This window comes from Protopterus annectens, chromosome 4.part0 (assembly GCF_019279795.1).
Source record: "Protopterus annectens isolate FY-2018-M chromosome 4.part0, PAN1.0, whole genome shotgun sequence".
Taxonomy (NCBI): domain Eukaryota; kingdom Metazoa; phylum Chordata; order Ceratodontiformes; family Protopteridae; genus Protopterus; species Protopterus annectens.
In genome coordinates, this window is record NC_056733.1 from 534,706,591 (window position 1) to 534,778,679 (window position 72,089).

Below are 72,089 nucleotides of genomic sequence, written 5' to 3' on the forward strand. Positions count from 1 at the left end.
ACCCTGGGTCTGTACACTCTTCTCCGTCTCCTCACTGTGGGTTGGTCAACAGCATTCACATCCTCACCACTCTCAGCCTCTTCCACATGTTGTTGTATGATGCCTGCTGCAGCCCCTATCATTTTGTTGTTTTGTTTGTTAAAAGTTCCCCACTTGTATACACCGGTGGTGTAGAGTATGGGAAAAATCAGAGGGGAAGGTTTTGCATAGTTTATAGTAGTGTTTTGGGCTGGGCTGGTCTGCTGACCATGTAATTGGCTGATTGTGATACATTTCACCTACCAGCTATGCTAATTATTCTAGATTACCTTCCTACTGCTGTTTTCCCTTCCTATTGCCCTCCTACTTAAGCCCGGGGGTGTGCTACGCAAACACATTGCTCAAATGTGTACAGAGCTGCTATTTCCTGGTTTACTTTTTTTTCTCTTTAAAACCTGGTGAGCGGTGTGCTCATCCACTTAGGCAATGTAAAGAGTGCTAGGCAGCATCAGACATACCCCCTTGCCTAGCTGTACTAAGCTAGGAGCAAACCTAAGCTACAGTGCTCCAATCCACTTACAGTATGCCTGACACACTGATGTCAGCTAATTCCTAGGCTTGCACCAAGGTATTCCTGCTCTTACACTGTTCTGAGCTAACTAGCATGCAGGGGAAATCTGGGATTCACTATCATTCCCCTCATTTGCATAGGATTCCCTGCTAATGCATAGTTACATGTCCCACACTGAGCCTACCCCCTTAGCAACCACTATTCACTGGCCATGTTGTCTTCTGCCTGCCATTGGTTATAATGGAAAAATAGTGATTTTAGTTAGAATGGTTATTGTAGGTTTATTTTCTTATCCCCCCCAATCCCATTTGAGCGCCGCTGTCCTACACTTAAAGAGCCGAGGTCAGCTAAAAAAAATAAAAGTTGATTTTTTTTTAAAGTGTTTTCCATGCCAATGACCTTATACTTGGCCTTGGCATGCTTTCTACATGATATCCACCCTTTATTTGGAGCTGTCATGGCTCTGTTTTGTAATTTTCAGAAATGTACTCTGTTACTGGCAGAGTAAATTTCTGCAGATTACACTAGTCCTGCACGTCCGGTTTCCAGCTTCCTGGATCACAAATTCATCTCATTTGCATGGATTTCTCTTGCAAATGGGGTAATTTGCATACAGAGGCGGAGTCTGTGCAGGACTAGTGGAGGAGCGCTCGTGCATGCCCTACAGGTTATTCCTGGATCGCACGGCAGACATATTGCCTGCTGGAGCTCCTACACTAATCCTGCATGCCGTGCAAGGCTTGCAGAATCTGAGGGATTGTTTCAGTGCTTAGAGTTTTCTCATATTTTTATTTCTAATTCATCTTTCATTTTTCTTCACTTTCTAAGTGTTCCCCTTATTGTTCTGATATACTTTTTTCTTGTTTGCAATCAAACCAGATTTGTTCTGGCACATTTTTTATACAAAATTGCCTACTGTTCTGTTTCGTATATTCCTTTCTCAGCAATTTTTGCATTATCTTTTATTATGAATTGTTTCCTGAGTTACCAAAAAAGTGGTGTGTCTTCAGCTATGATGTATACCTTATATCCCCTGCATCTGTAACCATTCATTACTTTTTCTTGAGTTACAGTTTATGTTTTTCACACAAATCTGGACATACTTCACCTCCCCAGTACATTTGTCCCTTTAATCACTTCAATTACATTTTCATATCACATTTTCAAGAATTGTTGAATGCCTCCTGTAAACAACACATCTTTTCTAACTTGCAGAAGCAACTTTTTTTTTCTAATTTGCACACAGAGTCCAACACGTCATAACACTACCAGAGTTTCTCATGTATCTATTGTATAAGTCATTTGACAAACATTGTTGCTAGTTCAGTAGTTTAAACAAGTTATTTCAGAAAATGTTTCAGTCTCAAGATAATTATTAAAGAATAAACATGTGTGCTGCTTTAAAACCAAATGGCTGTATTATACAATCTTATGACTCATGTATGATTAGGTTTCTTGGCAGTCTTACTTACCGATGTTCTATTTCTCTGCAAGGCTACAGTTTGATTAAAGTGTCCTTCTGCTACATTTCCTTTTCTTGTGCTTACTGTGGCATACAATCAGATTTTTAGATGAGGTGTTTCCTCTTCTTTCCTCCCACTTAAGTTCAGGATATTAAAATATGACAAACAAAAATCATGCAAATACAAGCAAGGATTCTTGGTATGTAAGATAAATTAACTCTTCAAAATGAAAAGAAAAAAGTAGAAAGAGGATTATTATGTCACAGAATGGTACAAGAAACACTGATTTTGATTGTATGACAGATTTTTTTTTATTATGGGATCACAAAATGTACTTATAAAACAAATAGATTTTCTGAGCTTCCTTTTCAGAATTGACACATTTGAAGTGGTACTCCCAATCTAAGTGTATCTTTTATTTAATTTATTTTTTAATTGAATAAATGAAATGATCCTTCCCTGATCCCTTCCCTCCATAGCCTAGACCATATGGGCTATTGTTATATCAGTGTTTATGGAATGTTTAATGTAGCAAATCAATTAGCTTGTTTTTTTCTGTAACCTGTATTAAACAACAAAGAGGCAATACTTAAATTACAATTGACCCAGTAAATTACACAATTTAATCATGTAAATCAATATAGTCACATAATTGTATGCAGCTTACAGCACATTATGTTAAATCCTAAGTAATGAGTAGTGACAGTCTCTATACCCTTCAATCCTTTCACATCACTCTTTAACATGAAGCAGAAAACAATGATCCCCTTTTCATAGATTTGTGTAACCAATTAAAGAAAACGCAAATATAATCTTTAAATTGTCTCTGCGCTACGTTTTTTTAGATTACATTTAATTTATTCAAATACACCACAACTTCATGACACCAATTTTTGAGTGAAGATTTCCATTCCTTGAAGATTATCGATAGGAAAACAGAACCTGTAAATCCCATAACATAACTATTTTATCTACCCTTGCTCTATCACTTAACAACCCAATATTTCAAAATAAAACATCCTCATTATCTGGGAGTAGTAGATGTATAGCCATTCTAATCACATCTTTAGCTTCCTAATAAGAAATTGTACTTTTGTACATTGCCATATTGTGGTAGTAACCTGCTCTAGCATTCCCACATCTTCAGCACAAATTTGTTTGGGCCCATCCCGTCTTTTCATTGTACCAATGTCAAATGGCACCTCTAAACCATTTTTATAAAAGTAAATAACATATTTGTAGGAGTTTTCTTATATGTTGCTCTGAAAATCATTTTCCTCCATTGATTCATTACTAACTCCACTTCCCACCATTCCTTAATTCACAATAACTGCACTTCCCCTGCGCTTTCTTTATTTGTGGGTCTTAGAGTACCACTGCATCATACTCTGTCATTCCCCTGCTCAAATCCACTTTTTGACCTATTGACCAAAATATGTGTATCAGTCTCCTCATTTGCAAGTATTGCCAACATTATTTCCTAATAGGTGAAGAGTTCTCTTCTTGCTTCATTGATCACATCGTTCATATAGAAAATACCTCTTCTCCTTCTTCCCCATATATTAATTCATTGCCTATCCTAAACACTTGTGAACTTTCTCCTTCAATGTCCTATCAAACCATCTTGATTCAAGACACTCTTAAGCCCCATCTAAATCTCAAATCTTTGAATACTCTACCTTCTTATGTTCACTTACCACAAATAAACAAATAAACAAACAAAAAATCATGATCTCCTCATAATGCCAGGTAGGTTCATCATTGGATTTACTCCTACTGTATTGCTACCCTATCACTACTTCATTATCAGTCACTAAGTCAGGAATTCCTATTCCCACTTTCTTACTCTGCACATTTTCCTACTAATGCTCAGTTTTGAACCTAGGATGAAACACATTATTAAAGATTGAAACTTTTTAAAGGTATTTTGATACTGCCAAATGTGGGAGCTGTCTGACTCTCAAAAGAAATTTTGGTGAAAAATACATTCAAGCTATATTGATCATACTTGGAAATGGTAGTTTGAATTTGCTCCATTTGGTGATTTGTATGCTAGATTTTGTAAAATGGATATGTCATTTCTCTCTATAATACATCCAGGCTTTCAGGGTATCCAGATACCTACATAACTGACCTCAGTCACTACCTGAGAGGGTCTTTGATTATATTCTTGTAACACAAGGACTCCTATGTTGTTTAAGAGAAGTAACACAGATTTTTTAGGATTAAAATAACCTTGAGAACTCAGCAAATATATGTAGGGCATTCCAGAAGGCCTAAACAACTTCATGTGACTGTGTGACCACAGTACATCATCATCATCAAACCATATCAAATTAAACAAGCCCATTCCTGTAACATTGATACCTGTATACTTTGAAAATATTGTGTCAAACCTTCAACTGCCACAGTGAACATGGGTGATAGCAGGCATCCTTGTCAGGTACCTCTGTTAATCTGCATGGGGCTTGACCTGATACTGTTTGCAAAGATGCAAGTATAAGGAGCAATGTACAAAGGTTTACAGTTCCTTTTATAATTATCAGGAAAGGTAATTACCGTTAAGTATTCTATTGAAATTTCAACCAAATGGAATCAAATAACCTTTGAAAGTCCACACAAAGTGCCACCATGGGTGCCTATACTGTCAATACATATTTTTGCATGTTGAACCAAAAGCCAGTGAGATCAAGACCACCATGCCTACATTTTATAAGTACTTGTTGCATAACCATTGGAATCTGATTTTTCTTTACCCTTCATATATAGAAAAATAACCTTGGCTGTTCACATATCTGCTGTAAAGCCTCTGAACTGTTCCAAGTAATTAACCAACCTACCAATTTGGGTATAAATGCCTTGTAAAATTCTACCAATAGACTGTCTGAACTAGGAGTTTTACCTACCTTAAGGCCCTTCAACGCAGTAACAATTTCTTCTTCTTCTGATGTCTCCCTGTCCAACAGATTTCATTCCTCTTGGGTTATTTTCTTTAGTTGAATTTTAGCAAGGAACTCACTACTCATATCATGATATATCATGTAACTGTTACCCCATTTTTAAATTATGGTAATCCAGAAAGCTCAAGTCAGGTGTGGTATCCCACCTGTGACCCAGAAGGTGGCAGGATTAAAATGAAACAGAGTACAAGTGATTAGTCCAGCTAAAATCACTTTGGCTATCTGATCTAGGAGATTATCTCTCTCTGATGCCCTCCCTGTGGGAGGAATAAAGACATCTTGTTGAAATTTCATGTAGTTTATTCACTTAAGTAGATAGATGGATGAGTATTATTGTTCTAAACAATTAACACTAAGCTATCTTGTTTAGAGCAAAAAGTCATCCATCTATGTACTTAACTGAATAAACTACTTGAAACTTCAACAAGGAGTCTTCATTCCACCTACTGGCAGGACATCAGAGAGAGAGAGAGAGAGAAAGAGAGACAGTCTTATAAATCTGCTATATAACGTGATTTTATCTAGACTAATCCTTTGCACCCCACCTCATTTTCAAGTTTTAATATGGGGTTCATCATTGTCCTTTTCATTAGTATATGGGCCAAAAATTTTAAGAGATTGTTTCCTCTGGCCCAATAAAATTGCAAGTACCTTTCCCCTTTGTTGTGTATCGTTAAGAAATGCAGTCAGTTAGTAGCAGCCCTAAACTGAGTTAACTTCCCTAACAGAATCGTATCCTGGCAACAGCTCACGTTATATTGATTATCACTTTACTTTATTTCTGCCTGCTGTTCTTTAATCTGGATGTTTTTATTCATATCTTCCTTCTTCTGCATACACTTGATCCAGCCCTTAACTTTAAGTGTAAAAAATTCCCAATAAAACAGGAGTGAAATATCACTTAATGGCCAGTTATTCCAAAATTCCTTTATCTAGTCTTTTATCTCTGCACTGACTCCTTCATCTTTAATATGAGTGGGTATAGTCTCCATTCTTTAACCTTATAAATTTGTGCTTTCATATGCTATGTAACTGCAGAGTGATCTGATAATGAACTAGGCTTATGTGTCACTTTAATCGCTTGTGATACTGCACTCAGGGATAAAAACAAAACTCAGTTCTACTGGCGCAACCTACCTTATTAGCTAAATATGTAAAGTCCTTTTCCTTTTGGTGTAAAGTTCTCTAGATATCTACCAGATTACATTATTTCTTCATTTAGTGTTTGCCTGCATCTAGACAGATGTATCTTCTCCTCTGACAACCTATATTTTTCTGGGTTGCTCACCACATTAAAATATCCCCCAACAGAATGACCAAAGATCCTTGTGAGTTGACTCTAATCGCCTCCATAAACTTTAAAAAAATGAAGTGGGGTTGTTTTTGTTTGGGCCATAAAAGTTACCTATTAATAGTTTCCCTTGCCTTAAATCTGCACAACAAATTAACCATCTCTGCTTCTCATCTCTCACACTCTCTTCCTTTACCCAGCCTAGGGATTCCTGGACTAGGGTAATCAGTCATTTGCTTCATTGCTTTTGTATTAGTGTGAAAATGCTCAACTTTTCCATCCCTTAAAAAACTGAATATCGTTTAACCTAATATTTGTTTCCAGTAACAAAATAAACCTCCGACTGTACTTACATAGCTCTTTTAGGATTACCATACATTTCATACAGGTAGCCAGTCATTTTATTTTCCAGGCTATACACTCTATAAGCCGTTCCCCATTTTGCTCATAACTGTCTTCCACAACACAAGTGCTACTTCTGCCCTGACTTACCATGAAGGTCAGGTATCTGTAGTTTAAAAGACTGACCACTGACCTATTGTAACTTATGTTCTGTGGAAGAGGCATGAGTAAGGAATATTGCCATTCAGTTGATTAATACGAAGCTATTCCCCTCCCATGCAAAAAAAAAAAAAACTTTTTTTAACCTCCTTTAATCACTTTTTGCTAATATCCCATCAATTCAGTATGAAGTATAACCCACACAACTGTTTTCATACAAGTACATATCTGTAGCATGTCTATTTAAAATCTAAAGTATGCTGCGGATCAGCCAGCATTGTTTAATATCTTATAACATCTATAAAGGAGAAAAAAAAGACATCTGCTAACATAAATCAAAATGCCATTGTGTAGGCTAAATAAACATATTGGAGTACATATCTGGGTATTTGACTTTGAAGGTATTCTGTGAACTATGATTTATGAGCATAGCTGCACTGGGAAACTAAATGGCAAAAAACAAGTCACCTTTTAACTGAACTCTACCACAGACATGACACATGATCAGATAGACAATGAAGTCTAAGTGACTCCTTCCCATGTTTTATTTCTCCTTTAGCCAGGCCTTTAACTATTATGAATAATATCATGCAGTGTTCCCATACAGGCCCTTTATTATAATGAGACTGTTAGTCATTTTAATCAGGACCATAAATACATGTGAGAATGTGAGAAAACAATGAACATCTGTGCATGTGTGTGTGTTTTTGTGTGTGTGTGTGTGTGTGTGTGTGTGTGTGTGTGTGTGTGTATTTATATATATATATATATATATATATATATATATATATATGTATGGGTCTAGGACTATTCACTGAAAGCACATTTCACTGAAACACACTTGACTGGACACAATTCACTGAAAGCTCAATTCACTGAAAACACAATTCACTGAAACACATTTTACTGAAAGTTATATATGGCCTTTCCCCCACTGTTGTGTGACCCTGGAGTTAGATATATAGTAAGGGGGGGTGCACTGCCCCCCACATTGGGGGGTGTGGGGGGCTTAGTCCCCACCTATTTTAAATATAACTATATACATGGATACTTGCAATTCCTATAAATTACTCTTTTCTGAACTTAATATATATCCAAAATATGTGGGAAGCTACACCCCCCCCCACTCCCCCCTTACTATATATACTAACTACAGGGTCACACAGCATTGGGGAAAAGGCCATATATAACTTTCAGTGAAATGTATTTCAGTGAATTGAGTTTCAGTGAATTGAGCTTTCAGTGAATTGTGCACAGTCATTTGACTTTCAGTGAAATGTGCTTTCAGTGAATAGTCCTAGCCCTATATATATATATATATATATATATATATATATATATATATATATATATATATATACTTCATTTCACTGAAAACTGAAAACACACCACTGAAATTCATTTACTTGAAAACTCATTTCACTGAAAATCATTGCTGAGCACAAGTCACTGAAAGCTCACTATACTGAAAATTAATATGACTGAAACTCATTTAGTTTAAAGGTATATGCCCTGTTCCCCACTGTAATGTGATCCTGGAGTTAGTATATATAGTAAGGGGGGTATGGGGGCACAGGTTTGGTTATATATTGTCTTCTGGAAAGAGTTATGCATTCAACTTGTAACTATCCATGTCTATGGTTTCTAACATTTAAAACAGGTGAGGAGCTATGCCCCCACACCCCCCCAATTTGCCCCCCAGTGAATGAGTGAATGGTGCTCAGGCAACTAATTTTCAGTGAAATGAGTTTTCAATGGAATGAGTTTCAGTGAAGTGTGTTTTCACTGAAAAAAAGTAGACCTATATATATATATATATATATCTGCTACCGAAAGGCATACTTCTTTTATCCTTCCCAAGTTACCAAAAAACAGTGACATTAAACAGTGGCCCTGCAATCATAATGTCCATATGAAAACCACTCATTTACCTGGAGGCCATACAGGTTTTTTTTTAACCCCTCTCATTTTCTCTCCCCTGGCTTTTAATCCTTCTTCAGTATGTAGCATATCCTTTGTGGTGTTTATCAGTGTTGCAAACTCTATCTCTCTTTCATTTACTAAAGCACTAGCACTGGACTGGCCCAGCAGAGCAAACCTATTGGCTGTGTCTGTTTTGTCAATAAATGACAACTGCTGCTTTTGACTTCTGCCCCTGCCTGCAGTCTTTTGTCCTGGCTTTCTTCTTGCCCCTTTCCTTTTTGTCCTTCAGGAGACTTCACTGACGAGAATAAAATAGATCTGTCTTTCCTCTTATGTGTACTTATCCTCTCTTTCTTAACCACTGTGGTGTAAGTTGCAACGTCCCGGTGTGTCTAGCTTGTAAACTAGATTCTACCTTCCCTATTGTATAAACTGCATACATTGTATCTACATTCATCAGGTACAGTACTGCTGGATATTTAAGTTATACTGTAAAGTCATAGGGTTATAGTTGTATACTGGGCTAATGACCATTATGGCCCTTAAAAGCCTAGCTATGCAACCCAAATATGACCCACAAATTTGATTTATATTTGATTTATAGGGGTGATTTGCTGACTGCCTCTGTCCATCAGATACATTGGAGCCAGACCAAGGGTGAATACTAATTACACATCCATTGGTCTAATTTGTGCTTAAATAGAGATAGGAAAGAACTGTACTTCAAATGGATGGGGAGCCTGTTCTAGAGAATGTGAATCCCCTGAGAAACATATCTCCCTCTCCAACATGACTTATTTATGATGCAAGCAAAACTTATTTGGTTTAATCTAGTAGTTTTAATACTGTTTGTTTTGTGGCTTTGCAAAAGATTAATCAAAACAAGGTCCAGGATGCATTGTATGGTAAAGGTTACCTCTCAGAAATCTGAATGATACTGAATAAAGAGACAGAGCTTTAAGGTGATCAGCATAAGACATTGTGTTTACTCCCTGTATTCTTTTTGCAAGGAACTTTTGTTGGTGTTCCAGTCACTGCATGTGTCTGGTCAGGTACATACTGAAGAGGCATTATACACTGTGAAGGGCCTTATGAAGGCTGAGTACAGTGGTATGATGACCTTGCTGGACCTAGACACCATGCTCTTGCTTATACGTTGAGCAACACTCAGGTCACTCCAGAACAAGTACAAATATGACTCTGTCATTGTTCATGTTGGTGTGAATGACCTGAGACGTACCTCCCTGGACTACATGAAAAGAGACATGGAAGAGCTCTCTGATCATGTAGCCCAGGTGGGTATGACCCTGACCCTGAGTAGCTTCCTGCCGTCACCAAGAATAATACCGCAGTATAAAGAAAAAATGATCAATTTCAACAATTGGCTAAGCTTCTGGTGTCATTCAAAGGGGATCCAGTGTCTGTCAGCCTGGGACGGAATGCTCGACAAGCCTCGTTGCTTCACAAGAGATGGCTAGCACCTATCATCCCAGGCTTTCAAATACTGGCCAAGGCTCTTGCTGCCCCCATAGTGCCTTTTTTAGGCAAGGCTCAAAAGTCAAACCCAACTCCGTAAACAGCACAAATAAAAAAAAAAAATGAGGGTTATGCTACTGAACGCCAGGAGTTTAAATCTCAAAATGCAAACGCTAGAAGCACGCCTCAGTATGGAAAACATCGACATCTGTGCAGTAACTGAAACCTGGTACAAGGCTCCAGAGAGCACCCCAGCACTACTGGGCTACAAGTCATACCACACATTTGGCCACAGAACATGGATCGAAACACAAAAGGAGGGGGTGTATCCAAATTCATCAAGGATACCTACACCTCCAGGTTAGTGGCACAGCATGATACCTCTGAGATCACCCATGTGCAACTAACATTGGGCAAATCTGCAGTGCAAATTGTGGCCTGCTACAGATCACCCTCCATGACCCAGGACCACCACTCCACCTTTCTGGAGACACTGGAAAACATGAAAGTCCTACTGAACCCCTTGATATTGGGCTATTTCAATTACCCTACCGTTAACTGGGAAAACTACTCAAGTGCAAACTTCCAGGTCCAGAGCTTCCTGGAATTTATCAACTCAAATGCCCTGGATCAGGCTGGTAAACTCCCCTACCAGAGGTGAAAACATATTGGACCTGGTCATCACCAACATGGGTGACAGGTGTTCCGCACCAGAGGTCAACCCGTCACTGGTTAGATCAGACCATAAAGTAATCACTCTGGATGTCCACAACCAAGGAAACCACAGTGAAAAACTTTTCTATAGCAAACTTCACCTTACTTAAGACAGAGGTGGTAAGTTTCACAGCCCTCACTCTAAAGGATAACTGTGTCCAAGATGCAGGAACCTTTACAAATGCACTCTATGAGCACCTGCAAGGATGCATGGATCATGCCATCCCTAGCAATACCAAGACTTACTCCCCTAAGAGAAGGAAACCAGTCTGGTGGACCCCTGCCGTAAACAGGCTATACAATAGAAGGAGGAAACTAGTTCAGAAAAAAAGCAAATCCCAAGAAGGAAAGACATCCCTGATCAGTATCAGTAAGAAACTAAGGTCCCTCATAAAATCATTCAAGGCTAACTTCAAAAGTAAAATAGCCAAGTATTCAAAAGATAACCACAATGCCTTCTTTAGCTATGTCAAGAATCTAAGTGGTAACTCGCAGATATGCTCTGAGTTAGTGCAAAATAGCACAAAATATACTGAACCTACTGATATTGCCAACATCCTGGAAGATAGATTCAGTGCAAACTTCACCCCCCTCTCACTCCCAAAAGGGCCCACAACAATACCAGAAAAGTGTAGTGTCCCAGAAATCACAGACGCACAGGTGAAAACAGCCCTTTCAAAAGCCAAAAGCACAGCATCAATGGGGCCAGATGGTGTCCCAGGCTGCATCTTGCGTGAACTACAGAACGGACTTACCCCCCACCTAAACACACTGTTCAGCCTCAGCCTCTCCACAGGCTATGTGCCCATAGAATGGCGCACAGCAATGGTTATTCGGCTCCACAAAGGAGAGGCCACAACTGACCCTGGTAACTATCGCCCCATAAGCCTGACTAGCATGGTCTGCAAGGCTATGGAGCGCATCTTCATGGAACTCATTAAAGACATTGGGAAACTCCAAACACTTGACCCGAACCAGTTTGACTTTGTTAAGGGCAGATCATGCCTACTAAACCTGGTTGACTTCTTCCAGACAGTCACCAAGGATATAGATTAGGGGAAGGTGGTTCACACAGCCTACCCTAACCTCGCCAAGGCTCTCGCCAAGGCATTTGTCACCATACCTCACTTTGAAATTATAGAAAAACTCGCCAGCCTGAACATAAACCCCTACGTCATGAGATGGGTTGCCACCTGGCTTATGGACAGAACTCACACGGTAGGAATAGCGGACTCCAGGTCCGACTCTAAACCAGTCGCAAGTGGTGTCCCACAAGGCTTGGTCCTGGGACCCCTACTGTTCAGCATATAATTCTCAGAAGTACAGGGGGGACCTGATAGATAGTAATCTCTCCTTTGACAATCATATTGCCAAAGTAGTTAGGAAATCCTTCTATGTAGCCCATCTAATTGCTAAAGAGTTTGCATCTAGAAGTAAAGAGGTTATAGTGCCCCTCTATTCGTCACTCATCAGACCCATCATAGAGTACAATGCCCCATTTGGGATGTACCTCACAAGACACTTCCAACAGCTGGAAAGACCACAAAGGTACCTCACCAAGAGGATTACTGGCCTCAAACATACGTTCTATGCAGCCCGACTGGAAAAACTCACATATCGCTTACTCAGAGGTGATGTCTGCCTGACTTACAAAGCCATGTCCAACTCAGAATTGATGAACATGCTCCACCTAAAGAAATCCAAATCACTGCGAGCCACTCACTCTAGTGAGCTAAACCTCACCACAACAATAAATCGAACATGCTGGAAGGATAGATTCCTGTCACAGAGACTCCCCATGCTTTGGAACAAAATTCCTAACTACATTAGGCAGAGCCCCTTACTAACACTCTTCAAAAGACACCTTGATGAGTGGATAGGTAACAGAAGATAAACCCCTGGGATCACTTCATTGGCTCTTCTTGACAGAGGCTCAGTTAATTAATCAATGGGGCATCCTGAAGGGTGTTCACACCTTGGGGGCATTCAGTAACTGCTCGCAGTCTGCACTCATCTGAGGACTTGGTTAGTCAGAAGCCTTTGACATTGGCTTGGACATCCAAGAAGTAGATGGCAAAGTGTAGTGGGCCTAGCATAGAGCCCTGATCTGGACTCCACAAGTGACTGCCCTGTTTGTGGACATGGCCTCATAGAGTTTAACATCCTGTGTCCTATCAGTGAGGCAGCTAGGTATCCAGTGTTTTATAAAGAGATTTATGCCTAGTTCTGTAAATTTGTTCACAGTGTCCGAGTGGGGTATTACATCAAATGCATTAGCCAGATCTAGGTAGACAGTATGCACTGTTTTCCCCTCACCTGTTACTTTAGTGTCCTTTTCAATTAAATCTACCAGATTCAGTAAGCATGATTTTCCCTTGACAAAGCTAAACTGGGATGGATATAGTGTCTGGAGGTTTCCTATATCCTTGTTGATAATTTCCATGACAAATGTTACATGACTTTGCAAATAAGACCAGTCAGACTAATGGATATGTAGTTTCCAGGACCTGTTGAAGGTATTTCCTTATGAAGGAAGACAACTGTTTCAGTTCTTCATTCACGTGGTACAAGGCCTGTTTTATGACAATAGTTAAATAATGACTCCAGGGATCCCAGTGAGTTGTATTTTAGACTATTCAAGAGGCATCCTGGGATGTTATTGGAGCCCATTGAGGCCATGTTCTTGGCTTTATTAAGTGTAGCCAGTACATGATCCCTAGTTATAGTTGCAGGAGTTTTGTTTGAGGGTATTATTGGGGGATGGCTGGTGGTGTGAGGAGGTAAAGTTGGAACTGAATTTGTTAATCAACAGGTTTGCTATATCACTATGCTTGGGGAATGTGGCATCATCAACAAGGATATGCTGCTCTTTAGGTTTCTGACATAGCTGTAGAAGGCCTTATGGTTATCTTTCATCTTGGAGGATATCTTATCCTCAAAGCTGGCTTTGTTTGACCTAATTACCCATCTTAGTTGCCTATTTACTTTGACAAGAGTGTTTTTATCTTCGAATGACCCTTTCTGATTTTTGCCATAATTGTTTCCTTTTGTTATATATCCTGTTTAATTTGGGATGCCATCAGGATGGTTTGTTTCTGGGGTGAGTTCTGGGCTTTCTTGTGGTAGGTACAGCAGCCTCTATGCAGTCATTGATATGGTTATACAGTGTTTCTGAAAGCAGCTCAGCATCGGCTGATACGTTCTCAGGGTTTGGAGGGGCATTTAATTTTGACAAACCATCGCTTATCAATAGGTAATTTGCCTTGAAATAGTTTCTAACTGTTACTGGCTTTCTGCGATTACAGAGCTGATTTTGATTTCAAAGGAGACAGCTTTATGGCCAGACCTTACCAGAGAGAACAAGACATTGGAGGAGGGGGTGCAGGATTCTCTCATGTTTGTGAGCGCAAGGTCCAGTATGGTTGTTTAAGAAGTCCAGGAATCTCTGTGCCTGTAGATTTAAGTCCATGTAGGATTCCTAGTTTATAGAGGGATAATTAAAGTCTCCCATTAGTAAGGTGTTAGGTTGGATGGTAAGTGTCTCCAGTAGGTACAAGTATGCATTGTGAGCTTTTTGGGACATGGAGGGTGACCTATTGCTAGCTAGGATATGATACTGGATTTTGTCTATGGTGATCTGCACATGAGGAAACTCTGGTACATTGTCTTGTATGACCACCATAGAGGTATGCTTGTTTTGTATATTGAGACACCTCCACCTTTAACCACACAAACATCTGTATTCTCAAGAATGATGATGGCTTAAAGGGAGTCTAGTTTTTTTTTTTATTATTTAAGCTCCTGGCATTGAGCAGTAACACTTTGAGGTTCTGTTGAGCTGATTTTGCTATGTTGCTAGGTTTGTCAAGTTGACATTGCATAAAAAATGTGCTATGGGGTGGATAAAGTTTTAGCCAGTGTTCTAAAGCCTAGAGGGGAAAGGTGCAGACCATTCTTGACAACACAATGTAGTCTGTTATCCAGGTTCTTCCATGCTCAAAAATATTGGATCCCCTTAGAATGACACAAGAAAGACTTCTAGTTGTTGCAATTAATAATTTTTTGCTCATATTGTGACATCATCCTCAGTGGTGATGATAATATGCTGCTCAGTGCTAGCCTCGTACCACCCTGAGACACATAGTCTGAAAACTCCATAATATCTTTCTTTATATAGTCCAGGGAGGTACATCTCAGGTCATTTACACCTACAGTGACTATGACGGAATCACATTGGTATCTGTGGCATAATAACTTAAGTTCATAAGTGATTTGGAAGATCCTGGCTCCAGATAAGTAACTAACACTTATCTTCTCCTTGATCAGCCTGGTTAGAGGCACATCAGTATATCTTACAATGGGGTCCACTATGATGACTGTCCTGGGAATGGTGGTTGCTTTCCTTAGGGGTTAGTGATTGGGGTTCCACTGAGAGTGACAGCATGTGTGGTGTTAGGTGGTGTTTTTTCAGAATGCCTTTGGGCTTACTCAGAAATAGCTTGGTCAGTGGGTGATCAAGGTGATCTTTGTTGTTTAGGAAGATTGCTTTTAAATGCCTCAGAATATGTTAGTCTATGTGTGTGTTGTGTGCTGTGTGAGGGCGGTGTTGTGTGCATGGTTTCAACAACCTGATGTGGATGTGTATACGAGAGTTTAGCCGATAGTGTCATTGTGTGAGTAAACCTTTCTCATACTATGTCTGATTCTTTAAGAATTAAGTATTTGCCTGTAAACGAGACAATTGCTACATTTTGTCAAGATGCCCATACCCACCAAGCTGACTAAAGAAAAGTTAGGAAATTTCATATCCATACTCTCCAGCCCTTTGAATTGTGTGGTACAAGGTGTATTGGGGGTTAGAAGACTATTAAGGGTGTTTTGTTTGTACAGACTAATAAGGGTGCTTTATTGGGGCAGATTGTGCTAAACAGTACTAAATTCTACTAACTTAAATGTTTACACAATACTGAATTCTACTAAATCTGTACTTATTGCCACTTGATGCCAAATTAGCTTCTCTAAGCTTGTTGGCACACAAGGTATTTCCACTATATTGCTGCTTTATATGTTACAGTTTTATGGATTGTTCTACAGAAAAAATTTGCTTTCTATGTGTTTGCCACTGTATAGGGCACTGCTAACCCATGGAAATGTGCAATATTTACAGCGGCACAGAAAAAACAGAAAACTAAATCATGAGCTCTCTGGCCAATAAAATGACTATACTATGAACCCTTTTGTGTATTTCCCAACTCAGATAGACCGAGAAAACACATCCTGACACACAATGAATAAAGCAAGTCCTCCTGGTATAAAAACACAGTATAATAAAAGCAGGAAAGAAAAATGATCATTCAAAGTACAATTTAACAATCCAAGGTACTTAACTTTGCCTGGCTGGCACTGGATACAAGTAAAAGACTACTAGAATGCAAGTTAGGACTACAAGCTGTGCTGAGCTACAGAAAAATTAGCAGGGAACAGTATGTAATAAAGGAGGTTTACTCAAGAACAGTACTGGTTTGCTGGGTGGGCAGTCAGTATCAAGTGTCTATGGAAACAATGGATGGGAAGAGTACATAAAGAGCTCATACAACAGTCAATAGAAATGAAAAAGGAGAGGGCGGGATTTTGTAAATGAGATAATCCTAAGGGCTGGAGGGCAGGGACATAGCCTTATAAAACAACAGCAGCAAAAGGGTAGGAGGGTTGGGAAATTGTCAATTAACAAGCAGGCTACCTATCAAATAAAGGCAATAGTGGAACTCTTTCAGAAGCTTTAGCTTAATGTGTTAGTGAGGGATAAGGCAGACAGAGAATACAAACAGATAAATGATAAATAAGTAGCAAGAATTGCCCCAAGTCAAAATTAACTCATGGAAACTTTATGGGAAGACCTCATAGGATTTTCATGGCAAGTTATTGAAGCAGATTGCCAGGTCTTTCTTTCACACAAGTACTACTGCTGGTCAGTTGTTCCCAAGCTAGGTTTCTAACGCAGGTCTGCTAGTTGCTGTTTCTGCACCTTAACCTCTGTGCTATCAGGCCAGTAAATGATAAGCAGAATATAAAAGTAATGAAGCACAAACTGGACCAGTGATGATTCTCTCATTATTAAACTTCTGCTACATTTTAAGGCATCAGCCTATGCAGAAATTTACTAGCAACATTGTGGATAAAATGTAATAAAAATGATTAAGGCACAAATCTGGTAGCAGTATGCAGTTTTGCACCAACTGTGGATAAAATTACAAGACTTTGGCTCAGCAGGGTGCATAGGTTAGTACTAGGCTAACTGCCCTTGTGAGCCATTTTAAGTCTAGCCAATTATCCCTTGTGAGACTCAAACCCTGCACCTTGTGTTTGTAAGACAAACACCTTACCCATTAGGCTACCCTCTCAACCCTTTGAGATAAAAACATTCTCCATCTGTTCCTGTAAGGGGCACAAATGTGTTCCTTCTCTGAGAAGATGAGTTACTGTAATCTGGAGTGATTCTCACAGCATGCCCTGCAATCTTTGTATTATTTCCTAACTCCCTGTCCTTTTTTAGAATCACCTCCCTACTGTTATAGTCCAAATAAATAAGAATAAAGTGACTGGTGATAACTGATATTAGTCCTGATATTTCTTCTGTGAACTCATTCTATCATTAGTGGGCTGTCTGAGGCAAGGAGAAGCTTTAATGCTCTTCTTATAAAGGCTATAGGGTTAATTCCTTCCAATCTTTCTGGTAACCTTATTATTTTAAGCTATTTCACCTGACCCTGTTTTCCATATGATCAGTCTTTGCACTGACTTCTTGAAATCATACCTGCACTTGCTTAAGGCCCTGGGAGTTTTGCCATGATTTTCAGTTGATCTTCCAACTCCAGCCTCTGATTTTTTAACATTTCCTGTAACTGCTCTAGACTTTGATCTTGCTTTCCTAAAGCCAATTCAGTCTCATTTAAATCTACTATCACCATCTGCATTAGTGAAGAAAATGCCTCCACTCCTGTTCATATTGCTATAAGATCTTCTGACAGATTTCTTACCTCAGTAGCCATTGCTTTTCTCTCCACCATGAAGACTGAACACTATATGGGTGAAATTAATGAAGTAATTATGAGATCAGTTTTACCTTCAAGCGTTACTTAAATACTGCAAAGTAACTAATAAATGCCTGCATGAGGGTGACAACTTATTCATAAGGCACAGTTCACATGTGAGTGCTCATGCACACTCCCCAATCAATTGACATGTTTTGGGGAGGTGGGAGGAAATAAAAGTGCCTGGATAAAATACACAGTTTTCAGTCAGACTCCACAAATACAGGGACCAGAGGTCAGGACTGAAGTACAGATTCTGTAGATGTGAGACAGAGATCTTATCAGTAATCCACATGCTGCCCTGAGAAACATCTTCAAGAGATAAGCGACTAAAACACAAGTGTCAGTCGACTGGAAGACAGCAATTGTTGTACCCTTCAATAAGGGGGAAGAACAGAGAAAACTCATGGGATTTATAGGCCTATTAACAGCTTCAGGGAAAGTTATTTAGAGAATACAGAGGAGATTTCTGATCTCATTTCTGGAGAACAACAGTGTCCTGGACAACTTTCACCCTGAGTTCACAGACAGAGAGAGCTGTTATTCAAACTTGCTCCAGTTTTATGACAGGGGAGTACTGGTAGATGGTTACATATCAAAAGAATGAAAGTTACGAAGTGCAAACACTCAGATTAGCGAAAATGCCACAAATTGAAGGTTGTTTTTTTAATGCAGTACAGTGAAGATCAGAATATTTGACCTTTCTTCACTGTAGTGCGATCTAGGAGTTGGAATTTATATTTAGCGGGGGCTGTGTTTTCAATTTGCGGCATTTTCACTCATCTGAGCGTTCGCACTTTGTTCCTTTCATTCTTTCAGTATAGACCCCTGGTAGACATAGCCTACCTGAACTTCAGTAAGGCCTTTAAATCTGTTTCACAAAGAAGGCTGACATCAAACTGGAGAGCTTGAGGGTAAGACTAAGACTGGGGAATTAGATAGTTGCATATTTGAATAGCAACAGTCAGAATTGTGTCCTACTTTTCATTTGAAAGCTGAGTCAAACAGACACTGCCACAGAATAGACTACTATAAGGGAAAGAATAGGATGGCACAGTGGTATAGCAGGAAGTGTTGTCTCCTCACTGCAAGAGTTTATGTAGTTCAGTTCTCGGCCTTGGTGCCTTCTGTGGAGAGTTTGCATGTCTCCCCTTTGTTCGAGTGGATATTCTCCTTGTGCTCTGATTTCATCTCACATTCCAAAGACAGACTGGATAGTCTAAACTGGCCATAGGTGAGAATGTATGTGTGGGGATGTGTAGTATGGAACAGCAACTGCACTAAGGCTAGTTTCCTGGTGGTTCTAGATAAATGTCACAGCTGAAGTGACACTGTGATCCCATGTGCTAAAATGGGGAAAAGGGATTGGGGATAGATGGATGGGAAAGACATTTCTGGGTGTATATTCCTTATATTGTTTGATTGCAGTATGTTAAAATTCTTTTCCTTTGCATATTAGAAGTTCTGCATAGGACAGAAAACAAAGCTATTTCTCCTGGTGAGTCATAGGAATTAGAAGAGGATTAGTTATAGAGTGGAAGGTACTAGAAAATAAAATATGAGTTTAACACTATATAAAAATTCATACTGTAGTCAAACAAGAAAAAAATATATAAGTAAGACAAAAAATGCCTTTCCCAAACAATGGCAAGCTTTCACAGAAAAGCTTTGAAATGCTTTTTTTTTCCACTGCATATTAACAATTTTCCATAGATCAGAAAAAAAGGATGTCACTGTTGGTCAGCCAAAGGAATCAGATGAGATTTATTGCTTGTGAACTGAATGAAAAGATGAAGGAGAATATTTATGTAAGTTAACTATGAAAAATTAATTATTAAGGTACTAATCATGGTGCTGTTACTGTGATGGATCCTAAGTCTTCTTAAGACACTAGGTCTTGCTGGCTGGATTCTGCTGAAATCAAAGTCTAGTTATCACAGTCTGTTGCCCACAGAAACTTGCAGAGTGTACACTGAAGCAGCACCAAATTCTGAGCAGTAACCAATAAATTACTTTTTATAAACAAACCACATGTACTGCTGTTGGAGCTTTAGTTACACTGTACTACTTTACTTCTCAAACAGCATGGATGATATGAGAGATACAATACAAAATATATCTCTTTATAGTAGTTTTACATAATGTTTTTCTCCATGGTACTCTATTTTGGACTTTGTATGAGAACATCTGTTTGCTGGTGTTTGCAGAAAAATATGTTTTCATCCTGTTGAGAAATAATGCTGGTATTGTCTTATCCATTCAAACTTCCTTGCTTAACAGTGTCATGTGACAGAAACACGTACAGATTGTTTTCATGTTGTCCATTATTTAAGGAACCAGGTTAGCTTTCTTACTGACAATGTAAAATGCATACATCCTGTTTTTCACATTTTTGCAAAGTCTGTAAGAGGTCAGCTTTCTTGGAGACAGTGTGAAATGCACACATTCTTATTTTTTTCACATTTTTGCTGAGTCTGTAAGGAAAAATGTCCATTAAGCAGATTCCTTATTTTTCAAGCCACAGTCATTTAGTATGGATGCTAATCACATATTGCTAAACTCTATTTCTACATTTAAGAAAACTTTATTTTATACCTTATTTATGTTGTATATTTGCAACATAATTACTTTCAACCTTTTATTGACAGTTAAATATATTCTATCAGTTCCCTCTTTTTATTTTAAAACATGCTCAAAAACATTATACTGATATGTATTTTTGATCATATATATAGAAAACACATTAAAAAACAAAACCTTTAGTCTTCTTTTGATATAACAAGTCAAAATGCAATTTTACATAGTTAATACAATGATATCAAGTATTACTACTAAAACTGAATGTATTTAACAACTTTTTCTTTTGCAGACCATTCTGTGAAAATATTTCATCAGTTATAAGCTGTATCTGCTTTAGCTTTATTTTTTTAACTTCATTAATTTATTCTTATGCAATCACAGAATTTAATTTATGACTTAGAACTCTTTTATTAACTCTTTACAGCTGTAGAATTAACTATTTACTTGTATACCAAAAGATTAGAGATAGATTAATATCGATAAGAGACAAGAACTATGTGCTACTGTATGCATTTATACACTGGTGAAAATATACAGTTTCAATGTCATTTAACCATAACATTGTGGTCATATTTCTGAACTGCCCATTAACTTTAATTGACACTGAAATGAACATCTTAAACACTGAACTGGGCTTAGATAATAAGTATTTGAATGTAATTATTTCAGTATATTTCTATTAGCTGTATGAGTACAATATTTTAATATAACTTTTTCTCTAACTAGGGTAAGCAATACTATTACAGATAAAATGATGATCCAAAAAACAGTGATAAAACTACAATTAGTAATAAAATTACAAGTTGCAAAATTACTTTTGAACTTTTTACTTTACAATGTGCCCTATACAGTATATATTTATACAGACTGTCTGCTACTCATGCATTTCGATCTAGTAGGTACCCGGGACGTATTTTTTTAAACATGGTTCTCCACACATATTCATTGTTAGACATTAATTTCATTTTACTGAATTATTTTGTATTTGTACATACAAAGACTATAAAGTGCACTTAGTCTAATCTACACATTTAGTAACAGTAACATCAAGCAAAATCTTGGACTAGTAGAATTGCCACTAAAGGCATGCATGGTATTAAACTACATACCCAGTAATTAGAAGCATTCATGCTTTTGCATACCAACATTGTCTTGCCAAAAACATATTAAAAACTAGTGGCCATTCTTGCTCAGTTTTTACATATCTTTATTCTCTCTTGTATAGCTTTAATAAAGTCATTTTAAGTTATCTCTTGTATATATTTACAGTTTAACAGGTTATAAATACAATATAATACTAAACAATACAATAATAACTAGAATAATAGCTATTAGCAACTTGTAAAATATTTTATCCTGTCAGGTTTAATCTGTTTACCAGTATTTCTAATGCACTAATACCTGTTTTCCCATCCCCTCTGAAAGAGTATTGTCATGAAGGAATGAGATATTATTTCTTCCTGTGGCTTTATTTTAGACCCTTTTGCAATACTGCTCACACAGTCAGTGTAAAACTGAGAAAGTACCCCCCCTGTAGTATTGCAGTATTGTTTATTTGCTTTATGCTGTGTGAATTGAATGTATACCAGACCAACACTTTGGTTATATATTTACTTTATTATGTTACTAACAAACTATGGACCTTTGTCTGATTTGATCATTTTTGACTATTTTCAATGACAGAATATATTTTTCTGTTGCCTTTGCTGTCTACTACTAATATTAGTTATTTGTATCTTCCTGTATACTTTATTTGAACTGTATGTTCCTTGATTGGATCTGTTTTTTTATTGGCTGTGTTTCACTGAATATTTGGTATATATTAGATGAGTTCACTTATGTGACTTTATCTGATGAAGTTAAGGACGAAAACTTGTTGGGGAATATTTCAGCGTTACTGTGTATTGTTCGTGCTTTGTTATTAAACTGTTTGTGACACAGTCTCTGGATTTTGGTGCGTTTTCTGTTTATTAGTGACTTTTTGCACCTTCCGTTTCACTTGGTTTCTTGACCTTTTTATTCTAACAACTTTCTAAGTTTATAAGAACAATATTTAGAATGTGTTCCTATTTTGGAACTTTGTCCCTCCCATCATTTTTGGCTTGTCCAAATTTCTTGTGCTAAGGGGTAGAGAAGTATGGCACTATCTCTTTCACCAGTTTGATAGCCACAGACTTGGCTGCAAGTATGTTTCCACCCTTCAAACTCTGTACCATACTGACAGCATCAATGTGCATGTTACCACTCCTTGTTATCCATCAACATTGTGCCAACAAGTGCTGTATCCTGTGTTCAGGAGGCTGTATATTCTCCATAGAATGTCTTGGAGTCTGGGTTGGGGGTTGGCATAATGGTTAAAGTATTTACCTCACAGTCACAAGGTACAGGGCATGATACTTAACATACTTAACTTTGAAAGGAAATCGGCTAGGCTTAAAATGGCCTTCAAGGGCAGCTAACCTAGTTCTTGTCCATGAACCTGTGAAACTGAGTGCATGTGGAAGACTGCTGCATCCCACCTGTCCTAACCTTCTTCTCTGTTCCTTGTCAGGGAGAACCCCACCCGCAGCAGTATTTTGACCTATCCTTTTTTGCTCTTTGTTCCTTATCTAGATTAACATTGCCAGCAAGACATTTACCTGTATTGCCTTATGCTATGTTACAGATGCCTTTCTCTGCTCATTTTTATGTTTTTGTTGCACCCTTGCATCTTTATGTGGACCCTACAGTCATGTGGTCATTTAGCAGTTACCTTGCTTCCTATCAATATGCATATGTGACGGTGTACTTTTTGTCCACTATATATCAGTTTCTAAGTTGCTTACCATGACATATTCTTGCACAATATAGTGATAGTTCTTTATTATCATGTTCAAACCGGTCTTGAAGCACAGTAAATATGCTAATAAGACACTTTAGTGTGATTGGCTCTTAACTGCTCATCTCTGTCCATGCCCTGGCTGGGAGGTCATGTGTACAGTGCATACATGCGCACTGCAAAGTACTGTTAGGACAGGTAGGAGGCAGAACTCTGTCATGCAACATTGTTGATTTGCAATGACCATCACATGATGTCCAGTACTTGTGGCCCATCAAGCACTAGCTACATCAGAGCTCTCATCTGATGCAGCTGGAAGGTTAGCTGTACAAGGACTATAATTTGTGCTTGCTGAAGCACTGTGTTGGCCTCCTGTATAAAACTGATGCCTGACGTCATCTTGCCAGTGCACTGAGTGCATTGGCATCACTCAGTTTAGTGAGCAGTGCCAGCAGAAGTACAGTTACCTGTGGAAGTGCCATCCCAACATGCTTTACCAGTGGGACATAGAAATTAGGAAAAGGGGATCCAACTTACTATTATAAGCATTGCTGTATGTGGTTTAGCACTGTGATTTCTAAATAGTAGCTGTTGCTGTCATTGCCTTCTGTTGTCAGTGGTAGTTTGTACTGATTAATGTGTGCTTTTGTTGTTGTTATTCTTATAATGGCTTTGCAGATTATGTTTAATCATTGTGTCTGGCTAAGGAGATATTGTAGGGTCTCCAGACTGCAGGACAAGTGTAGTATGTAGATTATTTTACTGTCTGACTGAAATAAAGTTGTACTGCACATGTGAAGGAATCTGTGGTATTTTTTTCTCTTGTTGTTTTCTCTTTCTAGAGGGTCAACTGGATGAGGTATGGTAGCCACCACCTGGTCCTGCATCTGACAATGTGCCTGCTGTCCCCAGGGATGACTCTCTGCAAAAAAATTAAGGTCACTTTTTAGAAGGTGAACTGTTGGTCTCCATGGCCATCTCTCTGGATAGGGGCAGAGGCTCCTACTTGGAGAGTGATCTACCACTCAGGATAGGGGCAGAAGCTCCTACTCTGAAAGTGGTCTGAATGAGTTCCTCCTGAGTCATCAAGAAGCAAGTGTTAATCTAGTCATGGCTTAGGCTGGCTGACAGCTGTACACTTGTATTGGCACCATGCAGCATCTGCTTGTGTGGCTGGAAAGAGTCAGACAGCTGGCCACCACAGAATTTTTGCCATCAGAGATGGCACCCACCTTTGCAATAAACATGACTGACATCTGGATGGACTTCCTGTTTATCTACATCATTTGATCCCCTTCCTTGTTTGTTTCTTCATATACCATGTGTATTACAGAATCCTTCCCACCATCAATTGTTTTTCCTCCATCTGTCTCAATTTCTTCACTTTTGACCCCCACCTATTATGTCTATAGTTCCCCTGACAGTCTGTGTCAACATATTTGTTTGACTCTGTTACCTTCCTAAGCCATCCTCCTTCAAACACATGATCTTTGCCACCTCCCCACTCTATCCATCTTAAAAACAGGCAAAACTGTGAATCTTTGCCAGGCATCTGGTGTAACAGGGGCAGAGAAACGAGCACCTCTGTGCCACTTTTTGGCTAGTATTTAGAAAAGCTAAGAAATGGAGCTCACATTATAGTCTACACCATCATAGGCATGCTAATTATCATCGGAAGAAATTATGAAACAAATCTGAGAAAGGGTGATGAAGAAAAAGGGAAAAAAGCAAGAAAAGACATAAACACTGTGAATGGGGAGTTTAATAATGAGGAAGAGGCAAGGATCTTGTAAAATGACCAATAATCAGAAAAATAAATAACTTTGAATACTCTATTCCTGAAAGTTAGAAAAATAAATACAAAACTGGAGTAACACGCTCGGGAGAATGATAAAGCAATCCATGAAATGACATAAGTGACCAGTGAGCACTCTGACCTCATGCAGTCCATTATCCAGGAAAATGAAGAGCACAAAGTAAAGGGGGGTAGCCCTGGAAGTCAAATTTGACATTAGTACAGGGGATTTAACAGATTTAGAAGACATGGCGAGTTGAAAGAATGTCTGAGTGAGTGGATCATATAAAGGAAAAGAGTAATAACTGCAATGAATCCATAGGAAATGATTGGAATAAACACACATGAGTGAAGAGGAACTGCAAATTGAATAGGCACACAGTATGGCATGGATCCCAATGTGAGAGGGTCAGAGGAATCCCAGCATCTCTCATACTGTTCTTGGCAAGGGGGGTGAGAACATTTACTACACCATAAGATGCACTGAAGGAATTGAAGAGTGCTGCTCAATCTGAGGGACGAGCACAAGAATGAGTGCCCACGAAAGCTGGCATTAATACTGATGAGCTGGGTTCCAAAATATGTGAGTGGGCAATAGAACTGATCCCCCATTTTAAAAAATACAAAGCATTAAAGAATGGAGACGAGCTGATTCTTTCCTGCAGAATGGAAAGGGATAGGAAGAGATTGCCTCTGCAGACAATGGAAGTACAGCTAGGTAAATAAGAACACATAGTCCTACCTAACAAGTTAGCAGTGTGATTGCTTGAGACAGGCCTTAATAAACTATGCAACTATCAAACATATGTACTCATGATGTGGAGACCTTGAAATGACAAAAGCACCTTGGCTGCGTTACCTAAATGTAATTGCTGTTTTTTGTTCTTTTGTGACAATAATAGTGGAGAAATATGGGCATCATGGAAATATTTTAATGGTAAGGACTGAAAGGACTTGAGAGGGCTGTACACATTTTACTATATCCATATACAGCAAACAAAGAGGATGGAGAGAACTGAAAAGGCCCTTGGATTTAACCAGGGAAAGAGAAAGACATCAAAGGAAAACTAGACAATAAAACAAATCAATAACATTAGGAAATCTAACAAGTTAATAAAACAGGTAACAGGGTCTCAATATAAAGTTAACTTGTAGATAGATTATGATAGGAAAGGAGGTGAAAGAAGGCGAGTTGGCTGGAGGAGACTAAATTGTGAGGTGACAAACTGTTCAGAAGAAAGTCACCATATAACTTGAAGAGCAGAGGTGGGGAACATAATGTCACAAATGGGAAAGTATGAGATCAAGGAGAGCATACTAAGCAAAACAATCAGTAATTATCAAGAAATCACAACTAGAGGTAAGATTTAGATAATAACTGTAATACATAAGATGCATTCAAGACTTCATAAACTGTAACCTTTTTAACCAAAAATAAAAATACCTAAGTGAGATCAAAGTGATCCATATGAGACAAACTATTGAAAGCAAGCCCAGAGAAAGTGTTGGAGGCCAGTATAATCTACTATGAAGGAGATGGGAGAAAGGAGCATAAAATACCTCAGAAATCTAGAGTATTTTCCAGTTAACTTTTTTCACTAAGGGAGAGGGCCAAGAGGTATTATGACTGTACTAAATAGGGTAAACTACCCTGACTTTGGGTGCAATGTACAATTGTATAGAGTTGTAAGATTTGTTTATTTCAACAGGGGGAAGAGAATATGGTTCAGCAAAAAAACAGGTACCCTGCAGAGGTATAGTGAAACAAGCGGTTGTACAAAAAGTTTGGTAGTAAGCTGAGTGTGACAGTGAGAAGGAAATATGACAGAAAAGGACATGTAGAATGAGTAATAAAAGAATAGTCAGGCAACTCAAGCTAGTAAAATGAAAGAACTGGAAAGATACCACAAAACACAAAATGGAAAGGAAACATGGGGGAGAAAAACAGAAAATAAATATGTATATAGAAACACTGACATGGAATATTAATGGGATGAAAAACCTAGTAAAAAGAGAGAGGATTCTGATCAGTGCTTTGAGGGTAGGAACAATAATTTTTTCACTCCAGGAAGCACACTTAAATAAGGATGAGCATACATATTCTACTTATGGGGTGCTTGGCACAGAGGGGTGGCAATATTAGCATAAAAATGTCTTCAGCTATAGGTGGAAAATACCCTAATGAAGAATCAGGAATGTTAGGTAGGGAGTGAAAGGTTATCTTTATGAAAAAAAATTACCATGGTGAAAATTTACATGCCACCCAGAGCTAAGCAGTATACTCTGATGCAGATGTTACTAAATAAAATTAATTTTTAGGAAGGAATTCTTAAACTTATGATAGATTATGAATTTCTCAGGGGAGGGCAGACCAATAAGGAAGGGACAAAGATAAACAAAGGCAGAAAGATATATATAAAAAATCATTTGGGGAAATACTGATGCATGGAGAGGGACCCTAGGTAAGAGGAAAGAAGGATATAAACACTAAAGACTTTTGGCTTTTCCCAGTTAGGGGTTGCCACAGCGGAACTCTGGTCTACTCATGATTGGCAGTGGATTTTTACAGTGCCAAGTTGCCAGACCGATGTCCAACCTTCAAAGAAGGCATGCCCATTCATGCTCACACCTACCTGCATGTCTTTAACATCACTTGACTGTGGGGAGGACATGCAGACTCCACACAGAAGGTGCTACAGCCATGAATCGAACAGGAGAACCTCTTGCTGTGAGGTGACAATGCTAACTGCTGCACCACCTCAGCTGTGGTAAAGGATTGACAAGGTATATGTTTCAGAGGACCATTTGGGTAAAATGACTGATATTAAGTCCAAAGGTACTCAGATCATATCTATATACATATATATATATATATATATATATATATATATGTGTGTGTGTGTGTGTGTGTGAGTGTGTGTGTGTGTGCGTATATATATATATATATATATATATATATATATATATATATAATATATATATATATATATATATATATATTATTTAGCATATATTATTTAGCATTTAGATTGTTCTAGTAGAGATTTCTAGGTTTACCTCCAGAAAGTTGGTATAAAGATTATATTATAGAGATATTAAATACAACACTGGTGGGAGATTTGATGCAGTACTGGAAAATTGTAAAGGTCAGCATATGGAAAGATGTGAAAAGTTGTACAAGGAATTGAAAGTTAGTTATCCATCAGATGAGGTGAATACAGTTAGACAGGATAATGCAACTTTTTAAGTACATTGTGGATTTTAAACTTGTTGAATAAGCACTTCTAACTGCATTATGGATTTTAAACTCTTGGAATAAACAGCTGTTACCTTTAAAAAAGCTACTCTTCAAGTATGTTGTGGACTTTGAATTTTTTGAATTAACTACTGTTTATTCCTGCTCATGGTTCCAGTTACTTTTTTGTTTTGCTAGTGTTCCCCTTATTAGTAACAGACTTGTCACTGCACTAATGCTGTTGTTTTACTTTTATTTTTTGAAGAGGTCAGAGCAATCAGTAAAACTGTTTTCCATGTTAAGAACCTCAAGTTAGCCAGAATAGCTGGTTCAAATGGAGCAAGAGTTAGCTTCTGTAACACAAAATTAAGATCCCAATGAGGGGCCAATGGTTTACTTGGAGACCTCTTATGCAAAACCCCTTTCAAGAACATTTTGACATGAGACTATCTTGAAAGAGGAGGATCCAAGGGCAGACATGCTGAAATGTAAGAAAATTTAACATTGATAGCGGAGTAAGAAAGGGCATAGGATAATAACTCACATAAATATTGCAGAACCAGGGAACAGCTACCCTGGATGGTGCTGGGTATGATGTTGGCACCAACTAAAAAACATTTTCCATTTACTAATATATGATTTTCTAGTAGAAGACTTTCTTGCATCCATTGGTACATACTGCACATCCTCATTAAACAGGAATTAAGATCCTATCATTTAAGCAGTCAGTCAATGTTGATTGATGTGTGTGAGTAGATCCAGTCTGTGAGATAGTTTTTGATAAATGCCGATGTCCATTTCCAAAAGAAGAGAGAACCTTGGTTGACAGGGCAAGAAGGGATTGACCACAATGACACTGGAGGGATTCCTTCTGAATCTTGAGAAACACTTTGAGTATTAGTGGAAAGGGTGGAAAAATCACACAGAAACCTTCCTGTCCAAGGAAAAGACATCAGTCTTCTAGACCTTCTGGCATGAAGTCCTGGAACAGAATATTGCCAGTTGATTGTTCAGAGTGGAGACAAACAGGTCTACTTGAGGAATTTCCATGGATGCATCAAATCTTCTACTTTCCATTTCTGAGTGTCTTTTCTGGTCCTGCTCAGCTTGTCTGCCACACAATTTTGCTTTAACAGAATATAGAATGCCTGTGGAGCGAGTCTGTGCTGTGAAGCTGTATCACAAGCTAACATGACTAGTCTGCAAAGGGGGTATGACTTGGTTCTTCCTTGTTTGTTGATGTATCACATGACTGTGGTATTGTCTGCAACCACTTGAAGAGGTCCCTGAGACCACAGAGATTTCAGAAATTTCAGAGATTTGAATGCCTTGATCAGGGCAAGCATCTCCTAGATCGTTATGTGCTTCTGTCGGTTCTTGGTGCACCACACCTTTTACACTTTTTCCCCTCCTGAAACTGCTCCTCAAGCAAAGTCTGAAGTGTCTGCAGTGACTGACTGCTTTGGAGCAGGATTGGACAAGAGGAGACTTGGATTTAAGTTTATCTGCTGCCTCCACCAAAGGATTGTTCTTTCGACAAAACTCCAGCTCTGGAGTTTGAAATTATAAAGGGTGTTGATGCTGAGACCAACGAGACTTCAGATTCCTCTGTATCATGAGAATCATAGATGATATAAGACTCAAAATCCTGAGGTATTCCATCACAGTGACTGAACTCTGAGTGAAAAACCTTAGAAATAGATCTATATAAAGAATGCTGTTTGGATTGTGATGTCTAGTTGACATCACAGGAGAACAATCCTGTGTGGAGGAGTTAAGACTTTTAAATGTTCTGTTGGAATCCCAGCTTGTGAGTTTCCTGAAACTTTGAAAAAGACTATGCAAAGATAAGCAAACCATTTAAATATGGAAAAATGTGGTTGCTGTGCAACCTGCAATGAGCTGGAGATGGACACTTTCTGAACACTCGTAATGCAGTGGATAGTCCAAAGGGTAAGGCAGAGAACTGATAAGGTGATCCAGGCACACAAAATCTTAAGAAACATCTAAAGTCTGGGTGAATAGCGGTGTGATGACAAGCATATTTTAGGTCTAGTGGTGTCAGGAAACTTGAAAGAGGAAAAAGAGGTAATACATTGTGAAGTGACATTATTTTGAATTTGGGCACTATCACAAGCAGGTTTAGGAAAGAAAGATCCTGAATTGGTCTCCAAGCAATTTCTTTCTTTGCCACTCAAAACATCCTTGAATAAAAACCCTCCCCCACCTGGGAAGGAGGAACTTGTTCTACCAGTCTGTGGAGTGACATGTGATGGAGAAGTGTAAGAAACAAAACAGTCTGACTGGAGGATGTGGAATGAACCCTAGAAAAGAGGAACTTCCTCCTACTGCCATCTGTAACCTTGATGAATGATTTTCAGAACCCATTTGTCTGAAGCAATCTTTTGCCAAAGAGAAAAATATGGAGATTCAGACTTTCTGGAAGTAAAAAGGGGCCAGGGTGAGAGTGGATCATAAGGTGTCTTGAATAGTCATTCAGACTTATTGGACTGTCCTTCATTTTGGAGGTTAAAAACTTCTATTGGAACCCTTTTACATTCTTCTTAAAACATCTGTTTACCTGGATTTTGTTAAGACTGTTTATTCTGTTTTTTGCTAAAACTGGATGAAGAGATAAAAAAGACCCTTGGAAAATTTGGAATAGATGTTTTGATCAAGTATGTATCAGAGGCCAAACACTAAATCTCTATCCAAGGGAGGATTTACAATCTCATTTTTAACACCATCTGTGAGGTTCTGAGAATGCAACCATACAAACCTCCTCAAAGCAGTACCAGTGGCCATAACCCTAGAAGAAGTATCACATCACATGCTGTAAACAATAAGTAGTGACCTGTGCAGTAGAGGAAACTAAGTTATTTAATGCAGATTTTTCCTCACAAGAAGGAACTGCAGATAAAAATGCCCTCATACTTTCTCAGTTTATCAGAACAAGCTTTAAAATCTGAGCCTGACAATTCAAAATTCTGAAAATCTAAGTTGTAGAAGTATACGCTTTTTCCTATACCTATCAATATTTTCCCATCCTTATCAGAAAGAGTAGAACTGAAATTAACTAAGAGCTTAGCAGCAGTGGGATCAACAACAATATAGCTGCTGTGTCAGGTTTGGGAATAGTGTGCAAAAATATTAATAACTGAGGATCTTTATACATCCTATTTGCCTTTTTTAGGGGCAGCTGGCTGACTGGCAGGAGAATTGCAGGCAGTAACATACACATCCTCTAAAAACGACAGAACATCACAAGTGATAATTCCATAAAGGTGTTAAAAAAGAACAGGAAGTATGGGTGGATGTTCTGAAAAAATCCTTCTGTAACAACTCATAGAATTTTCTGAGAGATTGAAAAACCTCAGTGTTCTCTCACTGAAAACACTGGCACATTCTAGCAGTAGTTTCAGAGAAAGCGAACCTTCCACATGGGGAATCAGGAACTGAGAGCTCCTCTGAGTCTGAATCAGAAATCTGAGGGAAAAAATGTATCCCTTTCTGCATTTTCCTGTTCAGATTCAGAATCTTGAATATCTTTAGGAAACGAGAAATTCATCTTTCTTTTACCAGAAACTACTTTCAAGATGGGTCTATAGCCTGAATTAAACATTGAGCCAGATCAAGTGAACTACTTCTATCCAAAGAAATTTGAGGAGGAGTAGATACATTTTTGGTTTTCTGTTGTTTTTTTTTAAAGACAAATGGGGCCAACCATGTGACTAAAAGCAGCAACAGTTTCCGTAGGGATGGGCACAGTATTCTGGCACAACAGGGAAATCTTCCCTGACCCTGTGCCTGGACCAACAAGATTGTTCTCCCTTGCCCAATGAGGGTACTCCATCAGCCTCAGAGGATGTGGCTAACCCCAGTCCATAGAGGCAGTAGGTGCTACACCAAACAGATTTGGGGTGATTGATGAGTGGTCTGAGTTGCAACAAATGAATGCAGCAGAGTTATCCACCTGTGGTTGAGGCAAATTCCTAGCTTGCTGTGGTAGGAATGGCCGTTTGCTTAATTTTTTTTCTTTTTGTGGTTGGAAGAAGAACCGACCATGGGACTGGTACTCTGTTCCATAATCAAGCCAAAAATGGTGCTTCTTTCCTGTGGAATACAAGAAGCAGTTGCCAGTAAACACTACGAATCCTCAAGAGTTACTTTTTTAACAGAAAAAAAAACAGTAAAAACACTTTAAAACACTATGCCAGTCAAACAAAAGTAAAACAAACACAAATTCTCTATAGAAAAAAATTTTTCAGTTACTTTACACCAACTTTTAAACCGACAGAAAAAATGAGTGCTCTTTTTAAAACTATGTTGCAGTCTTGAGACAAAATTAAGAAAATGGAAAATTTTTCCCCCCAAAGGAAAGGACAGGCTCACTGATGATCGTTAAAAACCTCAGAGGAGCATAGTCTTCAGTGGTAGTAAAGCTCTGGAAGGCTTTGTGCCCAGACTTGTCTTTTAGTCAGCTTAGCTCAAGCTGCCTGACAGTTTGAGTATGTGGAAGGTGTTCTGAAGCTTTGGAAGCTCGCCGGCTGTTATATCCTTGGCAGAATAACAGGATATAACTCATATAGCTAAGGCTACTACAGTAGAGATCAATATGCTAATCATCATAAAAATGTTTAGCAACTAGGAATAAGGAACGTGTTTGTTGCAAATACGCCAGGGGCATTAAAGGCTTTTTCAGCAAGACTATGACAGCAAAAGGTGGAAAGTGCCATTTTTCAAATATGAACATTAGAGAGTGAATGGCTGACTAGAGTGCCAGATGAGATAATAGAAGTATTTAGGAAATATTATGACTGCTTATATACTAACAAATATGAAAAAGAGACAATGGAAGAAGAAATATGAAATATTACCAAAGGTATACATTTACATATGGTGGATAGTAAGTTATCCAACTGACTCATAAACGACATAACACAGGAGGAAATTAGAGAGACCAAAGTGAAGCAGTCTATTAACAACTCTGGTAGACTGGACAGGATGCCAACAAAGGTATGGAAGTTAAGTGGTAATAGAATAATACATTTATAGGAGAAATTGCTGGATCAGGTACTTTATACTCATTGGATACCACAATTATGACAAAAGGGAATAATAGTGGCAATATACAAGGATGGTAGAAACCCTTGTTCCCCAACTGATATAGACCAATTACAGTATTAAACCATGATTACAAAGTTTTTAATGGAATAATAATAGCTTTATTAGTAAAGACTATACCTAAATTAGTGGATACATACCAATGTGGGATTATACTGCAAGATAGAAACACAGAGAAACTAGTGGTCTTCAGACTTCATTGATGAGCTCTGTGCTTGTTTATTTTCTTATATTATACTGCAAAGACAAATGCAGAGAATATAATCAGGGTGCTAATGGTAGTACAGCATGCCCAGGTGAAGTGAGAAGTTGCAGTCATCACAATGGATGCAGAAAAAGCACTTGATATAGTACAGTGACCATTTCTGCGACATTTATTAAACCTGCTTCTTGGGTGGAGGAGATGTACAGGGCTATGACAGTATAGATTCTCTCTTGGAGGAGATGCAGAAAACAGGAGGTACTAGATAAAGATGCCCAGTTTCCCTATTGCTGTCTGAGTTATATTAGGAATCACTGAATGGGCGCACCTTCGTTGAAGGTTGTGCGTCAGAGCTGGCAACTCGGTACATAAAAATCTTATGCCAATCATTAGCGGACCGGAGTTCTGCTGTGTTGACCCCTAACCGGGAAAAGCCGAAATAAAACAACAACAACAGCTGCAGCAGTAAAGCAATGATCATTAAAAAGGCAATCAGTGGGTCATGAGGGAACTTAGAACTGCACTTTTTGGAGAGTACATCATTTTAACACTAACAAAGCCAAATGAGGGTATAAGAAGGTATTGAGTTAATGGAGAGATTTGAGAAATGTTCAAGACATCAAAAGACAAAGGCAGTGGGAGTCAACATGAATGATCAATCAGAATTAGCCAGAGATTTTCTGAAAGTGTGGAAGGCTAAGTAATTAAAATATTTGGGGATATGAATAGGAGAATCTTATGAAAGCTCATTGTAGAGATCACGTGGAGGGGTATTGACAAAAATAAAGCAGAATCTACAAAAATTAATGCTGCTAGGGTTGGATCTACTTCATAGGGTGCAGATACTCCATTGGCATGTTCTACTGCATAAATTATATTTAGGACAGTCCTTTTGGATGCCGCTGAGAAATAAAAATATATATAAAAGTACTGATTGGATGACAGGTTTTATCTGCATGGACAAAAAAGCCAGTCATTAGTTGGGAAAAAAATAACACTATCTAAGGCTTGATGGTGTCTTGGAGTGCCTGCAATAACCAAATACTTCAGGAGCATTTAAGTAGGACTTTAAGCCAAATATCAGAATGAATGTTTTACACCAATGGAAAGAAATGATACAAGAAAGGCATATGAGGATGCGACATAAGGGCTTTATTTTGGGGGTAGGACCTCAGTAACTGGAGTAACCTCTATTGGATACACTGAGCAAGGAAATAAGCCAGATATTTATGATTACAGATGTAAAGAAAATGGAAAAATGAAATTCTTCCAATAGGAATGACCCTTAAAGATAAAATATGGGAAACAGTGTCCTGGCAATTTGGCAACAAAAGACTAAGTGAAAATATTGGACCATTGGAAAGTTCTAAATGGAAATAAACTAGATAAAGGTATGAACCATTTGATATGCATTTACAGTTTCAAAGCCAGGAAAGGGAGATAAGTCAAAAAGGAGGCCGGTAGACCACAGAAAGGGATTGGGTGCTATTAATAAAATGCATAACTGGAGAAAGAGAAGTCAAAATGTTTGGATAACACCCCATATCTGAAGCATATAATATGCTTCAAGAGGAAGATAAGAAAATAGCAACAACAATTAAGAGTAACTGGAAGGAATTACTCAGGTATTCCTTAGATAAAGAGCACTGGGAACAAATTTGCATCCTTCTGGGAAAGGCAATTAAGTTTAAGAGTGTCTGCATATTCACCTGAAAGGGTTTAGATAAATATTTCTATACTCCACCGAGAAGGATGTTCCCTACATCACAAATGATTTGTTGGTGATGTGGGACAGGTGAATTTGGAGGACTGGAGGCATACATTATGGAGCTGTTCAGACTCAAACCAGCTCAGGACAGGCTTAGCAATCATAATAAATTAAGTGACAGATGTGGAAATTATCATAATAGAAGCATTATTTTTGAAATGTATAATGACAATAGTGGTGGGGGAGAGCAGTTTATGAAACATTGCATGGTTAATAAGTCTGGTGGCAAAAAAGGCAATAAATAAAAACTGGAAAACACTTGCAGGAAGAGAGAGACCCCATCCACAGAAAATGTTGTAGGGTAGGAGGAAAGAATTATCTAAAGAGAAATGGCTGTCCTGGCTATAGGACTTAAGGGATTAGGGATCAAATATAAGAGGGATAAGGATGGATGCATGCATTTGTTGGCTAAAGAGTATTGGTCAATATTGTATATAGCAAAAGGAGAGCATAAAAGGTTTAGAAATATAAATAGGTTGAGTTTTTTTCTTTTTCTTTTAATTTCTTTTTTTCTCCTACAAATGAATTGGGGAGATTATGTAAGATTTTGGAAGGGAGATAAAATACCAATGGCATATGTATATTGTTTGGACTATTATGAAGAGACAGAAATGTGAAAAGTCAATGAAAATGTTTAACTGTTATTGCAAATGCATTTAATACTACAGGATAAGAGTTTGAAGATAAGGAGAAAATTAAAAAAGAAAAAAAATGTACATCCTAGTAATGGGATGGATACAGATATGCAATAATGAGGTGAATGCCATGAATGCATTTATATGTACTTTATCAAACTGCCCTGCTGCTAGGGTAAATGTGGTGGGCACTATGCATGAGGTTATCATACATGTTCAAACAGAAAAGTGATGAGTGCACCATGGACTGTAGCATAAACTCCAATTAAATTCCAATTAAATTAAATTCCAACGAGATTTCCTTGTTGAGCAAAATCCACATTTATTGTTAGAAACAAAGAAACTGCAGAGAATTGTGAGCGCTTTCGCGTTGTTATCCAACGCTTCATCAGACATAAAAACAGTTATTAAATGCCTCATTATAAACACCTGCATATCATGACATCATAGCACTCTTAAAGGAACCAACATATAAAAAGACAATCATGTAAAAACAAAATTAAAAATAAAGGTTAAAAATACATAACATCACTTGTGATGGCATGGGTTTCATGATGCTTAATGTTTTAAAGGTCTGGAAGCTAAGAACGGCTTAATGGTAAGCCTATCATTAAGCCCAAATCTATGGGCTTGTAGCTTCAAGATCCATTTACCTTCCCTCTCTTCAACCCTATTCTTGATGTTGCCTAATCTACCATCAGTACCAACCATTTCAAGAACTAGGAACCTGAACATGTGTGTGTCACCTTGCTCCACAATGTGTTTCGTCAGTGCATTCAAAATATTTCTTTTCGCTATAGCGTATATATGCTCTCTGATACGTTCGCGTAACAATCTGGTTGTCATCCCCACATAAAACTTTCGACAGAGTTGGCAGTCAGCTAAATATACTAAATTCACAGATTTGCAATTGGCATGATGTTTGAATGTGTATGTCCTCTTAGTCTTAGGGTGTATATAACTATTGGTGTTAGCAATGTGCCTGCATTGGTTACAAGTATGACAGGCAAAAGTGCCAGTTTTGTGACTCTTCTGAAGTGGGGTTTGTGTCCTATCATAACAAAGTAACCTGTTCAATGAGAGCATGTTTTTATATGCTACTCTGGGCTTTGTGTCTACCAGAGAACTAATCTTTTCATCTATCATGAGCAGAGTCCAATGTTTGTTGAAAATGTCTAGGACGTGATTGTTTCTATTAGTATATGGAATGACAATCCTATTGGTGCTAGATGTATATCTGGTCCTGGATTGAATGGGTTGAACGCTGGATCTATTTATTAATGGAGCTCCCTCATTGGTTCTACTGGAATCACCTTCAGAAATGGCCTCAGATACTAATTTCTTGTCATAACCCCTGGATATAAAATCCCTGGCTAAACTTGCTTTCTGTTTGTGGTACGCTGTATGTTTTGATGTCAATCTAGAAACCCTAGTGGTTTGATTCTTGATGATGTTTCTATATATGTGTTGAGGGTGCATACTCCCACGATGTAACAGATTGTTCTTCCAGCAAGTTTTTCTATAGAGTTCAGTGTCGAAGCCATGAGTACTCTTAATGATCTTAACATCTAAAAAATCAATGTTGTCTATAGAATGAGTGCAATCAAAGCTAAGAAATTCTGTGGAAGCAGTAAGATATGTAACAAAACTTAAAAGTTGTGCAACAGTTCCTCCCCATAGGAGAAACACGTCATCCACGAATCTATTGTAAAACTTTAAGTAGTTAATAAATTCAGAGTCACCATTCAACACAAATGTGTATTCCCAATGTGCCAACACCAAATTAGCATAGGCATTGGCACATGGGGTACCCATCGCTACTCCTTTGATTTGTAAAAAATAATTGTTCTGATACTTGGTTTTATTCCATCGAGTTGCAATGATGTTACGGACATCATTGTGGATGTCAGGCTATTCACAAGAAATTTAGCTTTAAAACTATTATATGGACAGCAAGATGAACAACCCATGAACACTTATACATCCTTTAAAAAGCCATCCACGTTCATACCCCAGCAGCATCCACTTTTGGAAGCATTTGAGCAGGCTGTAGAAAAGGATTTGTTTAAATTATATAATGATGTAAATGCGAAACCACAATTTTTTAATTTAACATTGAATGAAAAACATGCTCTCGACAGTTTAAGAAACAACAACATTATTGTCATTAGACAAGCGGACAAAGGGGGCGCTGTTGTTGTTATGGACAGTTCTCAGTATGTTGATAAGATGCATTTGATGCTTTCTGATAATGATACATATTTACCTTTACCCAATTATAGCTTGAACAATCTTATAAAAGATGTACATGCTATGCTTTATGATCTGATGTTGACAGGCATTATTGATAAAGAGTTGTATTCCTATTTTTTGATTGACAAGCCTTTGGTTCCATCTTTCAGGGGTCTCCCTAAAATACACAAGGATGCCTTTGATCCACCTTTGCGCCCCATTGTGTCCAGTCGAGGTTGGCTCACTGAACCTTTATCTATATATCTTGATAAAATATTGAAACCTGTCGTCTCTGAAGTTAAACACATTCTGAGAGATACAACTAACTTTTTAGACAATTTGGCAATTTTTAGTCATTCACCCTCTTTTCATAGTGATTATATATTAGTCACCCTTGATGTGAAATCTTTGTTTACATCTATTCCCAATGATAAAGGCTTGGAATTCATCAGAGCCATGCTTGTACACAATAAGTTAGCACCCCATATGATTAACAGATGCATGTCACTACTTGAGATCATTCTTGAGAACAATGTTTTATGCTATCAGAACAATTATTTTTTTACAAATCAAAGGAGTAGCGATGGGTACCCCATGTGCCAACGCCTATGCTAATTATGTGTTGGTACATTGGGAATACACATTTGTGTTGAATGGTGACTCTGAATTTATTAACTACTTAAAGTTTTACAATAGATTCGTGGATGACGTGTTTCTCCTATGGGGAGGAACTGTTGAACAACTTTTAAGTTTTGTTACATATCTTAATGCTTCCACAGAATTTCTTAGCTTTGATTGCACTCATTCTATAGACAACATTGATTTTTTAGATGTTAAGATCATTAAGAGTACTCATGGCTTCGACACTGAACTCTATAGAAAAACTTGCTGGAAGAACAATCTGTTACATCGTGGGAGTATGCACCCTCAACACATATATAGAAACATCATCAAGAATCAAACCACTAGGGTTTCTAGATTGACATCAAAACATACAGCGTACCACAAACAGAAAGCAAGTTTAGCCAGGGATTTTATATCCAGGGGTTATGACAAGAAATTAGTATCTGAGGCCATTTCTGAAGGTGATTCCAGTAGAACCAATGAGGGAGCTCCGTTAATAAATAGATCCAGCGTTCAACCCATTCAATCCAGGACCAGATATACATCTAGCACCAATAGGATTGTCATTCCATATACTAATAGAAACAATCATGTCCTAGACATTTTCAACAAACATTGGAATCTGCTCATGATAGATGAAAAGATTAGTTCTCTGGTAGACACAAAGCCCAGAGTACATTTGGTGAGCATGAAGCATTCTTCTTGTTTTCATGTCTAATATATCCAATATGTCTTGGGGTCAATCAATCACTCCAAAACTGTAAGTTAGGACAGGAGGAGCAAATTGGTTTATAGCTTGGATTTTGTTCCTAGATGTCAACGCTGTTTTCAGGGTTAATTTAAGTCTTCTAACATACTCTTTAGTATGTTTTATTTGCATTTGTTCATGTCTTATTGTTGATCCTTCATCAATTCCCAAATATTTATACACTCTGTCTTGCTCAAGTTCTTTTATATCACATTCTTGTCCCAAACCGATGTTTTCTTGGTGCTGCAGTTTTTCTGCTTTAAAGGTTGCTTTTGCACATTTATCAAGACCAAATGACATTGTTATATCATGTGAAAAAGTTTTGACAACTTGCAGTTGTACTTTCAGTTCCTCATCTGATGAGCTATATGGTTTCAAATCATTGACAAAGAGAAAATGAGAAGTCTTTACACTTTGTTGTATTTTAGGAGCCAAATGATAGCCATGACCTAAGCTTTTAAGTAGACAGCTTAATAGGTTATGGGCAAGGCAGAATAGCAGAATAGCCCCCTTTGAATTTTTATCCCTGGAATAATAATATGTCCTTTATCATGACTTAATTGCAAAAGTGGTCTGCCACCGTTTTATTGTCACTTTAATGAAGTTGGTCAGTGCAGGGTTTATCTTATACATTTTTAAGCACTCTTTTATCTATGAATATGGGATACTGTCAAATGCTTTTTTGTAGTCAGTCCATCCCATTCTTCTCATTTTTATAGTTCTCCACTATGACTTTATTGAACAGCAAATGTTCCTTTGTTCCATATGACTTTCTTTTATTGCCCTTATGTTTTATTGCCATAATTGAGTTTTCTTCTAAATTACTATAGACTCTGTCAACATCAATTCCAGTGTATAGTTTATACATCATCAGAAGGCAAGTTACTGGTCTATCATTTTTAGGGTACCTTGCAGTTTCACTCTTAAGTAGGAGCATTGTTTTTCCTGTTGTTAGCCAGGTTGTTGTTTGTTCAGCGTGCACATATAAATAGTTCTTACTCATAGATAAATCTTCATGCAAAAGTGTTAATGCTTCTAACCACAAATTAGGTAATGCATCTGTGCCTAGGGTTTTCCAGTTTGAGGCTTTTCTTAACTTTGTTTCAATCTCTCTGACTGTTACTTCATATCCTGTACCTTTAAACTTCTTACTCTTTCTTTTACTTCTTCTATTTATTTAGCATCTTTGTTATGTTCTGCAGGATCTTCATAGATACTTCTCCAAAATGTATATATTTCTTCTTTCCTTTTTGGTCTTTCAGTTCCTTTTACCTTATTTCCCAATTCTCTTTAAAACTTTTTTGGGCCATCAGTAAGTTGCTTATTTAGTCATTTTCCTTTATATTTATCTGTGTATCTTCTAAAATTTTCTGCCTGTGCTGAGGTTTTTAGTTTGTTATTTGCGATAGTGCATGATAGATCCTGATCTGTTCTAATACTGGCATTGCTATTATCACGTTTATCTTTCTATTTCTATTGATCTGTTCCCTCTTCTATACTCTTTTCACAGTGGTACTTCTTGTCTTAGTAGCTTTATAGCTTTTTCTATAAGATACTTCCATGATGGTATTCGATTTCTCCCCTTTCTCTCCCTCACTACCCCGTGTTCTTGTGATAGAACTTTATCAGTTATTAATTTAACTGCACAGTCATATATCCTCTTTACTTCTATTATATCATATGAATCTCTATGGACATCCCTAATTATTATGTTTTGTTGTTTATATTTTCACACTTCCTCAGATGCTTCTTTTTTCAAACAGACATAAGTGTCTTAGTCTATATACTGTTTTTCAAAAATCTGTTGTATTAATGACCACAAATTTGCATTTGAAGCTTCTGACAGTTTTTCTTGTGGAAGTATTTTTCTTTCCTCTAATTTCTCTCTTAATCTTTTTGTATATCTTCTGTATGGAAATTCTGGTTTTTTGCATAATAGTAACAATACATAATTTCTTTCTTATCCTCAATAGTCCACTCTATTGTCTTTATGGCTCTTCTTTGGCCTATCAGTTTTTGTGATTTTTGTGGACTGCTACTTCCTTCTACAACAGTGGGGCCATCCTCCCCCTTGGCCTGGCCTGGCCCCATTGTAGGAATGTTTCCTTATTTTGTGGATTCTACACTGTCATCTTTTCCAGTCCTGGCACCAGTGCGCCTACCAGTATTGGGCACTTTTTATCCTGGGTCTTGTGCACCCAGCTATCTTAATTTTTGACCTACTTTGACATGGACATGATATATGCTATATAAATACAGTCTCTATATGAGTGTCGCCTTGGTGAGATTTTGTAGAAAACAGGGTCCACCTTGTGAAGGTACTCACCAAGACTTTAGGATGAATTCAATTTCAGCACTACTACTCTCCTTTGCTTATTGACTTTTCATCTCTCCATTCAGACCCCCTATGTTCTATATGGCTGATCTGATGTTTATTAGAGAAAGACCTGACTGAATGATGATAGCAAATTTCAATTTGCAGCATTCACTCCTTCATCCTATGGATTTTCAAAGTCCAAAGCAAGGATATCAGTGTTGAAATAGTTATTGTCTATACTCTAGTACTTAGTTTCAGTAAGGTAAATGTTTGTAATACCGGCACCTTTACATGTATCCTTGATGAAATAAGCAAATTTTAAATTTCTTCTACATGCTATTCACCTAGTTATCTGGGAACATTTCTGCAGGAGTTCATGCATCTCTTGGAATTAGTGTGTAAATCATCATGGCAACTTATCTTGAGTCATTTTTATGATAATTTTGAATAGAAATGATTGTGCACCTTCTTGGCCTTTTTGAGATTTTCACTACCACTCTGGTAGTTACCACTGCTACCAATAAATGTAGACACTCTTTGGACAAAATGTTCCATCTTGGTCTGGATATTGAGGACATGGTGGTGGACTTGATCTTATGAACTGACTATTACCATGTTCATTTCAGTCTGGGGCTTCTGCTAGTCATACCATCTAATAATGTTCTGGTCAAATTTTGGAATCTACAGTATAGCAAGGGTGGCTTCCGATGCCCATACTAGACCAGCTCTTAACTTGGGAAAATAGAAAGTATTCACATTCATTAGCTATGACTAGCACAAAGGTACTGCTGCCTTAGTTTAAGCATGCCACAGCTGTGCTGTGCATCATGAACCATAGTAGTTTTGACCATGATCTTCAAGCAGGGAGAAGACTGGAATGGCACTTGGGAGTGCCACTGACAGAAAACATATTTGGTCAAGGACAGACAATGTAAATGCTCATTATTCAGTATACAAAATGGAAATCTCAAGTAAGAAGGGGAATATTTTTCCAGTGAGATTTCTGCTGCACTGGATCATATGGTTATACTGTTCTGTATGGTGAGCAGATTGTGCAGCCCAGCCTTCCTTATCATGCATAGCCTTTTTTCCTTCCTATCAGAGTGAGAAAGTCACACATTTTTTATTTAAATATAGGCTTGCCAAGATCACATAGTCTTTCCCCCACAGGATTGCCATGCTGCCTTATGTTTCTTATAATGATGTTCCCATTTTTTTGGCTGCATTTTGATTATGTTAACTACAATGAGTTCATGACATGCTTTCTTCCTTATTCTCTGCATGATGGGGACCAGATCCAGATGTTTTGATCAGCTGGGACCAGAATTCTCAGCTTGTCCATACCTCACTGCAAAAGTTTTTCCATTTGTATTAGAAGATGCACTAATCATTCTCATTTTCAATCAACCATCCTTGGACTTGAACTTTGTGCAGAATTACTGTTCTATCTTTAACATTTTTTCTTTTGGCAAGGTTAATGAAAAAGTGATATATGCACAGACATATTTTTAGTTTGCATAATGGCAGCTGGTTACCTCAAAAGAAAGAGAGGCTGCAGGATGTGATTGAATGGGCAGGGCTAACTGAAGTGGGTGACATTATATTGTGGCAGGGTCAGCCTCAAGCATGGCTTACACATTTACATGCATAACTCATCATACAATGCTGCCCATTCAAACTAGCCTTCCATCAGTAATTTCCCCCTTCAGAATATGTTCTAGAACTACATTGAGAAAGAGAGTTTATGTCAGATAGATCAGATAGTAATAGTATCTTCATTGGCAGTGAACACCTCAGATGTCAGAATGTTAACATATGCACAGATTAGAACCTATTTATTGATTGGGTACATCTCAGATATCTGATTGCAATCAAATAAAAAATACCAATCATCATAATAATGCATTTTGTCTTCTTTCACTCAAATGCACCTCAAGTGATTGTTTAAGTGTGATTAAACAGCAACAGAAGTCAGTTATTTCATCCATAGGCTGCCTAGAAACTCATTGGTTATTTTTCAACTTGTCTCACTCAGTCACTATGCTTGACAAACCTGATCAATGACTGTTTACCTGTAACCAAATACAAGTAGAGGTTGGTCATTTTCAAACATGGACTATCTCAGTGCCCAGCAGTTAGAGCTGCTTTATTGAGTATATACATCTAAGATGGTGATTGTGATAAAATAAAGAATAACAGTAGTCAAACTAATGCACTTTAGTTTGTTTTGTTTAAACTCTGTAGCATTTCCAAGCCAAATCAGTTACTGTGTAAATGGAATTAAACAGCAGAGATCTGTCATTTTCATCTACAGGCTGTCTTAGGAGAATGTGTGACTTCATCTACATCTGTCTGAGTGAGTGCTGATAAAGCAAAGGAATTTGGGTGAAACACATTTCACTAACATGTTAGTGAACTTTTCTTTTTTCGGCACTGTTGTGCAACTCCAGAGGATGTGTATTTATGTTTGGGGAGATACGGGGGGGGGGGGGGCTTGCCCTCCTGTAAAAATTACTTTGTTTCTAGGTTTACCAAAAGTTGTTACATCCTTTTTTTGATTGATTGGCACTTGATTAATGAGTTGTTGATTGATCAAGATGAACCCATCTTTATACCCACCAGTTAAACCCACTTTACTGATTGTGTATACTCACGATGTGTGATTGTAACCAAATAAATTAATAAGTAATGAATAATGGCAACAATAATTCATTTTATCTCATTCTTGTCAGACACATGCAGTGCAACCTATTACAGCCCCCATGAGGCTATCACACACACACACACACACACACACACACACACACACACACACACACACACACACACACACACACAAACATGCGTGTGTGGACACTAATTAACAGTCATGTTATTGATTTTGTAAACTTCAGGGGTCTAATTGTGATTAAATGGTCACAGTAATGTCACTGCTTTCAAGCACATACAGTGCAACTCAATACCCCTCTAATTGAAGCCGTTTAATTGACTGTTTAAACTAGAACAATCTCACTGTTATGAAATGAATGAATCAATAAACAATCACCATAGTAGTATATTTTACCTTGTTGCTTCCACACATACACACACGGTGTAACCCGTTGCATCCCCCATAGTTTTCTTTCTCTCTCTGTCTCTCTGTATCACACACACACACACACACACACACACACACACACACACACACACACACACACACACACACACACACACACACACACACACACATGCATACAAAAGAATTAACTATCTGAAAGAAAAAATACAAACTGGCCTATAGTCAGGCTAACAGTAGTTCTAGCACTGTTGATCAGAACAACTTTAACACAAGAGATTATATCCCACATCATATTATACAATTATTTAATTTAAAAAATGTAGTTAAATAAAAACACACACATTCCCTTGTGCTTATATAAGCTACTCTCAGGTGCCCTTATGTTACCTCAGATACCAATCATGTGAGGTAGCCTTAGTTAAAGGATAATAGTTTCTCAGTGCTTTGTCTAGCAGCCTAACCAACCCCCATTGAAACACCATTTTTTACTCCTACAATGGAAAGGATACCTCTAATAAGGTATAATCACTTTATCCACTATCAGGTAGTACATTAGAAGGACAGAGACATTAGAAAACAAACCAGCCAAGTAAGCCAACTTTATTTTTAGAAAATGCAACTCTTCATATCTGTATAAATATGGAGGTCCATGTACTGAGAATGGGAAAGTTTGGAAGTCAATTATTTTTAAATATAATAAACAGTGTAAAAACATAGACAAAACAGTTTTTCATTTTACAGGGATACAATCCAACAGTTTAAATCAAATCATGTAACTGAGATGACCCTCATCCAGGTTCCTTGCCATGTCTTATGGCTCATATTTAACAGTTATATGGAGAAGAGTGTCAGGAGTGATTTGTGACAGACGAGTACCAGTAATAGTGAAAGGGAAGGTCTACAAGAGGGTAGTGAGACCAGCTATGTTATATGGATTGGAGACAGTGGCATTGACAAAAAGGCAGGAGTCAGAGCTTGACGTGGCAGAGTTGAAGATGTTAAGATTTGCACTGGGTGTGATGAGGATGGACAGGATTAGGAATAAGTATATTAGAGGGTCAGCCCAGGTTGGAAGGTTTGGAGACAAAGCCAGAGAGGCAAGATTACGTTGGTTTGGACATGTGCTGAGGAGCGATGCAGAGTATATTGGGAAAAAGATGCTAAGGATGAAGCTGCCAGGTTACAGGAAAAGAGCAAGGCCTAAGATAAGGTTTATGGATGTGGGGAGAGAGGACATGCAGGTGGTTGGTGTGACAGAGCAAGATGCAGAGGACAGGAAGAAATGGAAACAGTTTATCTGCTGTGGAGACCCCTAATGGGAGTAGCTGAAAGAAGAAGAAGAAGAAGATTCTCTATTATCCTACTTGATGTCTGTTTTGCTTTTGATATGTTAGATCGTGGTATACTGACTGAGTGCCTGAAATCAAAATTTGGTTTATTTGTTACCACAATTCATTTCTTTGTCTCTTATCTTTCAGAACTCCCACTGCATGTGGTTTCAGGTGTTGCTTCTTCTGGTAGAAACCTTTTAGAAAAGTTATCTCAAACTCAAATAACTTTTAGGGGATGCATAAAGACTAGTACACTCAAATGAGTGCCATATGATATTAAAGGAACTGTGAAATTATTATTTAAGCAACAAGTTGATAAAAACACATGATTATCCTCATTGTGTTCTTAATTGCAACAATCAATAACTTCATCTCCTGTTTGATCAGACACACACACACACACACGCACACACACGCACACACACACACACACACACACACACACACACACACACACACACACACACACACACACACACACACACACACACACACACACACACCTCCCCTCTGTAATGTGCTACTTCTAAGAGATCACACCACCTTTGACTGTGAAGAAACCACATAACCACATTGGCAACAGTAATTCACATCATCATACTGTTATCAGCCATATAACACTGTCCTGCATCAAGTCATATCAATGCCAATTTTGAAATAAAAATCACATAGCTGCCCTTCGCTTTTACACACAGACACTCCACAAAAACAAATAGCCACTTTCTGTCTACATTTTTGATATCTCATTGTTAAGAAAGTAAAAGCCATAAGGCCGCAGAGATGAATTTTTAATTTCAGTCTACTTCTCTCTAGCGCACACACACACACACACACACACACACACACACACACACACACACACACACACACACTGACCCAACAAACCATGCCAGTTATTGTTCACTGATTTTGTAACTGCCCTATTCTTCCACACATAACCTGTATCTTTTACCATCAAAAGATGGTCCTGTAATGTTGGATCATGATGAAATAAAAAAAGAATGACCAGAAGGCATTTCAGCATCTGCTGTTGGATACATATGCACTACCCTACTGAAACAAAAACACCAATGATTATTTCATTGTGATTATGTAAATGTACCTTACTTTTACACACAGACTACCCATCAAAATGATAACTGATTTTGACAACGACCTCCAATTAGTTATCATTGACAAACAGAAACAAATAATGGTCACAGTACTGAATTTCAACTTGTTGCTGTCATTCATTATTGCTAGCTCTACCCTAATCACCATAATTATAAAATATAAAAATAAAAATAAAAAGAAATTAATGGATTTATCTTGCAGGTAATGTATACTGTTATTTTTCCTATCAATATCTTTTGCCCTACCAATAAATATAAGCATGCCTGCAAGAGAAAAAAAAACATGCCTGATTTGTTCATGTTTATTGCATTGGTCAGCAATACGTTCAGTTGTTCAATGCATCCAGTCTCCTAAACTTACTTTGCATTGTAAAATAGTACAGTCTGATAGCCATGTCTTGTTAGTTTTGTGAGAGGAAAAGACTAAATCAGTGAACTGCCTTAATTTCTGGCATTCAGTCATTAATTCTCCATTTATCTGGTTTATCCTAATTAGCAATAAACCTGGTAAGGATAAAACAGTTACCTGGAAACTATATGATTGAATGAATGAATGAATGAATGAATGAATGAATGAATGAATGAATGAATGAACAAAATGTTTTCATGGGTCACTTGTAGCTTGATGACTGTACGTTTAGACTCCTACTCTAGTGTGTGGTGCTACAAGGTTTAGTTAATGAATCACTGTTATTTACAGTGTACATGATGCCCCTTTGTGAGTTCATTCAAAGTAGTTATTATTATTCATTTGCTGACTTTGTTCATCCTTAACTTTCTTTCATTTAGGTGGGAGTCTGCGTCAGATTTTATTACCATTGAAGGTTGCTTGCAGTAAGTTATTCACTACATGACTGAGGGAGACTGCTGAAAGTCAATCTCACTAAGATAGAAGTCAGACTGCTGAATGTTACTGTCTATCTGTCATATCGTCCTCTCCATTCCCTTTTATTATATACAGTGAGAATAGGTTGGAAATTGTACATCTGATCCATGATAGGAAACCTGGTGCAGCTGCAGAGAATGAAAATCTCCAGAGTCATATCAATCCTTTGCTGCCTGGGAAGTTGCACAGGCTAACTAACTTTCAATGCTAGGTCTGTGTTTAAGGTCAATGCTAGGTCTGTGTTTAAGGTCTTTCTTCTTGCCTTCTGGGCCTTATATAACCTGGCTGAGATTATTTAAAAGAGCATTGTACTCCCTATGCCACAGCAAGGATTATCAGGACAATTTTGGGAAGGGCTGCTAGCTGTTCCAGGGACTTGCTTATCATATTTTGACTAGTTGCCTTTTACGTACATAACTGTGGTCATCTAAAATATACTGCCTTCTCTGATTCTGGGTGTGTGAGTTCAAGGTGGTTTTTTTATGATGTCATTGAGCTACTCTCTTTTTAGGCAAGTCTTTTTAAATTTTCATGCATAACTCTGATTACTTTTAATGGTGCTTTTAAAATAATATGTCCGTTTTTACCACATATATTTTGGTTATGAGACACCTCAGTATGATCCAGCTACGCATGTCCCAAAATTTCATTCCACTCACTGAAGGACCACAAACACTAAACTTTGCAACGGTCACAACACCAAAAATGACTCACACACCAACACTGCCATGTACTGAGCAGCCTCAGAGATAACCTTATAAAGCAACAACAAAAACATCTGGGTAATCATTTGTGCATGAGGGCAAGTTCATTGTACTGCTCCGTGCATTTCCTGCAACTTAGATATACATACATATATATATATATATATATATATATATATATATATATATATATACTACTCTGAGATCACTCAAATAAGGAGAAAAGGAACTAGATGGTAACATGTAATGCCAGTTGTTTCCTCTTCCCTATGCAAACATAATCTTCACCTTGGCAAGCCAAAAGTGAAATAGTACTGCTGGGGAATTGGGATTTTATGACAGGCAGCAATTTGCAGGTAAAACTTTTGATGTGTGGCACACAATCAGCTGGCAGTTGTTGACTGGCTCTGAAATGAGGCATCCTCTCCATTTTTTATTATTCTAGCTGCCTAAGGTACTGTTTTTGCTGTTGTTATTTTTATACAGCACATAGATTACTTAAACCATCCGATGCAATTAATCAATGAATAAAAACTTTCCAGAGACTGCCAAGATGTCCTAGATAAGACTAGATGACAACTCATATCATAAAGCTTCACAAAACTTTGATTAATGGCAGATCCTCCCCAGTCAGTTACATTACAAATCAGTATGCAGCAAGCTTTTGGCAATATCCATAAAATTCAGAATAAGATATTCAGCCATCTTATAAGCACTACTTTGTCAAGACACTGTTCTTTAAATATCATAAAGTTCTTCTGTTCTTGTAAATATATTTATTCTATAGCTGCTAACACAGATATCCACATTTATTTCACTTTAATGAAATCATGGCTTCTCAGGTAATATCAGACCTGTTTTTTTTTTTTTTGTGGTAAATGTACATGTTTGCAGTCATTTTCCCTTTTAATAAGTGCTATTTGGTCTACATTCTGGGTATGCAGGTAAACTTTCAGTGATAGCTAATTGAGATTTATATGGACATTTTTTCACTTTTGTAGACAATTAATATATATGTGTTTTTATTCACTGCTTGAGGGGAATGATATATATACATACATGTATATATATATATATATATATATATATATATATATATATATATATATTTGGGTACTTTGTTTAATTGAAAGCTCATTTCACACTGAATTTGAATTCATCCTGACCAAATCGCTGAAAGCTCAAATTACTGAAAACTCATTTCACCAAATCTCATTTCACTGAAGTAAAGTACTGGCACTGTGTAGAGTAAGGCAAGTAAAAGTTATATGCCCTTTTCCCCACTGTAGTGCGATCCTGGAGTTAGTATATATAATTAGGGGGATGTCGGGGCAAAGCCCCCCACATTGGATGGTGTGGGGGCATAGACCCCCACTTAGTTTGGGTTTATATTGTCTTCTGGAAAGAGTTAGTCATTGGTGTTGTAAATATGCATGTGTATGGTTTAAAATGTATTGTTTTGAAGCTTTTGGTGAATAAAACCAAACTAGGTGGGAGGCTACACCCTCCCAATGTGGGGGTCTGTGCCCCCCACCCCCCCCAAATATATAAATAATGAATCTAGGGCAGAGTCAGAAAATGAACAGTAAGGTAGCAACATGATAAGAGATAATAGACAGGAAGAGAATACTGTTCACTTCAAACAGTTTGGCAGAGTGAGGAAGCACATGTCCTGCACTGAGGGGAATGTATAATCAGTATAACAGACAAAGAATGAGACTTTTCTGGAACATCACCTATACGATGATGGAACTTCTCTACTGAGCACACCGCAAGACTCTTTCTGCCGAGGACCAAATATAGGGCATTTACTATGATGGATAGGTTCAACAGATAACCTTTGCTCTGTGTCATTACAAACTCTGGACTAATAACAGTAACACACTCACCTGTAAGTGACACTTCTGGTGACAGTGTCCTATTACTGATATAGCTGTTTACTTGCTGGAATAGTAATTATTTAGATCATGAGTAGGGAAAGGTCTAGGATTGGGAGGAGTCTTTGCGTTATCTTTGCAGGCCTTTTTTATATAAGAATTTGAGCATGATAGCTCCATTAGGGTTTGAAAAAAGTTAAAGTGTCCTGGTAACATAACATTTTTCAAGGAATATTTAATTAAATTTAATTTATTAATTACATATATACTTACAGATGGTTCAGCTTTGGACAGTACTATATGGCAGTATAATGTCTCATTACAATCAGCAGTATAGAAGATGTGCACAGTTTACTTTTCTTTCGGGACCATTTGTGGAATATGAGAGGGTCTTCACACAAGGGAAAAATATTGTAGTTATATAGCCATTGACACTTGGTAGAGTTTTAGAGATAAAACACAAATCTAGAATTGATGGAAATCCCTAAGGTACTGTCATAAACTATAAAAATGCAGAGTTTGTTCCTTCATCTTGGATTGATCTTTGAAAGGAACAGTTCTAGTTAAGTTATATACTTTCATACTTTTTCAAAACTTTGCATAAAAGTTATATGAAATAAGGCAGAAATGTGTTGATGCATCTGTATGAATTTCCATTGCAGAGAATGCTAAGTCAACTTCTATTGCTGATTCTGAGTGCTATTAAGCATACCACCAACTGATGAGGCAGGGTGTTCTCAATTACTGCACACTAAGTGTGCTGCAAGACTTGAATTACAGCCCAATAATCATAACTGTGACCCGAATGTCTGAAACATTTTTTGTTCTCTTCGTAAATGTGACAGTTAATCAGAAGCTGAATTCTTCATTTCCATATGCATTGATCAAAGGCTTTGCAGTTTCCTTTGCAGAAATTGTGTGATTACTCAGTCATACTAAGCAATGAAACAGAAACAGTTATTCACCACAGAAAGGCAGGGCAGGGTAAACTGAACAGTTACACATTTTTCTCACCCTTGTAAACTTGGTAAGGGAATAGCATCTTATTTTTGAACTACTGCCTTGTTTCTTCTGTTTCTATTCAAGTGTATTTTTCAAACATTTAAGCAAATTTTGATTAATTGCAACTATATGATAAGAGAAAAAGGCTGCCATCAAGAAAAACATTTTAAATGTAAAATAAAGACTAAAATTGGTACTTTGACCCAGGCCTTTAGAAATGGGATGAAATTGTTGGGCTTTTTTATACTTCATTAAATTTTATGTTTTCAGTTTATGAATATTGGTCTAAAGTGTGAATTGAAACCCTACTTTTGACTTTCATTGATGATACAGATGATGGTATCTTTCCTTGAAGTAAGCTGAGCAAGTGGAGAAATCATAAAATAATCTTTTCTGTGTCCTTAATGAGTGAATCTGCAAATATTACCTGTTAAGCTCTATGGTGCATTGATATGAACTGCATGATGAACCAGAGGAAGAAAAATGACTAATAGAAAAAAACAAAATTTGTGGGAACTAGCTACACTTGTGGCATCATTCCCCAAAGATCTATGCGTGAAACAAAGTGCTAAGATTTTTTTTTTCATCCTAAACATCAACATACTCTACAAACTCTTGAATCTCAACTTTACAGTTTGGCATCTACATAATATCTGCTTACCGTTTGATACCCTGAGGCACGGGACTCTTGGAAAGTTGTCATACAAGGACTGGAATCTCAGTGACCTCTTCGTAACAGCCTTTGTTCACTTTAATCTGAACCACATGAAACTATAGTTTTTAACATGCCAGCACCTAGCTGTTCCAAAATGTCTTTGGTCAAGGTGTTTGTTCAACATGAGCCTCCTGAATGCTCAATGGATAAGAGGTGAACACCCACTCCATCCAAACTCTGATAGGTTCTGTGTCACCGTAGCTATAACTTATGACACACTGACTCTCTTAGCTTCTGAATCAGAGCACCCCACATTATAATGTCTGTGTTACTGTAATATAATCTGTGCTGCCTGAATTTCTAGCTTTGATAATATCATCACCTACTGTGTCTAAAGTCTGCTGGATATATTCATCAATATAATCTAAGATTTCTGACATTCCACTCCTCTGAGGTGCCATCATATACCAGATATAAACTCTGTAAAGTCTATCTAACCTGTACCATCTAAACCCCAGGCCTCCATGAAGTCAACATCCACCTCATCCATGCACACTCAGACCCATGTGCCACTATAACTGGAACTACCTCAGTTCCTATCCTCAGTAACATCAGTGTCAACCCCTTCCAAAGTCTTCTTGGCACATTGAAAAATGTAATCTGAAATGTCTGAATTCTCTGCTAACATATACCCATTTTAAATTCTCCTATGTCCATGTGTTAGTATAGCCTGAGATATCACAGACTGTAGGTTGTGGCAGTCCATCATCCACCCTTAAAAAATGTTGCTAGATCTGTGTGTCAGTTTAATATATGCCACGTAAACCCCAGCCTCTGAGTGGCCAACACCCACCACCTTACATGTCAGTGTACTTCAAGCTGACAGATTCTGCAACCTCTGAAAAGTTATCAATCACTCACCCTTCCAAATTGGTTAGGAACATGTGTCAGTCTAATTTTATTGGCCTGCGCCCTAAGCCTTTTAAGTGGCTAAAACTCACCTTTTCTCTGCTCTCCTCTGCCCAGATTTGTCTTAGTCTTCTGAATGAACGGAGCAGGTACTTATGTTATTGGTGCAGAAGTGAAACAATAGTTCTTTTTGTCAAAGTGCTGCTGGTACCCTCTTATCAGCTGTTCCCCTGCTATACACCTTTAGTCCATCAGTCTCCTGCTCCTTTGACCTCTTCTCTATAATGTCCACTAATAAAGTACGGACAGTAACCTGTGTAATAGCAATTATCAGTTTCCATCATAAAGAGAACTGGATATATGGTTTCTACTTCTAACAGCTTTATTATCTGATTCTGCTTTTCATTGTCCTGTTTTCCTTGAGTAACTGCCTACACACTGAAAACGGCATGATGGCTGCATATGTTACCATTTTTGCTTTTTTTGTTTGTTTTTGTTAACTGGGGGTAAACTAATGTGATAAAACAATCTTGCAGATATTTCTACAGTTTGAAAAGGTTGTAATTAGTGAAATTATTAAATCAAAGTTAAATTAATTCTATTTAATTTTGGCAGGAAAACAGTTGTTAATCCTAATTTTAGCAAAATCATGAAGGCTTCAAGCTCTTGTCTCTTCAGAATGCTAAGGACCACAACACACTAATTCAGCTGAGTTATGTGAAAGTTGGAGTTTAAGTGGTACATTCATTGGCTGCCAAGTAGGACAGCAGGCTTTTGAGAGCACTAGGTTGCTTTGTAAGGGACTGGATGATTGCAAAACAGAGATGGCTAACTTGAATTATAAGAAATGCAAAACCTGTCTCATTGTGGCCACAATAAAATAATAACCACATTGTTTCATTAAGATTATTTGTGTCCAAACTCCGTTTCAGAGGTTTAAACCTGTCTTTTAAAAGAAGCCTATGATTTCTAAGCTTTTCAGTAGAGTAGAACCACACATGCCTTAAATTTCACAGAACTAACATTAAACAGAGTGCTTGTCTTCTGCAGAATGTAAGAGAGAGTGTGCATCTACTAGGCTGAGGGTAAATACTGGAGTTTCAAAAAAGTGATCATTTTAACCATAACCTTGGTTTAGCCCTTGTGATCATATGGTTGCTAAAATACTTCTATAATACTGCCTTACATGGCAGTCAAAATTAGAATCATTGCTAGACAGGTACTTCATACTGTTCTATGTCAGTGTACAGAGTATGTTGGTAGTTAAAAAGTGAGCAAAAAAAAGAAAGAAAGAAACACAGTTGTACCCAGTGCATATAGGGCCTGTGCTGGCTCACTAACAATAAATAGGAACAGGATCATAGGTTCATAGGTGTGTGCTAGGCTAATGACTACAATGGCCTGTTTAAGCTTACACATCCCAAATCCCTGACAATCTTGTACCCTTGTATAGTGTAAGTAGGAACTTGGGAGATGAAACATTTATAAGCAGGATCCTGGGAGATAAACCATTTATAGGCTGCCTGTGTCCATTAGAGACATAGGTGCAAAACCAGGGTTGAATTTCCTGTTCTCCATCCAGTTGTCCAAGTTATAGTTGAATTGGTTTAGGAAGAAACTCTGCTTCACATGGATGGGGAGCCTGTTCCAGACAACGGGGTAGTCTCCGGGATACATACTTGTCTGCCCAGCAGGTCCTATTTATATTACAGGTAAGGTTTAAGTCTTAAGGATGGGTAATTCTGGTGCTGTTTGTTTTGCAGATATGCAGGAGTTCCATCAAGGTGGGGTCTGACAATGCCTTATATGCCAGGCATAGATCTGCCCTCAACAGCCTGTAGGAGACATAATATAGGGATAGGGCTTTGAGCCAGTCTGCATAAGATATGTTACTTACACCCTGAATTCTTTTAGTAAGGAACATCTGTGGACATTCCAATTCTTGGATGTACCTGGTTATGAACATTTCAAAAGGGCATTGCTCTCAATGATAAGTCTGATGAATGCTGAAAACAGTGGTACAATGACCTCGTTGGAGCTAGATGCCATACATTTGTTTATAAGTTGCATAACATAGAATGATTTCCTCACTACTGTAGAATTGTAATGGTCAAAGAATAGGTTACTGCCTAAGTGTGCCCTTAAGTCTGTGACTACTAAGTCAAGTCTTTAAGGTGCATTGTCAGTATGATAGTTACCAGGCTTAGATGATTTCCCAAAAGGATAGTATATGCATTTCTTGGCATTTAGTTTTAGTCCATGGCTCTGACCCAAGTTATTTGTCTGTGTCAGCCCTTCATGGAGAACATTAATGTCAGCGGGGAATTCTACAACTGCTCCTGATTTTCAATCATTTGCAATTTTGGTCAGCAAAAGGCCCTTGACATCATAGATGTAAATGTCAAAAAGGAGTGGTCCTTGGACAGATCTCTGAGGGACTCCTTTTGTGAGTGGCCTCTTTGGAGAGGTGGAGTCTCTAATTCTAACTTTCTGAGTCCTGTCTGTGAACCAGCTGTCTATCCACTGAGTGACATAAGGGCTTATACCTAATGTCTTCAGTTTATCGACAATGCCAGAGTGGGGTATTGTGTAAAATACCTTATCCAGCTCAAAGTAGGCAGTACAAACCATCTTACCCTCATGTATGTGTTTGATGACCTTCTCAAAGAAGTCCCCTAGGATGATCTGCCCTTAATGAAACCCATTTGGTTTGGGTCCAATGTTTGGAGGTTTCCTACATCATTATTGATCATTTCCGTTATAATTCCTTATAAGGCTTTGCATATGATACTAACGAGACTTACGGGTCTATAGTTTCCATAGTCTGTGGTTGGCCCACCTTTGTGCAGAGGGATGACTGTTGCTGTTCTCCATTTGTGAGGCACAAAGCTTGTTTGAGAACCTGTTCCCTGGTGGTAACAGAGGGCATTATATTTTACGGTATTTCCTGCGAGGTGGTTGAGTGGGAGAGAGGAGTAAAGTTGGAGGTGAATTTGCCTACCAGAGGTTTGCTATATTGCCTGGCTCAGTATAGGTGGCTTTATTAATAATGAGCTCTGCACAGAACTGTGTACTGCCTTTGAGGTGATGGACATAGGTAAAAAAAGTGCCTTGTAGTTGTCCTTGGCCTGGGAGGCCAAATTTACCTCAGATTTGGCTTTGGTAAACTTTATTTGTCATCTGAGTTGCTTGTTTAGTTTGATGAGAGTGCTTTTCATCCTGCTGAGTGCTACACCTCCTAATTTTTGCCATGATTTTCTTCCTTCTGTTACACAGCCTGTTTCTGTTGTGATTTTACCAGAGTGGCTTGTTTTTTTTGAGTTAGTTCTGTACTTCTTCCTGGTGGGTACAGCTGCCTCTATACAGCTATTAACATGGTTGTATAGGGTTTTTATGAATAATTCTGCATAGGCAGCAGTGTTCTCATGGTTTATGGGGACTTGAAATTTTGCCAGGTTATTACTTAAAAGTAAGAAGTTAGCCTTAAGAGTAGTTCCTGAATATTCTATGGTTAGCTGGAGTTCCAGGTTAGTTTTACTTCAAAGGAGATCATGTTGTGGTCTGACCTTACAAGAGAAGACATTACACTATGGAGTGTGCAGCACTCTCCCATATTAGTGAGGACCAGATCCAGTTTGTCTGCACTCCTGGTCAGGATATTAACAGTGTGGTTCAGGGAGTTTGTGTTTACAAAATCCACCCTGTGCCTGCTTTTTGATGTCATATATTATTCCCAGTTAATAGTGGGGCAATTAAAGTCATCCATGATTATGGTATTGAGTTGGATGGTGAGCGTTTTCAGTCAGCTTAAATATGTGATTTGATGTTGTTAATCTTCATTCCAGTCATCACTGATGGGTTATCGATTCCGTCCTCAGAACCGAGTTGGCCTTATACCAAGCTCGTACCTGTCAAAAACTCTTGAGCTAAGAATTTACCCACAATATCCTTCCTGTGACAGCTGCAGCTCAGGGGGAGAACATGGTTGAGGTTCTGACGCCGAAGGCTTGCCTACAGAGGCAAGGGCCCTCTCCATCACCTGGAAGGGGTGGGATGGGTAGGGGGAGACATTTTCAGGGAATGACAGTCCAAGGCACATGGTCCAATTTAGAGGCCAATCTGCATATAAATGTTCTAGAGTGGATCTTGGATCCAACTCCAGATCTGATTTCTCACCCCCAAGGGTTGAGCCACCCAGACTTAACCAGTCTCAAGCTCACAGCTTGGCTTCTCCACTTCCAATGATCACCATGCATTGTAATCTTTCCTCTCCAGTACGTGACATTATCCTGGCTTCGCATAAACCATCCACCAGGAAACTAGGCTTACAGATGGAAAAGATTTTCAATTTGTTCTAGACAGAGAAAACTAGATCCATATTCTGCAATGGTCTCTGCCATACTTCAGTACTTATCAAACTTCTTTGAGGAGGGTGCCACAGCATCAACTATATGGGTTCATTTAGCTGCCATTTTGAATTTTCATAATGGTTTTGGTGACGCCTCCTTAATTTCTCATCGCCTAAGCAAAACCTTTTTGAAAGGAGTCTGTCACTCCAGACCTCCAATCAAGCAGCCCTTAGAACCGTGGAGTCTCACACTAGTCTTACAATCTTTGACACAGCCTCCTTTTGAGCCAGCAGCCACTTGTGACTTCAAGTTTCTATCTTGGAAATCTCATTTTCTGGTGGCCATTACATCTGCCAGATGCATTAACGAGCTCCAGGCTCTTTGCATGAAGTGTCCTTATTTGATTTTCCATAAGGACAGTGTATCACTACAGACCAACCCTTCCTTCCTTCCCAAAGTAACATCTGAGTTCTCTGTTAATCAGACTATTGACCTACCAGTCTTCTTTCCTAAATTTTCGAACAAGGGAGAGTATTGTTTACATTTACTTGATGTCCACAGACAACTGAGATTTTACTTAGACAGGACAAAAACAATCCGTATATCAGACCAGTTATTTATATCCTTTGCTGGTCCAAAAATGGGAAAGTCAGTCTCGAAAGTGACTTTATCTAAATGGCTTAGAGGCTGTATAATTTTCATTTGCCACCAAGAAATAAAGTCTGTTCTGCCAAACATCAGAGCTCACTCCACCAGATCAATGGCAACTTCTGTGGCGTTCCACTCTAGAGCTTCCATGGACGACATCTGTGCAGCAGCTACATGGGCTTCTCCACATACATTTATCACTCATTACAAATTGGATCTGGTCTTCAGTGGAAGAGCTTCTTTTGGCTCAATGGTACTCAGGAATACTCTTCCATAAGGGGTGCCCAAGTGACATAAGGTAGCTGGGGACTCTGTCCCATCAATGATGAATGGAATGAAGATTAACAACATAAGATAAAGACGTTATGTCTTACCATAACATTCCATCTGTGTTGTTGATCTTCATCCATTCATCACATCCCACCCTACCTCCCTTCCTAGAGGCTCCTGGGGAATACTTTGGGTCCATCTCCTGGATTAAAATTTTTTGCTCAGAGACAGCCTCTCCTTTACTAAGTTAGTGAAAACTCGATCTTAGGTAACAGGGAGAAGGGTATTGTGGATAAAAGCTTAGCTCGAGAGTTTCTGGCTGGTGTGAGCTTGGTATAAGGCCGATTCGGTTTTGATGAATGGATGAAGAGCAACAACACAGATGGAACATTATGGTAATACATAACTTCTTTTTATGGGTTTCCTGGGTCATAGAGGGGGGACCTATAGCTTGCAATGAAGTGGCATGGGATTTTTGCCTATGGTGATTTGAACGTGGAGAAGCTCAAGTACATTGTCTTGTTTGACCAGCCTTGAGTTATATTTATTTTTGATGAAAACTGAGACATTTCCAACTTTAATGCCTACCTGCCTGTGTAGTAGCAAGTCTAAATGTGTGGAAGGCATTATAACCTTTCACTGCTGCAGTGCTTTGCACAGCTTTAAACCATATCCCAGTGACTGCACAGACATCAACATTCTTTAGGGTGAGCAGAATAGAGTGGAATTTCTTGTTTAGACTCCTAGCATTGAGCAGTAACACCTTTAGATTTTCTTAGTTTTGATTTGCTATGTCAGAAGTACTTTTAGTTTGGCATTCCATAAAAAAGGCACTATGGGAAAGGACAACATTTTAGCTAATATTCAAAAGCCTAAAGGGTAGAGGTTCAGACATCCCTGACAAAGAAGCATGGTCTGTTGACCATCTCATTCCATGCTGACAAATACTGCACCCCATTAGAATGACACAAGAATCTAAGCCAATTATTAAAGTCAGTCATCCTCTGTTTATATTCAGGCATCATCCTTGGAGAAAGTAAAATGCTGCACGGTGCTAGGCTTATACCAGCCTGGGACACGTATTCTGAGAATTCCATGTCTCTCTTCATATAGACTTGGGTGGTATGTCTCAGGTCATTTATACCCACATGGACTATGACTGAGTTATACTGGTACTTGTAGTCCAATTACTTGCATGCGTACATAATGTGGTGGAAACTGGCCACTGATAAGCAACAGTCCATAACATCCTCCTCACACAGGCTCCTTAGAGGGACATCAGTATGTCTCACAATGGAGTCTCCAGTGACAAAAATGTTGGATTGTGTGATTACTTGCCTATGGGCTTAAAAATAGAAAATCCATGAGATGTGGCTATATGTGCTGATGTGGGTTTTGGTTTAAAAGAGTGCATTGAGGGTGCTGAGTGTATTTGTTATGTGAACTTCATCTAGGAGGTCTTTGGGGTTTTCAAAGGTTATGTTTAAGTGCCTCATACTTGGGTCTATATGCCTGCTTTCAACTGTTTGTGATGGATGCAGTGTGTGTACTACTGACAATCTGATTAACATTAAGAGTGTTTTTATGTGAGAGCTTTGCCTCCAATGACATTGTGTAAATACATCTCTTGCATACCTAATAAGTTTAAGAATTTGTTGGTTGGTAGCAAACATGAAACAGTTTCTACATTGCTTCAGGGTGCCCATATCCACCAAGATGATAACGGAGATAGTAGGAAATTCATATCCATGGAAACTGGTGCTTTTTTATTGATTACATGGTTGCGGTGAGAATATAAAGTAATGTCAGGTGTATCTTGTTTGCAACTTTGGGGGCAGTGCTTGTCACTGCAGACTAGTTGCTCTGTGTGCAACTAAGTATTGATGAAATTTCAAAGGTGTTTTTCAGAAAAAAATGTCAACTCAAGGTGTTGGCATCTAAACAGGGCACAGCCAAACACTTGAGGGGGAAACTACTATAGTAGACCCTGATGATTTATAGATGAAATATTTAGGGAGATATTCTGTAGTTAGGTTATACAGCAGCTAATCAAACAGTACTTACTGAAAAATAGAATTAGCTTGGTCAAGAATGATGAATAGAGGGTGGAGCCTAGATGGCAAAAAGATAAGCAGCATTTTTTAGAGCTCCACAAAACAGTACTAGAAACACAGGGAAAAATTATATTTATTAACCTGAAATAGAAAAAAAATATTAAGGAACTTAAGAACTACAACTCTACCAAATTTCAAGAAATATTATTGAGTTTTTCCTGTCAAAATATTCTGGAGAACAACTCAGCTGTTTGATAATGGCCAGTTTAAAGAATTCTCACTCAGAAACCACTCTGAAAAAGGAGATATAACTGATGTCTTCCACATTACATGAGCTGTCGTTGAAAATGGATAGATCCACTGATAATTTGAAAAGTCTCAAGGAAAACTGCCAAAAGCAAACAGATGTACTAAAAGAAATACTGCAGCAACAACAAAGTAAATTACTTGATATGGAGACATCGCTAAATGACATAGATGGAAGACTCAAAGACGAGGAAAATCAGACAGAATTCTTACTTCACCAAAATGACTGGCTACTTAATAAAGTTGATGATTTAGAGAATAGGGAGAGGAGAGCTAATATAAGAATATTTGGCCTTCCAGAAAAAAATGAGGGAGAAGACATCATCACCTTTTTGAATTCCTGGCTTCTTGAAGTGCTTGATTTAAGAGAGGGATTATCAAATGGAATAGAAAAAGCTCACAGAGCCATAAGAAAATCTATACCCTCTTCACCTAATGCACAACCAAGATCAATTGTGGTAAAGTTCCTGTCCTTCTTGGATAAAGAGCTCATTTTAAAAACAGCCTGGAGAAAAGGTCCCATAACATATAAACAGAGTCAGAGCAGATTTGACAATGATTATTCTGCAAAAGTGTTAGAAACAAGGTAAAAAACTTGGCCATTAGTGAAACTTCTCAAACAAAATAAAATAAAAGCGCAGATGGTATATCCTGCTAGAATCAGAATGTTCTATTCAAATGCCTTGAGAACCTTTACCAACATTGAAGAAGCTTCTACCTTCATCAAGAATAATAATATCATCACAATTCCTGAAGAAATCGACTGGACTGTTTCCACCAACTTGAAAAGATCTCCAGAAAAAATATTTGGTCTGATGTAAGGAAAAATAAACAAAGAACATATTCTAAAACTACACAGTCTTCCAAATCTCTCAAAGAATCAACAAAGATATAAACTTCTGGACTTTACCTCAAAATGTATGTATTTTATCTATTATATTGCCTATTATACTCTGAGACATTTATACTTTTTCTTAAACTTATACTTTATGCAACATACTCATCACAAGTCTAGTGGTTGTGTCTGATAATGTTAAATAGTTTTATAACTTAAATCAACATAAAAATATAGTTACATCTCATTCATAGGCAGTGAAGAAAACCAGATTCAAATGTTATTTTTCACTTTAGTATAATTAGTTATATGTAAAGGAAGAACAGATACAACATATACACAAATGTTTTTTTTCCCATCTCCCTTTTTATTAATAGTATATTTAGTTCACCTCATTGTTGCATAATAGGAACTGAACATTTTTAATCATAGTTTATGTGGCTTACTGACTTCACTACACTTAAAATTCCCATTTTAAAAGTAACATAGATATCCATATTTTTAAATGTGGAAAGAACAGTTAGAGTCACTATAAACAGAGTTCCATTACTGGGTTCTGACAATGCTGTTATTTGAAACATTCCTGTGCACTAGTTAGAGCTTCCCTTGTCTGCTATGAAAGATTTAAGGTATAAATAGTCAGTTAAGGAATCCCCTGCTTGTCTGTTGTTAAGGTAGTGCTTGTAGTGTGATATCAGTTGCACAAGCAGTGTATATTTTAAGCTCATTTATCATGGTCTTTGGATTATTAAAATCTACAAACCCTGACTTCTTTTAAATAAATAAAAAGAATAGGTGTGAAATCAGTGACAGAGTAGCTGTTTTTCATGTAGGTAACACAAAAAAGAAGAATTTACAGTAACATTGAATAACATCCAATTGAAAAAGTAATAGAAGCATTACAGGCTTCATTGTTACACTTGAAGTAAACATTCCCCAGGATTCACTAATCCTCCGTGTAAGACTATATTAGTCTTACACGGAAGAGCCAGTGTAAGAGTAAGACGGCAGCGCGCCATGCATATCAATGAGGGTGTGCTGCCTCAACAATAAAGGCTAATACAGAGCGTGCACGAGTGCAGGGGGCGTGTCGGACTGCCGAGCAGTCCAAAAATCCACACCTATGCAAGTCTGACAGTTGGGAAATGTCTACTTACATGAGTGAGTCCGCTCAAATGTGTACATACCCAACACTAACCCCCCCCCACATTCTAAACCCCTGTACAATTATAAAATGTAAATTTTTTTTTTTATTATTTCCGATATAGCTGCCCATATTTGCACATGTTTGCGTGGGTTTGCCCATTGCTTAGCTACAGTTAGCAGTTTAGACACCGAAGAGGATAATAAGAAACTTATATGCAAATTAAGTTAAATAGCGATAGCATAGTGGTAGAGCCTTCTTACAAAGAGGAGGCATTCCCAGTTTGAGTCCTATCACTCCCTCTTCTATTTTCTGTTGGAAATCTGTATATGAAAATAATTCCTGACATTTATCATTTAAATTTTTGTAAAAAGTATTGAAATGGCCTATGAGTAGTGAACAAATTTTTTTATATATATATATATATATATATATATATATATATATATATATATATATATATATATATATGAAGATGAAATGGTTATGCATACTGATGGATGCATAAGTAACGTATCTTAAGCAATGTGAAGCACTGCTAAGCAAAGTATACCAGTATTAAGCATATTTAAATGTAATTGCTCATAGCTGAGCACTGCTTTAACTAGCGCAATGGCTTTGCGTGTAGCTGTGCATTGCGCCAACTAGCTCAAACAGAACATGTTTGAGTGGAGTTGCGCTCCGCGCTAACCAGCGCAACACCGGGCAATATCGAGCAACGTAGAGCAACATAGGGCAAAGTTGAGCAAAGTCGGCTAAACACAGCCACACCTCCTAGCCGGTCTGGCCAGTAGTAAAATAAAAAGCAATGACAGGGCTCGAACCCAGGATACTGTGCACCATAATCACAGTACTGAACCACTAAGCCATGACAGCATTTCATAGCCATGCACTTTCAACACACATATATATATCAATGGAAGTTTACCCATTGCTAAGCAGGTGTGGGTTCAGCTGAGTTTTTTCAAAACTGGCCAATCACAAATAAGTGCAGTAAATGAGGCTTATTTAAGCTCCATAGGTGGAAATACCTGCCATAACTGATTGTAGCTCCCATCTGCAGGCAGCATGGCCGGTGCTGGAGAGGGCTCTCGATTTTGAGTGCAAAGTTGGGGCATTGAGGAGTCAAAAGTAATGGTTTGGCTCCTTATCCATAATCATGAGGATAGACTCCTGCGGGGCCAGTACCAGGGCATCCAATACAAAGTGGAAGCCTGGAACCATCTAGCTCATGAACTCACTAGTGCCACAGATGTCCCTCGGACTGGTGAGCAGGTCAGATGCCACTACTCAGACCTGAAGAGGCACAAGGAGGATCAACTGGACCAGTGGATCCAGGAGGCCCATGGGATGGAAAATGCCCCACTACAGAGTTAGTAGCCATGGAATTAAGTATGTAAGAATTGCTATTCTAGTCTATACTATGGATAGGTATGTCTCAATATAATTTCATTTACTTCACAGCTGCAGGTGTCTACTCTGTGAACCAGCAAGCCTATGCAGATAGGCTGCTAAGGCTGCACCACCAGGCAGGTTAGTAATTATTCTGCATGTACTGTTATATAAAATAAATGAAAAAGCCTCTAGAAAAGTGTTTTAAGTCTTTAATAAAGGTATAATTCCTGGAGTGTGTCTGTGTCATTTTCTTTGATATGCTGTTGTACTCTTGCATTATAGAAATAGTACTGTTGTATTAAGCGCTGTTAACCCACACTTGGGTAGGCCCATATAAAGTGGATGAAGGGAGTGCCAATAGCTTTTAAGCATATTTACAGTCCTCAACTGTTGGTTGATGCCCAGCATGTGCAGGTTAATCTGGCACATGAGTAGCTTGGTATTGTGTTCCCCAGAAATGTCAGTGTGCTGCCAGAAATGTAGGGAGCTGTTAACATATAACTGATAATTTCACCTGAACATATCTAGATAATTATAGGAAAGTAGAGCTGTCAGTGTACCATCTCAGCAGTAGTGTGTCTGAGCAACTCACAAAATATGTAGCAGTAACATCTGCATCCCGGACAGTTTGTATGTCAGATACAGCTCATGTATATAAAGATCTAGCAAAACCCATTTCACAATTTAAGGACAATTGGGTAGTGTAATAATACATGTAGAGGACATATAGCTGCAGTTAATAGGAATGTAGTGCTAACTAGAAGGATATGTAAGTTGTTAATGGAGCTATCTTTTTCCACCCTACTGTATGTGCATAAAAAATGCAATTCCACACTTCAATGGGTATGTCTAATCTCAAAACATTTGTTGGGACATATGTCCTATTAGTTTATAAATATCTGCATTTATTTTGATGTATGTGCCCTGTTCAAATACCACAATATTGGTAGCCTGTTGCCATCAATTAAACCTGAATGCTGTTGTAATGTCCACTGTTGTTCTATATATGCATGTGTTATGCTTGCTGTTCAACTGTTGGAACTCTGGTATGTTGGGTTAATGGGAATACTTCTGCATGTTGTTATAACTAACTGGGAATGCTGTTGACTGTTACTAACCCATATTTTCATTAAATCCTCCAAAACATAGAACGTATGGGAAGGCCGGTCCCAGCGGACCCACCTGTCCCACTTCAGCTGGCGATGGCACCTGACACCAGCAGGTCCGGTGAAAAGCCTGGGACCTCCTCCTCCATTGGCCGTGTGCCACCTTTGGGTGGAAGCATTGCAGGGGATGGGGCTCACCCCCCCCGATGCAAGCGTGGATGGAGCAGGGCCACCTATCACCCTCCAAATGGTCCGGGCTGTGGTGCGTAGAGAAATCGAGCGTTCTGTCGCTGATCCTCTATGCCAGCTTGAGGCACGGGTGGCGCGACTCACGGGTGAGCCTGCCCCTCCTATGCAGCCCCCAGCACAGCCACCCTCTGGGCTGTGAAGGTGCAGTGGTGACTGCCCATGGGTGGGGAGCTCAGTTCCACTGTTGCCATCTGTGGGCTCATGGGCTTGCGATTTCCAAACATCCTTCCCCATCAATGGTGTTCACCCACCACGTGTCATATTCCACCCCTGTATGCATCTTGTTTGTCTTGTCTGTTTACCTCCCAAACCTACCTCCCCAAATATACCTACTTCCCCTACCCCACATTCCACTCTCACCTGAAAAAAAAAAAAGGGCAATCTGCTCCCAAAAAAAAATTGCGCCCCATACATAGCTGCCCATTTTGCACACATGTCCGCTGGACACATAAAATGTAATTTAATTGGCAGTACAACATACTTTGTTGTCCTCACCCCACTCAGGGATGGAAGGTTTCATATTTCCCTCCAAATTTATTGCATATGCATAGCTGTTGCTGTTAGAGAAATGGGCAGCTATGGACCTTCCCTACACCCGTCCTACACATCCTGAGCTGTTTTCCCTACTGAGCGCGGGGGTTAGCGGGAGTAAGCACTTTTAAGCAGTAGTTAGCGGGTTTGCACGAGTGTGCGCTTGTGTGCACTTAGCTAAGCATTGCTAAGCATTGTGCAAACCCGTGCAAACCCGCTTACAACTGCTTAAAAGTGTCTCCGTCACTCTGTATGGGAGGGCCCTTGTTCTGCTCAGCAGCAAAATAAAACAACTCTGTCAGTCTCGAACCCAGGACCTTGTATACACTACACTGCATGAAGTACCACTAAGCCACAGTAGATATACAAGTTGGTGCTGAAATAAATATATCATGCATCAGAGTGAGTGAGTGAATGTAAAGGAAAAATAGGAATGCCATAACACACAACTTGTTCTGTGGATCTTTACCAGCAGTTGTTGTGGAATTGCATTACATGACTGTGATAAGAGAAGCAGCCATTCTAGCAGGAAATAAAGTTACAGAAGCACTTTACAACCCACACACAGTATCATAGCAGGACAAACACTGGCATATCTGATTAGGGCAGAGGCCATACCTCCCAACTGTGCCTAATTTTAGCTATGTCCCTCTGAATCCCTCTGAAAATTACTGACATTGGCCAGAAAGGTGGTGAATTACACTTAATGAATAATGACAATAAGTAAGAGTTAGACACTGCTTGTACTTCAGAAAAGATGTATTAATCCATATGCTCTGGTTCTCTCAAAGTCTCAACTTAATGGCATTAATATTTTAAAGGTGTACCTCACTTTTACCTACTTTTCCCTAAGTCTGTTCAATATATGTACCTGAGTGTTTGAGAGGCCTGGCAGAGGCAGAAACACACAGGCATATCAGCTTTTTTGCTGTTACACACTGTGCAAATAGCTTTGGAAGGAGTTCCAGAAGCATACCCTTATGTAGAAGTACAACACTGAAATACAAAAGGATGTAACCATGTACTGGTAGCAACCAACTGTAACAATGCCATTGTTCCAGTGCTGAAAAGACTGGTGTGGTGCACAGACAAAGAATAACAGGCTAACCTCTGGCTACCATGGTGATAGGTCCACAGTTGAGAGCTACGCAGACAGACTACTTGCCTTGGTATACTAACAGGTACACAGCAACCCTTTAAGTCCAGTAAGATAAAATTCACACAATAATACATAATGATCTCTGTACTTCTGCACCCCTACCCAAATGTAGAATATACCTGTGTGTTCAGGGTCTACCAAAGATGTAGGTAGAAATACACAAAATGAACTGATACCCAAGGTAGTAATGGATGCACAATGCAATGAAAGTCAGCGCCCACAATAAAAACTCTTCTTTAATAGACCAAGAAGTACAGGTGAAACAGTGATTTAGTGCTTTTATACACATAGCTTTCATTGCTATACACCTCAATGTTGTGTGTGTGCAAACATATGCACCTCTAAACAATATGCATACCAATCACCATTTGCACAACTGACACATATATGTCTTGTGATGCTATTGAGTGGCTAGGTCATATGGCACACATTGGGTATGTTTAAATTTGCAGTCGTGTTTTAGCATGCCATGTCATGGATGACACTGGCATGTCCACAATATGATCCACACTCACCATAACTACTGTACATTGGGTATATGGACCAATGGTATTCCAACAGTTATACATGCATGAGCTAAAACTGTGTCCACAATTATTTGCTAAAGACACAGAGGCTCTAATCAGAATTGGATATCTATGTGAATCACAGATACACATCCAGCCATGGTATGTAGACATGTGAGTGATGGTGCACAGTACATTACAGAGTTTTGAATACTTGCACAGCAATGTTGTGTCCATGTATGCATTGTGTTCCATGGGGAGGCCAATCACCGAACAAGAAAACACATGCATCAAAGCCATGTATACTGTTTGTAACAAGGACTGTCTACACTTGCACTGCATGCTGTTGAGCTACACATGTCCTGCATGCTGACATGTGTGATATGACTGTTTTGCTTGTGATACTGTACCCCACCATCAACTGTCATTGAGTATGTTCTGAGATTGCTGTGGTGTGTGTGTGTGTGTGTGTGTGTGTGTGTGTGTGTGTGTGTGTGTCTGTGTGTGTGTCTGTGTGTGTGTCTGTCTGTTTTAGTGAGGAGTGTATTTGTGTGCGCATGTGTGCATGTGGTCTGACATCATGTACAGGTCTTAAAGTGCGTTTCCTGTTTTCCTCTCACAGGCGCTGAGGTGGGGCTGGTTCAGTGCAGCAGGGAACCTGATGTCACTGACACAGATATTGATAATGAGGATAGATGTGTTGAGGCACAGGCAGGTTTGTCAGGGTCTGTTGTTGGGCCACCAATTGACAGTACACAAGTCTCCACCCCATCCATGCACACAGTCATACTGCCTGTACATCCATCATCACCAATGCCCTTAGCAGAGGGACAGTGTACAGTCGGCACTGGCCAGGACAGTGTTGTATCTATGGCACATGCATCAGGACACAGCAGCCATAGCCAGATGTCTGGAACGGTACCACATAGGCAGATGCCCAGGGGTTCTCGTCAGAGCACTGCTGATCATCATGCCCCTGGCAGATATGCCACAACTCTTACAACCACATGCATGTTCTAGGCTGTCATGGAGGCACAGGCACATATGGAGCGGTACACCAGACAGGGACTAAGGGCACAGAGGGCTCATAACACCTCTGTAAATGACAGTATCCGTGACCTAGCAGGTGCCATACGTAATTCCACTGAGGTCATTGATAGACATTGGGGTAAGACATTAGATGTCCTCCACAATGTCATGTCCATGTGTCAGGACAGTGCGGTACGGCTGAGACGTCGACATGGATGTATGCCAGCAACATCATCAGCTGGCAGTCGCTGTGGACGTCCATCAAGTCATAGCCACTCCCGTAGTGCCAGTACCAGCCCCAGCAATGTTGGGGGGGCTGTCCATAGACCGTCCTAGAAGACCACGTGCACGTGGCTCTGGCCAGTCCCAGCAGGGACCTGGATCCAGTGGACATATGTCAACCTCTGAGGACAGTACCCAGTCTGGATTAGTACCTGATACTGTCTGTAGCACGCCTGCCAGGCACAGGTCCCATATCCATGACCAGTGATGGTGATCTGTAAAGCCTGCCAGGTACAGTCTGTAGCTGTCCCACAAATCCCCATATATGGCAGCCATATGGTGGAACTGTGTGCATGCAGACACACACACACACACACACACACACACATAAACCAGACACCTAGGGCAAACACATACCCGCACACATTACATCCACATTGGCCCATAACAGTACTCTTGGCCCTCACACCCACACTCACACACACATGTCGATTGTATGGCTCAATGTAGGCCTCTGGCAAACCAACAACACACCCTGTGCATATGATGAAACACTTTGGCAATGTGATCATCAAAGGAGAGTTTACTATCTACCCGGGTCCCCAGGTCCATAATTACATTCTCCATACATACTGGATTACCACCTATGTGGTAATTTGTGGGCACTTTGTTTTATCCAAAGGGGATGACTATGCATTTTTTGGCATTCTGCTTGAGGGTATTGTTTTGACACCAGGTATCTGTCTCTGTAAGACCCTTCTGGAGGATGTCTGTGTCAGCCATAGAGTCGATTATGGACCACAGTTAGCAGTCATCTGAAAACTTGGTCAGCCATACTCCTCCCGTGCTTGCCTGTACATCTGAGCAGTATCTACTGAACAGGTGGGGTCCCAGGACCAAGCCCTGTGGGATGCCACTTGTGACTGGTTTAGAGTTGGACATGGCACCCGCAACTCTGACCATGTGTGTTTGATCTGTGAGCCATTTGGCCATCCATCCTGTGACATAGGGGTTAATGTTCAAGCTGGTAAGCTTGTTCATGATGCCAGAGTGGGAAATGGTGTCAAAGGCCTTAGTGAAGTCCAGGTGGGCTGTGTGGACTACTTTCACCTCCATCTATGTCCTTGGTAACTGTTTCAAAGAAATCAACTAGGTTTAAGAGGCAGGATCTATACAAAGACAAATTGGGTAGAGTCCAGTGTCTGGAGGTTCCCAATGTCTCTGTTTATGGGTTCTATGATAATTTGCTTCACAGCTTTGTAGACCAGGCTGAGTAGGCCTATAGGGCAATAGTTTCCAGGTTCTGTTGTGGCACCACCTTTGTGGAGCTGGATGGCTGTTGCTGTATGCCATTCTGTAAGGTTGAGTCTGGACAGTGAATGTAGGTGAGGGTGTAGTTCCTTTTGGGGCTGGTGTAAGACGCAGCCTGGGACACCATCCAGTCCCACTGATGCTGTGTTCTTAGCTTTGGAGAGGGCTGTTTTTACCTGTATGTCCATGAAGTCTGGAGATCTGCATTCTTCTGGGATGGACACAGGCCCTTTTGGGGGTGAGGGGGGATGAAGTTTGCACTGAATTGTCTGCCAGGATGTGGGCAATGTCAGTTGGTTCAGTGTATTTTTTGCCATTTTGCAGTAGCTAACAGCATATTTGAGAGTTGCCACCTAAATGTTTGGTATAGCTAATGAAGGTTTTTGTGGTTGTTATTCTTAGATTCCTTGGCAATTTGTCTTTAGAAACTGGCCTTGGATTATTTTATGAGCGATCATTGTCTCTTCCTAATAATGATCAGTGATGCCTTTCCTTTTGTGAAGTTTGCGCTATCATGTGTTAGTTTCCTCCTTCTGTTGTATAGCTTATTTATGGGCAACAACCACCAGATTGGTTTCTTCTTTTTGGAGGAGTGCGTCTTGGTTTTATTTGGGATGTCTCGATCCATGCATCCCTGTAGATGCTCATAGAATGCACTTGTAAATGATTCTGCAGATTGTATACCATTATCCTATTGCAAGGGGGCTTTGGAACTTTCCACTTTGGTCTTGAGAAGTGTGCAGTTTGCTTTTGAAAATTTCTTCACAGTGGTTTCCTTGACTGGGGGAGGGATGTGGATGTCCAGTGTGATTACTTTATGGTCTGATATTACCAGCGAGGTGTTTATCTCTGGTGTGGAACACTGGTACCCCATGTTGGTGATGATCAGGTCCAGTATGTTGTCACCTCTAGTGGGCATGGTGACCAGCTGTTCCAGAGCGTTTGAGTTTTTAAACTCTAGGAAGCATTGGGCAAAGGACATTGTACATGAGTAATTCTCCCAGTTAATGTTTGTCTAATTGTAATCTCCTCATATAATGGTGTTTGGTAGGACCTTTATATTTTCCAGTGTTCTCAGGAATACTGAGTGAGGTTCCTGAGACAAGGTAGGTGATCTGTAGCAGGCTACAATCTGATAAGCAGCTTTGCCCAATGTTAGTTGCACTTGCATGGTCTCCAAGGCCTCATGCTGTGCCACTAACCTGAAGGTGTGGGTATCCATAAGGTAAATGGATACACCCCTTCCTTTTGTATTTCACTCTGGGTTTTGGGGCCAAAGATCTGAGGGATTGTGAGTGTTTTACGTGGAGCATGTCCAACAGCTCTGTGTTTGATATAGCTTTGTATGTTAGGCAGAGATCACCTCTGAGTAGGCGATATGCGAGAGAGTACAG